The sequence below is a fragment of the Mesoplodon mirus genome (assembly GCF_964341445.2).
Source record: "Mesoplodon mirus genome assembly, chromosome: 15".
NCBI lineage: Eukaryota > Metazoa > Chordata > Mammalia > Artiodactyla > Ziphiidae > Mesoplodon > Mesoplodon mirus.
In genome coordinates this window covers 14,447,059-14,516,616 of record NC_138991.1, presented here as the reverse complement: position 1 = coordinate 14,516,616, position 69,558 = coordinate 14,447,059, and the positions used below count along the sequence as shown (strand labels likewise).

At 52.0% G+C, this 69,558-nt stretch overlaps 2 protein-coding genes across 8 annotated transcripts; both read right to left on the bottom strand.

Annotated features, from left to right (window-relative positions):
* Window positions 1-13,314: 13,314 nt before the first annotated feature.
* On the bottom strand, window positions 13,315-25,721 carry SLC35H1 (solute carrier family 35 member H1). 5 transcript variants are annotated; one of them, XM_082600343.1, is made up of 11 exons: window positions 25,663-25,678; window positions 21,880-21,945; window positions 21,381-21,762; window positions 20,848-20,998; window positions 19,859-19,922; window positions 19,133-19,205; window positions 18,450-18,618; window positions 18,290-18,373; window positions 15,807-15,982; window positions 14,590-14,719; window positions 13,315-14,261 (listed from the first exon to the last, which is right to left on the bottom strand). In XM_082600343.1, exons 3-11 carry the CDS (start codon window positions 21,498-21,500, stop codon window positions 14,128-14,130), a joined length of 1,101 nt encoding a protein of 366 aa, XP_082456469.1. In that variant the 5' UTR covers window positions 21,501-21,762; window positions 21,880-21,945; window positions 25,663-25,678; the 3' UTR covers window positions 13,315-14,127. The 5 variants fall into 5 exon arrangements, with proteins under 5 accessions (XP_082456469.1, XP_082456468.1, XP_082456467.1 ...); XM_082600342.1 differs by lacking the exon at window positions 25,663-25,678 and adding an exon at window positions 22,373-22,452; XM_082600341.1 differs by lacking the exon at window positions 21,880-21,945 and having other exon boundaries at window positions 25,663-25,721.
* A 1,603-nt stretch (window positions 25,722-27,324) lies between these two features.
* On the bottom strand, window positions 27,325-65,986 carry ELMO2 (engulfment and cell motility 2). 3 transcript variants are annotated; one of them, XM_082643531.1, is made up of 21 exons: window positions 65,911-65,986; window positions 54,459-54,582; window positions 54,089-54,129; window positions 53,552-53,624; window positions 53,127-53,177; window positions 49,335-49,516; window positions 47,686-47,785; window positions 46,455-46,606; window positions 43,865-43,943; window positions 40,661-40,711; window positions 36,648-36,770; window positions 36,198-36,332; window positions 35,497-35,601; window positions 35,180-35,288; window positions 34,704-34,840; window positions 33,110-33,273; window positions 32,886-32,998; window positions 32,592-32,699; window positions 31,754-31,836; window positions 30,039-30,116; window positions 27,325-28,861 (listed from the first exon to the last, which is right to left on the bottom strand). In XM_082643531.1, exons 2-21 carry the CDS (start codon window positions 54,534-54,536, stop codon window positions 28,661-28,663), a joined length of 2,163 nt encoding a protein of 720 aa, XP_082499657.1. In that variant the 5' UTR covers window positions 54,537-54,582; window positions 65,911-65,986; the 3' UTR covers window positions 27,325-28,660. The 3 variants fall into 3 exon arrangements, with proteins under 3 accessions (XP_082499657.1, XP_082499658.1, XP_082499659.1); XM_082643532.1 differs by lacking the exon at window positions 65,911-65,986 and adding an exon at window positions 54,789-54,868; XM_082643533.1 differs by lacking the exons at window positions 43,865-43,943; window positions 46,455-46,606; window positions 47,686-47,785; ... (4 more) ...; window positions 54,459-54,582; window positions 65,911-65,986 and adding an exon at window positions 40,865-43,798.
* Between the last annotated feature and the right edge of the window lie 3,572 nt (window positions 65,987-69,558).

Sequence of the window (69,558 nt, the reverse complement as noted above, 5' to 3'; positions counted from 1 at the left end):
CCTTTCGGTCATTGGGGGTCCACAGAAGACTCTCTTTGAAAGAGTTTCAGGGACTGCTAAGTGTCAGATATGTGAAAGCCCCTGACTTGTTTATGTTCAAAGGTCCTGGCAGCTCAGGACATCCGGGACGGAGATGCCTCTCCACACCCCTGCCCATGAAGACCCTCCTCATCCCTGCCTGGGTCAGGGTTGGCTCACTTGCCCGGCAGGGGGTGACTGGACAGGAGAAGGGACCCGACCCCATCCCCAGCCAGCTGGAGACCGAGGCCTTGGATGCCGGCTCTGTTGGCAGTTAAAGTCCCCCTGGTTGTCTAATTTAATCACAGCTGTGTGCACAGTGACTCTATAAATAATTTTTAGTGCGACGTAACCATTATTTCACTAATTGCTTCATGCGCACCCCTGGCCTGTGCGATAAATTAAAGTTTGCTAAGTCAGCATCTTTGGCCGATGCTACTTTGGAGCTTGGGACGTGCAGCCCAACAACTGGGCTTTCTCACCCAGCCTCAACCCAGCACCCTAAGGGGAGGGTGCAGTTCCCACGAAGGGGACCAGGGTGGAAGGAGTGAAGAGGAATGAGGAGAAAGAGGCTACTAAGCGTTGCCATGTACAGTTGCACAGGTTGTAACCTGCACAAGGATAGTTGGCCAAGGAAGCAAGTTGGGGCTAAAATTCAGTCCATGCAATGCTTTATCCATCCATGTGCCCTCACATGGAATTTTGTGGATCCAGGAGAAGGAGGCACCTTTCTGTAATCTGTACAAAGGCACTGCATGGACAAGTAGACCCAAATAACACCCACCCAGCAGGCTGTCAAGGCCGCCCCTGTCAGAGGGGAAGCAAAGTGGCACATGCCCTAAGGACGCCTCTCATATGCGTGGAGACCTGGATTGTAGGTCTGATGCTGAGTGACCTTGGGCAAGTCACGTCCCCTCTCCTGGGTTCTAATGTTTCCACAGCTTACCAAGTGCTAATCGCATCTAAGGCTGGGCTTCAAACCCAAGTAACTGGCTCTAGACACGGTGCTCTTTCTGCTGCCCTGTTCCTAATTCCCAAGTTAGTAGGTGCGGCCTAAAAAAAAACTGTTCACGTGGTTAAGCACGTTTGGGAAGCATCGTGTTAAACAGGGTTCTCTTCTGCAGGACTTTCCCAGGAGCATGTAGTATGTGCCAAAGCAGTGTGACTCTCAGAGAGGGTGGGAGATGTGTAGCTTTTCCTGAACGCATCTGGCTATGGCAACCTTTATTTTAGGACTCTTGTTCATGCTGGGATCCTGGTGCAAATCTCTGGGCTTTAATTAATTAATTTATTTATTTATTTATTTATTTATGGCCACGCTGTGCAGCTTGCAGGATCTTAGCTCCCCGACCAAGGATCGAACCTGCACTGGAAGCAGGACCACCAGGGAATTCCCAGTATCTGGGCTTATTAACGAGTGGATTTCATCCCTGAGGGCAGAGAAGTCTTCTATTCCTGGCCTGCTCACTGCCCAAGGTGGAGACACAAAGCCATGACTCTGAACTCAGGGTGCTTCCCGATCTGCGTCTCTGAGCAGAACCTGGTCTTCCTTGCGATTGGTGCAGCCTCGGAAAAGGTCTCTGTGTCCTGAGCCACCAGGCTCCAAGTTCCTTGAGGGTGGAAGTCATGTCTGCCCACTTACTGCCTTATCACTGGAGCTTAGCTCAGGGACTGTCTGTTGAGTGGATGAATACCTAAGTGGCTGATCTGAAAAGAGACGGGAGTTGAGATACCTGGCTTCGTGTCCATCCCGGAATCTCACCGGCTGTGTGACATTTGAGCAGATTGCTTCCCTGAGTCCATCGCCGCTTGAGCTCTTGTGTCCCCGTTTGTCAAATGTGGATCAAACTCTCAGTCCTGCTCATCCTGAGGTGCTGAAGTGAGGCTCCAATGAAATGATGGATGGGAAAGAGTGCTTTCGAAAGTGTAGACCCCTTGACAAAAGCAGGAGATTATTACCATTGTCTGTCTCCTCATCCTCACTGGGCACAGGGCTGAGGCTGTGATCACGTATTCAGCGGCTCTGCTGATTGAGCGCTTACCTCCACACATCATCCGTGTCCAGTAATCCTCACCGCACTATGAGAGGAAGGTACCATCCTTGTTTTCTGAATGAGAAAACAGGTTCAGAGAGGTGATGCGCCTTACCCAAAGTCACACAGCTGGATTTGGACCCAGATCTGTTTGACTCCAGAACTTGCTTTTTCTCTCCACTACCGACTTGTTTCCTCTGGTAACCTTCCTCCATCCTCCCCCTCCCTTTATGGGCAGGGTGATAAAGTGGATTGTTAAGGAATACTAGCAGTAGAGGGGTTAACAGTGACAAAGGCAAGCGTTTGTTATCTGTTGCGCACTTGGCATTGAGCTGGCTGTTTTAGATCCATCACTTTCCCCATTGAATCCTCACCCCACCCCATTCTGAGATGTGGAGAGGGAGGTGTGGAGCATTTATGTGACCTGTTCAACTGTGTGCAATTAAGGAACAAGTGGCCGAAGGCTGGCTGATTCCAGAAATTTGGTCTTTCCCTGGATTTTCAGGTTGCTGTAAAATCCCTGGTTCTGAATAGCCAGCCACAGTCTGGGAGGGGTGACCCTTCAACAGCTTGACCCCAGGGTCTGACACACCAGGACCCCCGTCCCTCAGTAGCTGCCTTGGGACCTCTCCTCACCTGCCCACCCCCGTGCCTACCTCCTCAACCCCGTGGGCCCTGTCCCGTTGTCTGGCGCATCTTTATTGCCCGGAAAACACTGAGAAACCATGGCTTCTCCAGGGTTCCTGTTTAACATCCGGGGTGGGTGGGGGACGGAAGGAGGAGGCAGGAAGGCAGGGAGTGAAGTCGCTGCCGACATTCACGAATGATGCTAAGTGGTTGATGCCCAAGCCTCCCCAGAAAGCTGCCTGTGGAAGGCGGCCTCGGCCATCTCTCACCTCCCCGGTCATCCCAACTGTCAGCCTGGCTGCCGTGGGACAGTGATCTCTCCGAGGCCCATGCTCCCTCCCAGGGTGAGTCCATCACTGCCGGTCACAGCCATGTCCTGAGTGTGGCATTCAAGGCCCCCCAGATCTGCCTCCAGCCTCCCTGTCTCTCCAGCCTCATCCCTTGCTTGTTCATTTATTTTAAAATATATACTTATTGATTACTTACGTGCCTGGCAGTGTTCTAGGTACTGAAGATACAGCAGAGAACAGAAGAGATAAAATCCCTGCCCTCCTGGGCGGAACTGCCAGTAAGCAAGTTAACAGATAAATGTGTAACGTCAGGCAGAGAAAGGGGCTTTCAAGAAAACCAAAACCAAAACCAAAACCAACCAGACTCCTCCGAAGGAGTTACAGACAGAATACAGGGGGGTCAGTGAAATCAAAGGGGTAAAATTTATATTTTTATTTCACTAAATTCACTGAAATATAGCATTTCTCCTCAGTTGAAAGTGTTGGCAACACACTGTGTAGTACTGGCAATGCCTGTGACTTTGTCACCAGCAGAAATCAGATCTTTCCTATCACGTCACAGTGGTTGCAGACGTTTCACAGTATCATTGACGCTCATCACTGCTTCAGATTCGTGGGAGTTAACAGAGGTACTGCTAGATCTTGTTACCTAACGCGTTAATCGAGACGCACCGCGCAGTATCGTGCATTTGTTTTGTAAATATTTTGAAAACAGCATTTCAACATAATAGGCTTCCTTTGTAATTCTACATATCTTCTATGTATTTAAAAACGTTATTCTGGGAAGGGGTCCATAGGCTTCTCCAGAGGCCCAGGGGTCCGTGGGCCCAAATGGGTTGAGTCCTGGAGTAGAGTGTGATGGTGAGGAGAGGGGGGTAGGTAGAAGAGGGGTGGGGCTGGGGGAGGGGTCTCTGGGGTAGTGATATTTGAGTGGCAACCTGAAGGAGGCAGAGAAGCTGCCACAAGGTTCGGAGTGAAATCGACTCCGGGCCTCGGGGGCAAGAGAAGGGCTCCGCAGTGGGAGGGGCGCAGACGGAGCAAGGTGACTGATGGTGGGAGAGGACAGGGAGGGCAGGGGCCACGTCAAGGAAAGCCGTGAGGGCCTGGGTGGGGACCTGGGGTTTCATTCCGAGTCAGGCTGCTGCTGGGAGGTAAGCAGGGAGCCATGCATTCTGATTTATGGATGCAGGGGTCACTGGGGATGCTGGGCAGGCAACGGAGCGCTGAGCATGGGGTCAAAGAGGGAGTGGGGAGGCCAGGTGCCAGGCTGCTGCAGTCACCCAGGTGGTGATGACGGTGGCCAGGACCAGGGGCAGGAGAAGTGGTACTATTCGGAGATATTTGAGGCGAGAGTGCACAGGATGTAGGTCGAATGTGCCGTGAGCTTTCATGCCTCTGTGCTTTAGTTTGTGCCCTTTTCTGGGATGCGCCTTCCTGCTGTGTCCATTCCCGGGGCCCAGAGTCTCCACCCTGGGCAGGGGTGGCAGGGGCTGTGAGTCGCCTACTCTATCCAGCTCCCTCTTCTTCCTTGCTAATAGATCCCCAATATTATCTGGGGGAGTAACATGCCCATCTTAAAAGCCACACATCCCAGCCTCCTTTGCTGCTAAGGGTTGCCGTGGACATATGATTAGAAGTCATTTGGTGGGGCCTCCAGGAACAGGCTTCTTAGAGGAGGTGGAAGCATCCTTTTGCCCCTCTTCTTCCTCCCTGTAACTTGGATATGATGGTTGGAGCCCCCTCCCCCAACAGCTTTTTTGAGACCACGAGAGGAAGGTCAAGGACATCACAGTGACCTCAGCTCTGGTATCCTTGAGGGCTGAACCCCTATAAACTTCTCATCACGAGGAAAAGAAAACCTTTATGGACTCAAGCCATTGTAATTGGATCTCTGTTATTAGCAGTCGAATAAGACACCTACCTGATACAAGCACAATCCAACTGCCTATTAAATGTCTCCATCTGAAGAACATGGACCCCTCAGACCAAACGTGTCTGATGCTGGGCCTCCATCTTTCTCTCAAGGAACTCCCTGTTGGGGAACCCAGACATCTGGGTGAAAAGGGAACGAACAGTACAAGAGCGGCACCCATCCATCCACCCAACCATCCATCCATCCACCCAACCATCCATCCAACTAATCATCCATCCATTTATCTATCCATCCATCCACCCATCCATCCATCCATGCATCCATTCATCCATCCACCTAACCATCCATCCATCCATCCAACCATCCATCCAACTAATCATCCATCCATTTATCCATCCATCCATCCACCCAACCATCCATCCATCCATCCACCCACCCATCCATCCATCCAACCAACCATCCATCCAACTAATCATCCATCCATTTATCCATCCATCCATCCACCCATCCATCCATCCATCCATGCATCCATTCATCCATCCACCTAACCATCCATCCATCCACCCAACCATCCATCCATCCATCCATCCATCCATCCATCCATCCATCCATCCACCCACCTAACCATCCATCTATCCATCCAACCATCCATCCATCACCTGTTTGTGTGTTCATCTATCAGACAAACTTTTATCAAGCATCTACCGTATACTGGGCCCTGTGCTAGACACAGGAGCTAGAGATGTGACTAATATATTTTATTTGATGCCCATCTGCTTCTATATGAGTGGAATATCTCTGGAAGGATACATCGGAGGCTGGAAACCATGGCTGTCCCCATGAAGGGAGACTGGGCAGCAGGAGACATGGGTATTCATTCTTCTGAACTTTGAATTTTGCATCATGTGTATGTATTCACTATGTAAACATGTTTTAATTAAAAATACACGTACATCTCATCTGGATTTTCAGAATTTACCTTGCTCCTGAAAGGATTTGCGGCAGCTTACAAGAATACACAGAGATGAATAGATGCGGCTCTGCTGTCAGGGAGCTGACGGTCTCGTGAGGAAGAGAGACGAGTAAACAATTCTGAAACAGTGTCGCGAGAGGGGTAGAGGGGCACGGGGTGCCACTTACACCGTCTCCAAGGATCCTGGCGGCTGCACTCAGCCATGGCCCCCGAGCAATGACCTGGCACAAGGTCACCTTTGTCTCGCCCCTGGTTGGGCTTGAGGACCAAGATGCCCACCTCTGGATTATATGGCCAGGACTCCCCCCACCCCCACCCCGATCAAGTATAGGCACTTCTGTGAGCTGACCCCTCAGTCACGGAGCCACACTTGTGTCCATATCCCAGGTCGGGTGCCGGAAAGGCAGCCCACGGTGGGGCAGCAGGGATTCTCCTTGCCAGCCTGTTGCTTGTGCGTTTATTCCACGAGCCCCCTGGGCCTGGGGGTGAACGCACAGAGTATGGAGGGAACTTGCCTCCAGGATCCTGATGTCCAGCATGGCCAGGACCCCTCCCACAGCCCCGGACCTGGAAGTGGAGCTGGGGGCTGAGGGCGGACAGGAGCTGGGATGGCACGGCCGGCCAGGCCAGGGGAGAGATTGAGAGAGAGGACCAGCCTGGATGCTTGGAGAATTCGGGTCTTTTCAGAACAACGCTTTGACATAGAGCAAGAATAACTTTCAACAATAAGATGCTTCTCTCTCCCCCCTCGGCTGTTGCCCAGGCAACGCCAGAGTGCTCAACAAGTGTTTAGTTTTTTAAGAAACCAAATCTCCCTCCCTTTGGTCAGCTACCGCCAGGAAGATGAAGAGGCGGCGAAGGCGCCCCTCGCGGCCCATTGTGTGGGAACCCGGGTCAGCCGCCTGCACCAGTGACATTTAAATCTGACGCTACATATTACAGATGAACCTGGAGCCGTACTCCTCAATCCCCACCTCAGACTCTTTGCCCATGTGTGGCTCTGGCAGTTTGGGGGAGGGGAGGTCACAGCAGAGAAGCCGACCTTCACCTGCAAGGCAGTTCACAGCTGGCATGGGTTTTGGGAGGCCATCTGTCCCCAACCCTCTGCATCACCTGTCCCAGGAAAACCCTCGTCAGGCCAGGGACCATCACATCCACGGGGGCGGTGTTTAACCCGCAGAGGCTCTCTGAAAATCCCTGCCTTTGAGTGGCCGTGGCGGAGAGCACCAGAAGCTCACCTGTTTCATATTTTCCTGCTTGACGGATGCCTATCATCTCCAGGGTGCCTCCAACAACCCGGGGCGGGGGAGGTTTTTTGTTATCCCGGGTGCAGAGAGTTCTCAAAGAAGGCTACGTCAGGCACTTTCAAACAGAAATCCTTATGACCATGCAAGGAGGTAGGTGCTACCAGGAGCCCATTTTGCCCGAAGTGGAAACTGAGGCTGCAGGGGCCAATGGGACAGCTGGCAGGTACGGCAGGGTTTGGACCCAGTGCTCCAGTGTCTCAGCCTTGGTGAGGCTCTGTACTGCACGCAGGAACCGAAGGGCAGATCTTTCCTGGCTCCTGGGACTTGGCCAATGTGCTTTTCTGGAGAAGAGATTGGCTCCCCATTTTGCCTCCATGGAAGGAAAGGGATGAGCTTTGGCAACGTGAAGTTCTGGGTCAAGCGTCCTTGAACAAGCCCAAGCACGGATTTAAAACCTCACTTTGCTCATCTGTAAAATGGCAGCGCAGTTGTGAAGAAGATAGTAATAGCAGCTACCCCTTAGAGAGATCTTACTATGTGTTCAGCAGGGTTCTAAGTACTTTACCTCTATTACTTCATTTAATCATCACAATTACTCCAGACATAGGGAGTATTATATCTCCATTTTCACATGAAGAAATGGAGACCGAGGGAGGCGGAGTCACTGTCCCAAGGACAGAGCTGAACATCAGAATGAGTCAACATAAACCAGGGGGACAGGCCCTGGCACATAGTAGGTTCAAAGCAGGTGCTGGCTTTCATTTCCCAGGAAGATAAAGAGGGGTTTCTGTCTCCAGGGAAACAAAACATGGAAGAAAGTTAAATTTAGAAAAGCCAAACCAGGTTAGAACAAGCCCCTTATGCAGCTCAGCTGCAAATTCAGGACGGGAAATTGGCTTCAGCCACAACAAAAACCTCGCCCAGGAAGCCTGACACTGGTGAAATGAGAAAGGCCGCGAGGAGGAGGGAGGCCTGCGGCTCAGAGATGGGAGCGTCTGAGATGGGCTCCTCTCCGCCTGGGAGTCCCACACCTGGGACAGGTGGCCCTGCCCTGGACGCGAGTCCCTGGGGGCCGCGCTGAGTCCCCAGCAGTGACAAGGAACACAGGCCGATGACAACTGCCACGGTGCAGGATCACATCTCCCAGCTGATCCTTCGCCACACCCTCCTGGGGCCCTTTCTCTCAGAGGAAACCAGAGGATGTTCACCCGCCCCTTCTCACCTCCACCGGAGAAGGTCCCTGTCCCCTACTCGCCCCCCCAGCCCCCCATTATTTAGCATCGCTAAATGGAGAGCCAGGAGGTGCAGCGCCTGGAGGGGGTAATGAACTCCCACTGGCTTCTTTCACGAGATCACTGCCTTAATTTACAAGGCCTGAGTGAGGCTCATTTCCCCAGTGCGCATTGAATAATTAACTATTAATAGAAGCATTACTGAGTTAACCACGGGGGCATGTTTGATTCATGGGGTAGCCCTAGAACGGGACGGAGGCTCTGGCTCAGTGGGGATTCCTCCCAGAGCAAAACATGGCCAGGGGGAATGCTGCATCCCCCTCCACCAATGCCCCACCACCCCCGCCAGACCCTTGGTCCCCTGCCCCCACTAACCAGAGGGGCTGAATCCCAGGAGGCAGGTGAGACTGTGCACATTCCAACCAGAGGGCTGCAGAGCAGAGAAGTGGAAAACAGGGCACTGGGAGGTGTGAGTCTGCAGAGAGGGCTCCTGGCTGTGCTTGGGAGCCAGGGAGGTGAGTGACCTTGGGCAAATCACCTGGCCCCTGGAGCCCATTTCTCCACTGGAAAGTGGGATGGCTGGTAACACTGACCTCTCAGGAATGGACTGCAGGAGCAAAGAAGGATGGGAAGGGAGGTGGTAGATGACCAGATGCTCTTCACTTGTGTGGGATTATCTTTAGGACCTCCCCCTCCCCCCACCTGGAGACTGGGCCAATTGTTAAGTGTTAGTGGCGGGAGGGGAGATACCTGCTTGTTCAAGAAGCGATTCCCATCAGGATACCTCCTTGGAACCTGTGGGCTTTTCAAAGGAGAAAACGTTCGCTACCCCTCCTCTCACCCAAGTGCACCTGTGGCCAGCCACGGTGAACTAACCCCTACGGTGCTGAAAGACACCGTCCCCATGTTCGCTCATACCTGGGTCTTTGATCTGCTCTTGGCCCTGTCTGGTATGCCTATCTCCTTTTGTCTGCTTGGCCAGTCCTATTCAGTCTTCAAGTCTCACTTCAAACGGGTCAGCTGCCCCTGGGAATCTTTGCTCTCCTCCTGCCCCAGGCAGAACTGGTTGCTCCCTTCTCTCTGCCTCCCACACATTCTTCTATGTGGCATCCATCCATCCACTCATATTCACTGAGCACCAATAGTGTGCATCTCTGATCATGTTTTGAAGTTTTGGACAAGTCTGGCTTTCCCTAGACTAGTGGTTCTTAATCTTTTGGGGGTCAAGGAACCCTCCCCCAGAAAAATGATATATTTTTGGAAGTGCCAGATGTGCCAGATGCCATCTGGAAGTGCCAGATGCTCCTTCCCTCTTCAGGGATCCCTGGTCGTCACTGAAGCCAGACTGTGGACCCTATGTGTGCTGGATGCTGTGATGGGCTGTTCAGATCCCCCCATAGGGAATGAGAGACTTACTACCCCAGCGTGGCTGGAATTCAGCCCTCAGCTGTCAGCCCTCTTTGGAGATTGTCTTGATTGGAAGAAAACGTGCCTCCTTCCAGGGTAGGCCCAATTCCAAGACAGATCAATGTGGAAGTGCAAAGGCCTGAATTTCTCACCCCAACTTGGGACAACCCTGAAGGGTCATCCCAGCTCCAAAGTTCCCCATGGGGTTGACTGAGGCCTTTGTCAGAACTGCCTCGAAGCTCGACTTCTCCCTCTGCCGAGACCTGCCTCCTTTGCCTCCCTTCCACAGGTGTTTTTCCCAAGACCATTTTCTAAACAACAGCTTACACTTTAATCTTTACCTCTGAGTATATTTCCCAGGGGACCCATTAGATTGAAAAGCCCTGCAAAAGTTCCTTGAGGACAGCAACAGCATCTTAATGCCTACTGTATCTCCAGCAGCTCTCACTGGGCAGGGCGTGTTGTAGATGCTCCAGAAACATTTACTGAATGCATTTGAATGCATTTTCTCCTGCTTCTCTGTTCTGTCCCTCTGTTGGCCCAGCAGGAGAGTTCTCATCAGACATCCAGGAGAAAAAGATGAACCCATTGGCAGGATGCCAGCAGGACCAGGGCTGTGGGCCTGTTTCTGGGGAAATGTACTAGTTGCCAATGGAAGTGTACATAACCATGGGAACAGAAGTCAAGCTAATTGGTTACTACAGAGCAAGGTCAAACGGGCCTGGCTGATGTCAGTGCTGTGTGGTTAGGGTGGAGGCTCAAGGGGATGGCTGGGAGGCTGGAGGCTGGCAGGGATGGGTGGTGGTGAGGGACAGCCTTTTCTTGTAGAGCAAATCATTTAGAAGTTAGACTGGTCCCCAAAACCCAGAAAAACCCTCACTTTAGTTTCCACTATTGGAAACTCCTTCATGAAACAAATATGTATTAAGTGTCCACTGTCCCAGGCATTGCAGCAGGGATGGTGACCTCAGAAGGCCAGGACTCCAATGCTTGCTCCTCCTCTCACTTGCTTTGTCTCCCAGGCAAGTTACCTCACCTCCCCACTGCTGGCTGACATTTGCTGAATGGTTATTATTATGTGCCCAGTATGTGCTAACTGCTTTATATACACAATTTCATTTCATCTTCACAATAGCTTCGTTAGGAGACATATATATATATATAGTCATATAGGACACAGGTTCAGGGGGGTCAGCGACATGCCCAAGACGCACAGCTCACCTCAGGGCCAAGGGGAGAGGTGAACCCAGGTCCAGTGAAGTGCTGAGGCTGTGTTCTTAGGCACTATTGTGCTTAACTGTCTACGAGCTTCATTTCCACAGCTATGAAATAGGTACAATCAATTCCTACTGCACTGGGCTGTTAGCGATTACAAAACCGACGTGAGAGGCCTAGGAGGTGCCCGGTGAATGTCCATTTCCTTCATCCCCTGCGCTTCAACGCTTCCCTGGGCTGGAAGGAATGGTGGCCCCATTTGCCGCCTCTCCAAGGACAAATGTCTCTATCCCAGGGCCAGGCGGTGTCTGGCACACAGCCAGCGCTCAATGAATGCTGTCGACCCAAATGGATGATCTGGGAGTCCCCACCCTCAGCTCTCTGGACCGCAAGGTGGGGATCCCACGCGGTCTGTCACTAGTCCCTGATGCAGCAGGCTGTGGCAAGTACCACGAAGACAATTCTCTCGGTGCCACGTAACTGCTCTCAAGCCACTGGAATGTTTAGGTTTTTCTCAGCAGAACGGAGCAGAAACAGATGGAGGTGATCCCCTGAGCCCTCCTGACAGAGGAGGTACCAGAATTAAGATGAAGGTATTCTAGGTCCAGCCTGATGTCTCAGCTTTCTCCCACGGGCAAACCCCAGCTCATTCTCACCCCCGCCACGCCCCCCGACTGCAGACACGCTCATATACTGGGGGCATTAACCTTCCTTCCACTGGAGGCCCCTGGGAGAGGCGGTGGGCATGTAAGCACTTAAAACTCAAACCTGTAGGTCAGCACCTCCTCCCCTCCTCCCTCCTCAGCAGGAGCCCTGGAGCTGGAGGCTTCATGGGGACAGATGCCACAGCCTTGGAGAGACAAGTCACATCCTCAGCTTCCTTCAACCTGTGCAAGCACCAAGTTGCCATGGCGACACTGCAGCCCTGAGATGCAATGGCTGCAGACAGCATGGGTGCTTCCAGGGCTCAAAGCTGAGGGTGAGGCTGTCTCGCCCTGGAGGCCAGGTGACTGGGAGGGCTGGGTGGGGGAGGAGGAGAGGGAGCCCTCCTCCAGGCTTGGCTGGTAAATGCTGCTAAGTGAGGGGCTGTCATTGAACCCAACATGCAGGTAGTGGGGGCCCCCCCGCTCTAAACCCTATAATTACTGCACCAGACAGCACCTTGCTCCCTGCGCGAGGAGAGGGAGATGGAGGGGGGAGCAGACAGGAAGCTCTCATCCACCTGAGCCAGTGGGGCTCTGGCAGCCTCTCCCCACCGCCAGAGCATCCTGCATCCCAAGCAGCCTCTCTGGCAGAGGCAGGGAGGACCCCGGCTCCTTCCGCCTGCTGGCTCTCCCCAGGTCATCTGGTGTAGAACGCCAGCTTCCTTTAATCCTAGCCTCTGAGCTTGCAGAATCCAAGGGGGGCAGAGGTGCAGGAACCAGGTAAGACACCGCCTCAGGGGAGCCCTGGGTGTCACACCTCTATTTGCAGAAGTCTGCATTGTGAAGCTGAATTGGTAGCAGGAGACCTTGGTTCTAATTCCTCCTGAGCCAGAGGCTCTGGAGACCTCAGGCTAGTCACTGCGTCCTCCTGGGCCTCAGTTTCCCTAGCCGTAAGACGGAGCGTGGGGCTCAGTCATTGTTAAGGACTCCTCCACAGCAGGGGCTGGCAAGCTCCAGCCGACAAGCTGAACCCTGGTTTTATAAGCAAGCTTCCACTGGAACGCAGCCATGCCCTTTTGCTTCCGTATCTCTGTCTGTGGCTGCTTTCCTGCTACAACAGCAGACCTGAGCAGCTGCCACAGGACCATATGGCCCCCAGATGGAAAATATTTACTATCTGGCCCTTTACAGAGAAAGTTTGCTGACCCATTTCTAAAGTATGAACGCTCTCCTAGGCTTGATGGACTGGGCTGGTGTGGCTCTGATCTGATTAGAACAATTCACAACAAGTCCCATCCTAGTCTCTCTACCCGAAGACACCAGGGTGGGTCCTCCTCCCATGACCCCTGCCTGAGTTTGGATAGTAGTGGCAGGTCGGGCAGTTTCAGGAGCCGAAGCATGGTGCAATGGCGCCACCTGCTGTGAGTGTCTAAAAGCACTTGTGCCCGGAAGGACCATGGGCCAGCAGCTCTCACAAGGCAGGGGAACAGCTCACAGGAGCAGACCAGGCCTCAGAACCATCGCACATCAGAGCTGGGATCTCACCTCCTCCCTCTCCATTTTATAAAGAGGACTGCAGTCTAGAGGGGTGGTGCGACTTGCCCAAGGTAGGTGAGCAGAAGGCCCAGGTCCCATAACCCTTCTGTGTATGGTCCATGGACAAGAACGTAGGCACACAGTCCTGGCCATGAATCCTAGCACGGCCGCTCATTTAGTGCCTCGGTCCTGTGGCTGTTAAAGAAATTTCAAAATACATACTTAAATGACATTTAATCTGTTACCAATATTGACTTGATCCTCAGAACAACTCTGAGATAATTATTATCCCCATTTCACAGATGAAAAAACCATGATACAGAGAGGTTAGGTAATTTGCTTTAAGGTCACACAGCTAGTAAGTGACAGAGTCAATATTCAAATCAGGCTGTGAAAGCATTAAAGTCCCCAGAATATGAAACTCAGTACCTATTTTTTCCTGCCTGCAGGTGTGGTGGGGCCCTAAGAGAGGGCACTGGGGCTCAAACAGGAGCACAAGAGACATGGGAGGCCTGGAGTATGACCAGTCCCCCCAGGAAGGCCCCAGGCAGGGGAAGGAGGGGAGAGGCCAGGCCCACGCCAACCTGCCTGCCCCCATACCTCCAGGCAACACAAGGTGGCCGTTGGACCGTAAACCCTTTATTTCCAAACTATAAATAGATCTGCTCTCTGAGAAAAGATGCTCTCCAGGCGATGAGGCCCCATCTTCTCCATCTCCTGTTCCTAACTGCCCCACAGTCCAAACCCGTTCTACCTCTGAAATCACCACCTTGGCTCTCAGAGCCTGGCAAGTGGCTGTGACGCCAGCACCGCTTGGGCCCCGCTCCGGCCAGGTCTGAGGCTGGCCTGGCGCTCACCCGTTTGACCAGCTCCCTGCCCTGGGCCACCACGTCGTCACGTGTTCTCGAGGCCAGCCTGGAAGACCCCGGCCTGCTGCTCCCCAGCGGCTGGGAGGGGCCACCCGGGTCCCCAAGCTGTCGGCAGGTGTGAAGGCTGGGGAGCAGCCTGCTTCCAAGCTGGTGCCCTGGCTGGTCACTGCTGCCCCTGGGCCACAAAGTGCCCCTGCTCCTCCTCGTTGTCCTCTTCCTCTGGCTGGCTGGTCCGGAGCAGCAGCTCCAGGTCGGGGCTGGAGCCCAGCCCCTTCAGGGTCTTAGGGCCGCTGTCACCTGCGGACAGAGGAAGCCCAGTTACAGACCCAGTACCAGCTTTCTTGGTGTGGCCTGATGTGAGCATGTGCTGAGGCCCCCAGCCCCCCACCCACCCCCTGGAAGTGATCCCTGTGACTTCTCAGAGGAGTGGTGGTGGCGAATCACCAGGCAAACTTCCTCAATGAGAGGGATAGCCGGTGCAGAGGCAGCTGAACTGTGCAGACCAGACTGCAACGGCTTTGGGGAGTCAAGAGCCCCCTGCCTCTTCCTGGCAGGGCTGGCGGAGGGGAGCCTGTGGGGCTAAGAGTCACGGGGAGAATGTCATCAGGAGACGGGCTCTGGTTACCTCTGGAATGCAGGGCTTTGAGGGCGATGTGCAGGGATATTCCCGAGAGGCAGAGGGCAAAGCCCAGCCAGTTCAAGAGACTGATCTGATCGCCCAGCAGATGAGCTGCCAACAGCAAAGTGCAGACTTCCTGCAGGAAGGGGACGTGCTCAGGAGGAGGAGGTGGAGGGCAGGGGCACCGGGCACACCCACAGAGTAGAGCCAGACCTGCCAAAACTCCCGGGGCCTGGGCAGGCTGGCCTGCAAGGCAAAGGCGGAAGCCTCCCCAAGCTCAGCGAACCAGCCTGTGACGCTTTTTCCCCCTTTGTGTTACTGAGATGCAGCAGGAGGAGGTGCTTTTCACAGGGTTGTCAGGATTAGCAAACAAATCCAGGCTGGGAGCACAGGGTAGCAAGCCCACAGCCACGCCCACAGGAACGAGGGAAGCTGCCCTTCCAGAAGGCACCTGCGGATGGAGAGCCTCTGCTGCCACAGGGGAGTGAAGTCCCACTGGGCTCTACAGGACACACATTGGTCACGGGGTTTTTCGTACACACTGACTGCAGATGGGACCTGTCAGATGATTCATTCTGAGAAGCACAGCTTATGCCTCATCATTTGGTTGGCAAAACCCTCGGGGAACCCTATGCTTCTGGTTTTAGGCAACACTGCTCCAGTATCAGTGTCTGCCTGGTCCATGGCCCTGAGCAGGAAGGGGTGAGAGAGGGCGGGGGAAGGGAGAAGTGATGAGAGGAGAGGGTAAGGGTGCAGCTGGACAGCAGTAAAGGCACACGTGATAAAACCATCCCTTATTGTGCCCATGGCAGACATTGCCAATCAATCACAGAACTCTACGCTAATGAGTCTGACTGGGGGCTTCTCAGTCCTGGCTCCAGGCCACTGCCAAATGACCAGAGCTGGTATTCTTGGTAAACCGTAAATGCATCCCAGATCTAGTGGAGTCAGACCTGGCTTTGAATCCCACTCGGCTACCTCCTAGCTGTATATCCTTGGGTACGAGCAGCTCTTCATGTGTGTTTCCCCATCTGTGAAGCAGGGATGTGCATCCCCACCTCACAGGGCCATGGTGACGGAAGGAGTGCAGGTGACAGCAAAGTGCGCAGCACCCTAACTAGGCACTTCCGTCCCTTCTCTGCAGGGCTCTGGGATGCAGGAGCTGGGACACCCTCAAGGGTCTCCCCTCTAAGACAGGGCTGGAGTCACCTCCAAGACTGTACCTTAAAAATGCCAGCAATGGAGAGAGTGAGGCTGGAGGTTCTGGAGACCAGGAGGAACTCAGAGAAGCCCAAACCAAAGGCGAGAATCCCGCCAAGGAAGAGGCTCCCAAGTACCCGCAGGAGCAGCCCTGTGTCCTGGAAACGGAAGATTTTCTCAGATGTGGACAAATGGAGACCTGGAAGCAATGGGAGGAGAGAGCGGGAGGCCACGTCCTGGGTGTGCCTGCCTGGGCGGCCTCACCCTACCCAGCAGCCGGGTGAGCTTTGCCACTGCTGCGCTGCACACTCACTGCACCTGCTGCCTGTCTGAGGCCCTGAGCACAGGGACGGAAGGTGTCAGAGAATCCCACAGAGGTGGCCTGAGACTTGGGGAAACCAGGGAAGCCCCGGGGCAATACAAGCCAGAGGTCCTTATAGGGAGTGATGGGGAGGCTTCTGAGCCTCTGGGCTAGAGTAGAGGGGGCTGGCACTGCAGAGGAAATCGGGCAGAAGCGCCTTGCTCTTTCATACGTCGTGTACCTACCCGTCTTTGGGGGAGGAGGGGTGGGGGAGGGTGACTTCATGTGGCCTTGGCAGCTGTGATACCCAGTGGGCCAAAGAGAGACGGGACAGCCCATCACATGAGGACTGTCAATGTCCTGGGCCACTGGAGGAGTACCTTAATTTCAGGTGGGTCACCTCTAAACAGGGATGAATCTCTATCTGTACAAACCTTCTCCATTTAGTTACATAGCTGTGGGGTTTAGCCGAGACATGCCCCCTTTCTGGACCACAGTTCCCCCACTGATTAAATGAAAGGGTTGGGACTAGACCGGAGAATATAATGTGATGAACAGTTCTCAAAAAGTAAACACACGTGTACAAAGACATGACAAAACCATGGTCCCTTGTTCCAGAGACACCCACACAGGCCTCCACGCACCAAGTTGCACTTAGACTTTCAGAGGACCCTTGGCCCTCCGACACTGCCCATCTGAGAGAATGGTTCCTTTCCCTGCAGGAAAGGCCCCCGGTATAGAAGCAGGAGTGAAGCTGGACCCCAGACTCGGCAAGTGGACACCTGTGGGAGCAGGAAACTGGCCGAGTCCTGTGAGATTTTGGGGGGAAGCACCAAAGAGATGCAGAGTGACAGTCCCCCCGGGCAAACAGCCTCCCGAGGTAGGACATCTTGTCTGGTGCTGGGCTCAGCAGTACTGCAAAGGCGTTGGCAAATTGAAGGGAATTCGGGGAAGAGCAACATAAGTAATGAAGGCGCTTGGGGGATTAATTTACCAGAAAAGATTAAAGGAGCTAAATCTATGCAGCTCTGCTAAGTGATGACCACCAGGGGCTCTCGGGTGAGGGTTTGCAGAGATGGGGAATGGTGTAAACACCCAGGAAGGGAGGGAGAGTGTGGCATTTGGTGCAGGGGGCATAAGGAAGGAATGGAGAGAGATTTTAAAAGGGAAGAAAACAGGAGGCTGCAGAGCAGAAGTTTCCTGGACGGCGGAGCTGCAGAACAATTTTCTCCGAGAGGTCTGAGACACTTCACTGCTTGGAACGTAAATGGGTGTGGGACGGGATTCTCCGTAATGACCCCAAGGACAGAAGGCACTCAGGGAGGAAGGATCAACAGATAGGGGACGAAGACCCGTCCCAAAACACTGGGGAAAGGAGGGCGGTGGGCCCCCTGCCTCCCCCTCCCCCAGCCCCCCAGCCTAGACACATCATCCTGCCTCTGCTCTGGGAGACACCAGCCAAAGGGGACTGCTCACCTGCCTGGGCTCCTGTGTGCCGCCCTCTCCCCTCCCCCTCTCCCTCGCCCCAGAAATGTGCACTCGGCCAAGGCCAACCCCCCACACGTCTCCCCACGTCTGAACCTACTGTTCCCCCTTCCTGGGACGCCCGCCCCCATCAGGCTGTCAAAATCCCATTCATTCTCCAAAATGCACTGTCTGGGAAGCCTTGACCTGCCTTTCCACCCCACCATCCTGGAGCAATGCATGACCCTGTGCTCCTTCGAAAAAGAAAGAACGCATCATGGTTAAGAGGAAAGACGCCGGAGCCAGCTGCTGGATCCAAATTCAGGTGTGTTTATGAGCCATGGGACCTTGGGCAAGGCTCTCTCTACCCCTCTCTGCCTCAGCTTCTTTCACCTGCACGATGGGGCAGTAACAGCACTGGCACACAGGCTTTGGGGGAGTATTAGAGGAGTTAATGCGCTTACATTGATCAGAACAGCCCTGGCGTACCTTTAGGGCTGTCTGCATTCACCGTCATCACCGCCTGGTGTATTCTACATGCGCTTTCTACGTAGCATTTATTGTGCTGGATTCCAGCCATTTGGTTTAAGTGTCTGTCCAGCCCCCAAACCAGGCACTACCAGGGAAGGGACCACCATCTCTGATCTCCGTAACCTCTGCAGCTACCACAGTGATAAGCTTGGAGAGGGGATGGGAGCTTTGCTGCACTGAGGTGCCCCCGAGGTGGACGACCCCACGTACCTTCAAACACGGCAAAGAGAGGGAAGAGCCCCAGAAACATGAGTGGCTGCAGGTGGAACATGGTGTCGATGGGGTTCTGGAGCCCTGCAGAAAGGGACACGGGTGAGCCATCAGGCCTGGCCCGCCTCCACCCCGCCTGGTGCCTGGGCCCCTCACTCACCAAGTTCCGCCTTCTGCATGAGCATCTGGGTGAGTGTCCAGCGAATACCCCCGATGAATGAGGCACCCAGCACCAAGGCAAAGCCCTCAGCGTTGAACTGTGTGGACTTGTAGGTGAACATGAAGAGGCCCCCGGCGATGAGAAGAACCACCAAGATCAGCGCCGCACGCTGAAAGGATGGGGAGCAGTTGCAACCACCTTGGGGGTCTCAAGTTCATCACATCCGGAGTTTGGGGGCCAGCAGCCACCCTGGCTGCCCCTGGGGCGAGACACCCTTCTACCTGCCCCGCCCTGGGGTCCTGGCCAGCCCCTGCCCGTCGGTGTATCAGGGCTGACATCCAGCTAGCATGTACCGAGATCCTGAAATACGGCAGTGCTTCCCTACAGCTGTCCTAGGTCCCCACGTGGCCCCAATGGCCCCCCGGACCCAGGAAGCAAAGGGCTCTTGCTGTACAGTGGGAAGCCTGCAGGACCCGCTGCCCCTTGAACCCTGCTCCTGCCATACCAGTTTCTAAGTATTCTCAGTAGCGCCCTGTGTCTAGGTCTTTCCTCAGCGAGTTACCGCCACCTGGGCTGGGCTCATCTCCTCGATCACACGCGGTGACAAACCACTGCTCGGGTTCCCCTCGTTATTCTTAGCATCTGTGGGGGCAGGAGGAACACAAGAAAAGCTGGGGCCTCACCAGCTCCTCCAGCTTGAAGATCAGAGAGAAGATCAGGATGAAGAGGACAGCCGAGGATTTGGTCATTGTGTACCTGCGAGGGAAAATGACCCATGACACACCGCTGGAGCTGGGGGCGCGGACCCACAGCACAATCAGTGGGCTGGAAAGGGTCAGGGGGACCCTGACTTCCTTGAGGGCACCAGGGCAATCTGGATACAAAGACCAAAGTAAGGCGGCCTGAGTCATCTGGGCTGATACCTGACCTTTAATCAGAAGAAATCTATGCCTAAGAGGCCTCCGATTATCACCAGGGAGAAACTGAGCTTCCTGAGTCCTGTTATTTACCAACCCCTCAGTGCAGACCAGGATGAGGCAGGAAGAATGAGAGAAGGGGAGAAAGAGAGAAGGCAGAGGCTGTGCTCGCCGAAGCGCAAAATCTGAGGTAAGAAAATAACTGTTCCGCCAGCCCCTCCGTGCCCCTTTCTCCGCTGCCCTGTCACCATTCCGTCTGAGCCCCCGGCTTCCCCAGGCCGCCTGGGAGGGAGGCACAACACCCCCTCCATGCCTGGCTTACTGCAGAGGCTGGCAACTTCCAGGCGAGCTGCTGGGCGCCAGGGAGGCGCGGAGAGTGCAAGGGGGTTGGGTCCCAGAGGGCAGTGTGATGGCTGGCCCGTCGGCCGGGCACACAGACACGCCGCTGGACAGTGAGCCCCCAGGGAGGTGGTGGGCATGGCCAGTACTCACAGTGAGACGGTGATGTAGAGGAAGCTCCAGTTGGACAAGCCCACGTCAAGCGCCGTTGCCAGTGCTGCAGAGACACGGGCCCCACCGGACACGCAGCCAGGGCAGGCCCGTACGGGTGTGCCAGTGGTGAGCACACTTCTCTGTGAGGCGCCTAAGTGCCCCCTGCCTCGGCCTGTAGGCCTGCCTTTCTCTGGGGTCCTCCCCGCCTTCCTTTCTACCCAGCAACTGAAGGGTTAACTCCTGCCCCCCCACCAAGGGGAGGGGGCGGCAATCCTCCACCTGACTGGCTGCGGCCACTGCGGCTCCCACTTGTTGAATACTTGGAGCATCCCCCTGAGGAGGGAGGGGTGTTCATCGGACCCTGATGCTCCCCGACTGGAGACTCTGCAGAGTGGCTCCCGCCTCCCTCAGGATGAAACACACACTCCTCTCGGAGGACCTGGCCCTCCAGGATCTGGCCCGGCCACCTTCTCGGTTCGCCTTTCTCCCCCTTCCTCTTACCAACGCTGGGTCCTCAGCCTCTCGAGACACTTTCAGTTCCCTCTCAGACCTACCCACGCAGCAACCTCACCCAGGCACACGAGTGCCTCCCCTCAACTCCCCCTCCAGGTCTGCGCCCACTCAGCCCCTGCTCAGCCCCTGCTCCGGAAACCCTGCCCTGTGGCCTCCAGGCGCCCCCTCTGCCGCCCGAGGGCAGGCACCCTGTGCCCTGCTCACTACTGTCTCCAGGCCTTGGTACCTGCTCAGTGTGTGTGTTCAAGGGCGCGGGAACGACCGGCCACTGCTGCACGGCCCCCCGTCCCCACCCCGCGGCGCGGCCGGAGTAAGAGGCAGCGGCCGGGTGTGGGAGGTGGCGGAGAGGAGCGAAGAGGGCAGAGCCTAAGCTTCATGCCACGGAGGCTTCCTTCCTTCTGGTCCGGGCCTCTGGCTTCCCGAGCTCCCTCCTCCTGCCTCCAGGGCCCTCCCCGGACCAGCCCGCGGGCACGTACCTGTGGGAGCCACTCTTCTGAGGTAGTCGGTCCAGCTCAGCACCACGCGGGCCCTGTGGCTGGAGCACTGAACCAGGGCCCTGGACAGGGCCGAGAACAGGAAGATCACGGCCAGGTGCAGCATGGTCATGAAGAGGGGGAAGTGGAAGCTCTGTACGGAGCCCAAGCACAGAGCACAGACGGCGGCGCTGTTACTACCTGCCGCCGGCCCCCTGGCTCCTGCCTCCCTCCTCGCCTCTACCTGGTGGCGGGGCGCTGCTTCAGCAGCTCACGAGGGCGCCGCAGTGTACGAGGGGCCTTAGGAACCCCACGTCTCCCCAGCTCATCCTCCGTGTCTCCCCGTCTCCTGATTTCCCCTCCAACCCAATATTTAAGGGGAATCCCTGGCGTGGCCCTGTCGCGTCACTGGTGTGAGTGGCTTCCAGTGTGACTAGTTGAAGCCCGTGCCTCCCTGCTGTTAAATACTGGGGGGCGCTGTAGTCCTGGCCGCAGCCATCTGCTACCCGGCCGGGCTGGCGAGGCCCCCGCGTTACCTTGGTCAGCCACTTGTTGTAGAAGGTGATGCCGATGGAGAAGCAGTAGTAGAGAAGGACCAGCCCCAGAGTCAACACCGCCCTCCACACAAAGGCCACGTCGAGGGCCCACCTCCCCATCCGTGGAAGCTGCAGCTCCCCGGCTCTGGTCAGTGGGGGCGGACCTCTCCTGAAGATGCCCGCAGGGCCCGCAGGAAGGGCCAGTCGAGCTGCACCCGCGACTTTCAACAAGCGCGTCTCCTGGCTGGCGCTCTCGCTGCCTCCATGATCGGGAAGCGTCCCCTGAGCCCCAGACTCTGTCCTCACCTAAGCGGCTGGTGGCCCGAGCCGACCCTCTCCATGATCAACTGCGTACACGACTCGCCGGACCCCAGGGCTGAGGCTAGAAAGAGGAAAAGGCCGTTCCGGTGGCTCTGGCAGGGGGAGGGCTACCCCACGTGTCCTCCCCAGCCCTGGCCCGCGGGGAGTGGAGCGAAGCGGACAGGACTGCAGGACTCACAGCTCCCTGTCACGTCCACTCTCCTGTCACTTCAAGCTGTTCTCCATGAATTTCCACCGAAGTGACCTTTTAAAAATGTAAATCTGATCATGTCAGAGAACACTGCATCCCTTCAGTAGCTCCCAGGCTCCTACGATAAAGACCAAAACCCTTCCCTGGCTAAGGCCTGTTCCGCCCTGCCGGACTCTCGGTGTCCTTGTCCTGCCACAGGGCTTTCCTTTCCCCGAACACGTTGCGCTCTTTCCTGCTGCCCCAGGGGGCTGAACACTCTGCCCCCTGCTTCATTCCTTCCTCAGCAGATCCTACTTATCTTCAGCTCAAATGGCATCTCCTCAGGGGGCACCGCCCCCCCCCACGGGCCCCCCCGAGATACAGGCTGTTCCCACGGCTTCTCTATTTTTCCTTCATCGTGCTTATGTGAGGCTGTGTCGCCCAAGGGGCTGTGCGCTCCGAGCACACCGGAGCCACAGTGTCCATGTCACCTTACACCCACCTGGCACACTGTGCGTTCCCTGTATGGTTTGATGGCTCTATGCAAGAAAGGGCACGTGATTTTCAGAAGACCGATCTGGGCTTTAAGGCGTTGAAAACGAACTGGTCAGTACTAGGGCGTGGACTACCAGTCAGTCAGAATTTGAGCTAAGTCTATGTGCCATAGTTTACATCCTTTACCAGAAAAATAAATTCATGCCAAAAAAAACCAAACCAAAACAAAACAAAAACGGAACCGGAAAAGCCACACCTCCCACGCCCTAGCCTCTAACAACCACTCCCAGGGAGGCAGTGCCTGCCTGAGGGTCTTGCCAGAGGGAACCACTCCCTGCCTCCCTATCAATCCAGCCAAGCCTAATGAGTGTCCAGAGCAGGCTCGGGGAGACCAGGCGAACTGGGACCAGTGTGACCCACCGGCTGCCTCATCTCCTCCTCTGAGACATTCCCCCCCTGCTGAAATGCCACCTCCTTCTGGAAGCCTTCCTAGAACTATCCGATCAGACATACCTTACCTCCCCCACCCCTGGTCCTTTCTAAAAGGAGAAATCAGGGCTTCCCTGGTGGCGCAGTGGTTGAGAATCCGCCTGCCGATGTAGGGGACACGAGTTCGTGCCCCGGTCCGGGAAGATCCCACATGCCGCGGAGCGGCTGGGCCCATGAGCCATGGCCGCTGAGCCTGCGCGTCTGGAGCCTGTGCTCCGCAACGGGAGAGGCAACAGTGAGAGGCCCGCGTAACGCAAAAAAAAAAAAAAAAAAAAAGGAGAAATCACATTCAGTTCTGTACTCTGGAACCTGGCTTACCGTGTCTTCTCCCCCAAGGCAAACTGGGAGCTGGCACAAGGCTTTGCCCAGAGGACACCCTAGGCTGTGGCTCTCTTCAGGAAACTCTGGAAACCTGTGCTGTTTGGGGGAGACTCTCCTAGCTTTTAGTGAGTCGGGAATATGGGAGGACGGTCCACATAACTAAGAACTGTTCGGCACCCTGCATAACTTCAACATCCACAGAGGTGAAAGACCTATTTATAATTCCCTGAACTTACAACCCAACTCTGTTTCACATGTAACACAGAGCAAATTTTCCATGGGTCTCCTAGGCACTAAAATGTCCAATAATACCTATACCACGTACACTGAGGGGAGACTGAACTGTTTTTGATAAAACGGTACCACGAGTTCCCAGTTTGGAAAAACGACCTCATCTGCAGACACAGCAGGCATGGTTTTCAAGCTGCCAACGCGACATGGCTGCAGCCACCTGCACTGTGGCTTTCACACCCCCAGAGGCTCTACCAGAGGAGAAAGCGCCCACTGCTTCTTCGTAGTTTCTAGTACCGCAGGCCCAGGAACTCACATATTGAAACATTTTATTATCAGTTACTTTCCTTTTATTTCTCTTTTATATTATGGTTAGGGGATCGTCAATTTTTTTAAAAAAAATCATGTGTAGGCCATTTTCATTAACCATAGATTTCCTTTGCGGATAATAAGGGGGTTGTTACCGAAATAACTGTCGTCCAAAAGAAGGTGTTGTATCCAGTGGGTTGAGAACCGCTGTGCGAGGCGATCTCACGTGGTCCCATTCCTTGAAGTGTGAGCTTACATCTCCCCAGTAGGGATCCCTCTCTCCGACCTCCTCAACTCCACAAGAATATCCAACTGCCTCCTTGTCCTTTTCGGTTGAACGTCTAACATCAGGTGTCTCGCACACAGCCTGTCCAGGGCTGCCTCCTGTTTTCCAGGAGTCATCCACCTTCCGTCCAAACCTCCTCTTCCCACCTCAGCCTGGGGCATCATGACCTGGTTACTCAGGCCAGAAATCTTGTTCTCACCCTTGACTCCTCTTTCCCTCAGTCCACATTCAATCAGCTAATACTGTCCCCTCTATCTTGAAAAAATCTCCCCAATAAGGTCCCATCTCCTGACCTCCACCACTACATCCGAGTCACCATGCTCCCTGCCCTACACAATGCACTGGCCTCCTATACGGTCCTCTCTGCTTCTGCCGGCAGCCCTCACACTCAGACTCCTCTCCCCCAGCCAGAGAGTGCAGCACGGGGGCACCAAACCTACATCTAACAGAACTTCAGGCCCATGCTCTTTCCTCTATACCAATGTTTCCCAACTTTGGCATTATTGATATTTGGGGCCAGATAATTCTTTGTTGGGAGAAGGCCTGTCCTGTGCGTTGGATCCCTGGTCTCTGCGCACTAGGTGCCTGTAGCATCCCTTCCCCCTCATCCCAAGCTGTGACAACCAAAAATGTCTCCAGGTGTCGCCAACTGTTACCTGGGGTCAAAACTGCTCCCTGTTGAGATCGACTGCTGATGTCCGACAGGCAACCACGGGGCGTGCTGGCACTAAGGGAGCTTTCTCCTGGCACTCCCTCCCTGTGGTTCCCCCAGGGCTCCCGTGCCAGGGCAGTCTGCACTCTCCTGTGAATCGACTTGCACCTTCTGGCTTCCAGTGGGGTTCCTGCTCCAACACTGCCATGCCCTCCCTCCACCGTTCAAATCCTACCCTTCCTTCAACGAGCCAGTCCAGGTCCCCCACCTGCAGAAAGTCCCCATGCCCACGCCAGCCCACGCGGAGCACCTTCTCAAAGTTAAGAAAGCTCCTAACTGGCGTCCCTGCTTCCCTCCCCCGCTACAGCCTGGAGTCCACCAGTCAGCCCCAGAGGTGGCCTGAGCACAGAAAGCAGACCAGGCCCTCTGGGGGCTAACCCCGACTCCTCAGCAGGCCCAAGAGGAAGGCCTTCCACCCTCTGGCCTCTGCCCATATCTGCAACCTCATCTTCCTTCCCGCCCACCCGCCACGCTGGCCCCTCGTTTGTCCAACACATCAAGCCTGTGTCCTTCTCTGCATTTGCTGTTCCTTCTGCCCGGTACACTCCTCCACAGACCTGTGCTTGGCTGAACAACCTGGGCGAGGGGGAGCCCTCCTAATCCTCCTGGCCCCTCCCACTACCTGACGTTTCCTTGTTTGTCCACGTGTTCACTGCCCATCCCCGACTCCCACCCCACCGCGGGACGCGGCCTCTCCAAGGGCAGGGCCGGGTCCGCGTGATGCCCGCCTGGATCACGTCGCGGGTGCTCGGGAAACGCCGGGGGGAGCGCGCGCGCGCGGAGGCCCGGGCCCCTCTACGACCGGGACACTGAGGCCCGGGATGGGGAGCTCCCCGGGGGGCCCCGAGCCGCGGCGCGCGTTGCCAAGCCGAGACCCCGCTCCCAGCCCTGCCCGTGTCCACCCGCCGACCCCGGGAGCGCGCGGAAGGGCCGCCGCCCGCCCACTCACCTCGGCCGCGGAAGCTCCAGGCCCGAATCCTCCTGCCGGAAGTACGAGGCCGAGCGTCGCCACGGGGGGGCAGTTCTGCCGGAAGCCGCTGAGGGCCGAGAGGGGGCGGTGTCGGGGGCGGGGCGGCTCTCGGGGGCCGGTCCTCCTGTGCAGTCTGCGGGGCATAGCGCCGTGCGCTTCCGCTGCTCTGGAGACCCCTGGGGCCCGACGCCGAGCCCCACCTCGTTCGGTGTTGTTTGTGTTTCCTGCGCTCAACCAGGGTCTCGGTCCGGAGCCTCGGTGCCTGCTGCAGAGCCCTGCGCATCGCGGGCAGCCAGAAAACAATCACCTACTTACAAATTAAGTATTTACCGTATTCCAACCCAGTGCAACCATGGAAACACCGAGCTGGATCTCTCCTGGGCTTTTTCTTCTGGGAGCTCAAGCCAGCTGGGGAGTGATGTCAGAGGCATTAAATTTTAGGACTTACAAGATCTATGGGAGGGAATAAATAATAAATATTTGTGAAACATCTTCCGTGTGCCTGAAAACTTTATAAGAATGATCTCAATTTCATTAAGTTGAGTAAGGGGAGAGCATCCCAGACAAGAGGAAATAAGGAGGCGAGGAGAAGGCTGGAGCCTGGCTTGGAGTCCACTTGTTTATAAGGAGAGTTAACAAAAACCATGGTTGGAAAGTAGCCAAGGGGCAAGTTGCAATAGTCCCCAAAGTGCCAGCGAGGGAGTTGAGGTCTTACTCATCTTTCAGGATGGATTAAAAGGGGCAGAGCTGGTCAAGAGAGAGAGAATTTAGGCCAGGGCAGGCTAGGGTTGCAGAGTGAAGCCCAGATTGGGACTTTTTGCCCCTCCTGGATCTGTGGCTCTAAGGCTGGCTGCAAACAGGAGTCCTTGCAAGTGACTCAGCTGGGCTCCCTGGCCTCTCTGAACAGAAGGCTCAAGGCCAGAGTGTAAGCAGTTCTTTATGCAAACTGCTGCTGCCCCGCCCCCACCAGCTGGCATCACCAGGCATTCGTTCATTCAGCACTTACCAGCACCTACAATGGTACCCAAGCTCTTGGCTTTACTGAGTCCTCAAGGCTGCATGTACTTTCTATGCCTTTTGAAAGCGCCTGTCCTCGCCCCCGTCTCCTTCAGAGGCAAGATAAAGTATCTACTTCATCACCGCCCTCATTCAAGCCTCCCAGCTACCAAGGCTGAGGTTTGAGCGACGGAGACAGTGTAGAACACCAGCTGGCAGGCTGGGCACTAAGCACCAGCCACACACAGGGTGAAGAACATGTCTTCTTTGTCAGGCACTAGTACTCGAGCTGTTCCCTGGCTGTGTCCCTGGCAGGGAGGAGAGGGAGGCCACGTCCTCGGGGGTGTACAGTATGCCTTTCCCTGCTGTACCTGGCGGGCCTGAGTAGAAAGCACTTTGTCCTGGTGTGACAGTCTGTGAGCATCCTTAACCAGCGGGGGTGTGTGTGTGTCTGTACGTGTGTGTGCAGGCATGTGCCTGGTGGGGCAGAGTCGCTGAAGAGGAGGAAGGGGCTCTGGGAGGGCGGCTGGGGGCTCTAGCTGGAGCTCTCCAACGTCTCCCAGACACAGTGAAACGAACCCGTCAAGGTGAAAGCTCCCTTGGGCAGGGAGCAAGTACAGAGAAACAGCTGTTAATGGGAACCAGTTTGTACATGAAAGAGTATTTATTGAAAACATGGTTACTGACAGGAAGCTCCTGGCCACTCTCAGGTTACAATCTTGGCTCACAACTGGAAGTGTTACCTTTTTTCTTTTTTTGGCCTCCCATTTTACTTTCCCTCAAACGTTCCATCCTAGGATAGGTAGATCTTATATAAATATATATACATGTCTGTATAAGTATGGCCTATAGTAAAGAAAATATATAGTACACTCTTCATTGGGCAGTACCCACCATGCTAGGCTACCAATACTGAATGCCACTGCGTCCACGCGTGTCCAAGGAGACGGGCTGTGCGTGTGGTTTACAAGTGCTGCAGCACCAGGGAAGCCTCACTGGCACAGCTGTGGCCTCCGCTGGCCCCAGCCGGCTCCCTGAAATCATGGCCAATGGCAGAAACCACAGCGCTGGGGGAGGGAGGAAGGGAGGCTAACCTCCCGAGGTCTGAAAGGCCAAAGGAAAGCAAACCGGAGGGGCCGCAATTCAGGTGAGGTGGGAGCTTTCTCCCCGAGGAAGGGAAAGATATAAATGTGGCGGGAGGGGAGTGGAATCTAGTGACCTCACCAGTCTAGACCCAGGCTTCATCTGGGCTCTTCCTTGAGACTAAGAGGGTGGGACTTGGCCTGCATGTCACTGACTTGCCAGGATGAGAGACAGAGCTTGTAGGGAGACACGTCCATCTGCCCAGACAACTGCATGGGCAAGAGGATCCAGTGGCTCCGGAGACCAGAGATGTCAGAGGTGAACCTCAGCAGCACGTCGGCCCTGGACGAGGCCAGGTGAGCCCTCACGAAGATGGCAAAAGCAAGGGCAAGGCAGCTACTGAGCAAAGGCCAAGGCTTCCACTTAGATCTGAGACACAGGCCCGGGTCACCCGAAGGCAGCCTCTCCAAGGCTCTCAACATGCCCAGCACGTCTGTCCTCTGGGGCAGCCTTTCCTGGGCCAGCTCTCGCCCGCGTGGGGATCCAAGCAACTGGCGAGCAGGGTCAGGAAGAAAAGGTGAGTGGCCATTGTTAACTCTGGCTCAAGAAGCAGTTTCTTGGCCTGGTAGGCAAGGGCGTCTGCTGTTTATTCCTCACGGCCCGACCCCAGGCTCCCCGGTGATGGGGACGGCAGAGTACCCTGCCTTCACGACTCAGAGTGGACAGGGACCAAGAGGAAGCTCTGGGTGGCCCGAGGTGGGTCTGAGGAGTGACTGGCATTGACTGGCCACCACGGTCACTATAGATTCTGTACAAGCAAAAGACAAGGCACCAGACTGTGAGTTTTCCTCCTGGGCCGCAAGTCCCTTGCTGGGTACCGTCGGCTCCGGCTCTGGGTTCAGCCGTAGTGATAGACAAAGTCGTAGCTGCTGGGCTCCTTGGGCACTGGCGGCGGGGCCTCGGGGATCTGGATGTTCTCCAGGTCCAGCAGCCGCAGCTTCATCTCCATGCTCAACAGGGTGTCCAGGTCACTCTTGGTCAGCTCGCTGGACATGTCCTTCCCCAGAAGGGCACTGAGGCCGTCGATCCAGATGCAGTACTGTGGGAAGCAAGTTGCAAAATGTCACTGGTGGCCCCTGGCCAGCGGGAGGTCCTGCCAAAGTCCCTTTGCTGACAGGGCTCACACAGCCTCTTTGGGCCCTATTCAGTACAGGCAGGACTTACCTGGGATAAGAGCAAAGGTAAACTGGGAGGTGATCGTTCACTCTCTCAAAAGACAGTTCGATTTTTATAAGGGATTTACATTTAAACTCCCTAAAATAATATGAAGTGTGATTTTTAAAAATGCAATTAATAAATACAGCAAAACAGGAACTAAGAACAGGGACACCAACTAGTTTCTCTTTAGAGAGACCTGAAATTGCCCCGGAAATTTGTAATGGTGGTGGTGGGGAGCACATATTAGGTGAAAAGGCAGGAAACAAAAGGAATCTCTGTAGAATCTCAATTTTGTTTCAAAAAAAGTTAAAAAAAAAAAAAACAACCGTTAATAAATGTTAAAAATAAGTACTAGAAGAACTGAACTAGAGGGTCTCATGACAAGAGGGAATAACAGAGAATTCTCAGCCCATCCCTCCCTAACTCCTGTTCCATCTTTTTCCTGCCTTTGCTCACCTGTCTCCCACCTGCTAGTTCTTCATTTCTTCCCAATCAAACTCCACTGGCAGCTCAGGCCCTGCCTAAGGGTCTCCTCTTCCAGAAGCCCCACCTCCAGTTCCCTCCACTGGCTCTCAGAGCTCACCAGACATGGATACTCTCAACCACAGCTGCTTTTCAATATCTAGCATCTTCTAGTGCTACAGCTGAAACTGTAGTCCCCATGTAAAGAGGACCAGATCCACCTGGCTTCAAAGCCCAGGTCAGATCCAATACAACATGTGCCCCAGAGCCCTGGAGAGGGAGGATCTGTCAGGCTCACTTGGGTGGGTGGCCATGCGGAAACTGAAAAGAGGAGCATTTTCCTAGCTCCAGGCAAATAAGTTATCCCTAGTTGATCCTGTCTTTCTAACGACAACCTACCACTGCTGCTAAGAGTGACCTGGAGAGCCCAGCTCACGGGGAAGGACCCCCAGCGTGGCAGACCCTTGGTGTCAGCAGCCTTCGTCACCCTCTGGGGCCCCTGCCTTTAGGGGGATGTTTCTGTTCTGCCCACCCCTCCCCTCTAGCTGCAGGCACAGAGAAGGCCTGGCTGCCCAAGGCAGTGCCACGCTGCTCACCTCATACTTATTAGGTGCAATGAAGTTTAAGGTTTCGTCGGGGTCATACAGGATGGAGAAAGCCAATTCCAGCACCTCCTAAAGGAGAAAGGGCTTCAGTTATTTGGAGCAAGGGAATGGCCTGAGCCGTACATACCAAGAGCTTGGTCAAAGTCCTACTGACTTGGCACCACCACCAAATATGCTGATTCAGGTGTGATGTCATCAAGGTCCCAGGGCTCATGCACAAATGTGGCTGGAGATGAGGGCACCGGTAATCAACCCTCACTAACCCAGCTAAGTCATGCCTAGGATGTGGTGATACTTTCCAAGATTGGAGAAAGATCATTTCTCAACACTCGGAACCTTTGAATGTCAGAGTCCACGACTGTATATTACCTTACATATATATCTGGGTAATTAAACTGAAAGTCTTAACAGTTTAAACAAACCACCACAACAGAAACAAATTGTGGCCAAAAATGGGACGACTTGAGCACCAACAACATAACTGTAATGACTGAAACAAATATAATAGGCTTAAATCCATGAGTTCACAACACCACTAAAAAACAAAGCAAAACACATGCACAAAATAGGTCACTGTTGGATGATACCAGGGAACTAAGTCCTTGTTTTAAAAGTAGGTACATAAAAGAAAAGAATCAAGCGTTTACCCTCTCTTCTTATAAACTGTACCACTGGGAAACCACTGTGGATGATGGCAAGTTTCTCTTTAGAGAAGTAGCTCGACTAATAAATGAAAAGGGTTGAGTGCACTAGAATATAACTAGTTTGCAAACCTTAATTTACTAATGAAATGAGGCACTGAGCATCCAGAGTCTGCTGACATCACAAAAAAAGACAGACAACCAGACATTATGTGCCTCTTGATAGAACAGAATACCATCTAGGAAGGAGTCTGGCCAAAATAAAAAGGTCAAGCCTGAACTGGATCAAGCCTCTAGATCTCTCTACCAAATTTACAGATCTGGGACAGAGGAATGGGCTCAACTACACCACAGGGAGACAATCAGCAGATTTCAGACTCTGGGAAACTACCAAACAAGCAACCTGGTTTCTTCAACTAATAAACTGCAAACAGAAGGGAAAAAAAAAGAGCTGCAAAAGATGGAGGGGGAACTTATGAATTAAGAAACTTAAAAGACGTATCACAGTGCAGAGACCCTATTTGGATTCTGATTTAGCAAACAAAGTGGGTATGAGTGTGTGCATGTGTGTATGTGTGCATGCGAATACACATAAACACTTACATATTTTTATATAGAGAAACGATGACATTTTTAAGACAATTAGTGGAAAATCAAACATCAATGGGATACTTGATACTAAATAACAACTTTTTATTTCCTTTTAGGTGTGCAAATATGTGATTTTTGTGATTATGTTAAGAGAGTCCTTATGATTTAGAGAGTCATTCTAAATATTTACAGAAGAAACGATATAACACTTGAGGTTTTCTTCAAAGTAATAAGGGAAGAGGGACAAGTGGATGGGTAGACTTTGCCCTGGTTGATGAGGCTGGGTGAGGCGTCTATGGGGGTTCTATCTATCTTGGTGTCCGTTCAACTTGTTCTTAACAAAACATTCAGGATGAACTTAACGTGAGACAGCACGGGGGCGAGAGGTCACGCACCCAGAAAGCAACCACCACCGACTACGCTCCACGTGTCCCTGGGACAGCAGCTCAGACTCTGGGCTGCCTCTCCACTCACCTTGTTCTGTTTCAGAGCACTTTTCTCTTTCATGTGGGGACAATCTTTCCCAGTGACAATGGCCTTAATGTCTGCAACAGGAACTGATAAATGAGGGGAATTAGTTTCTGGAAGCTTTATGCTCCAAGTTGGCCCTTGCATCAGTGCTGGAAGGGACGGCCCAGCCCCCAGACCCACAGGGCTGTATGAGCTCAGGGAGGGTTCCCCGCTCCGTGGTCACTTCGCCTGGACTCTGGCCTGCTGTGCTGTGTCAGGTCTAACTCGGGGTGGGTTCAGGGCTTCTGCACTGTCTGCCTAAGGAAGGGGGCCTCAGACACTCACCTCACTTCCACTTCGTGGCGATAAAGATGACAACGGCCACCAGAGCAAAGGCAGCTAATAATTACTCTTACCCCCTGCCAGCCATTGTTCTAAGTGTTTTACATATAGGACTCATTCAGTCCTCTGATGAGGGAAATGTGGCTATTATTCCCATTTTACAGAAGAATCCAAGGCAGAGGGGAGAATTAACTTGTAATTAATTAGAATTAACAGCAAAGCCAGGATGTGAATCCAGGCAGTCAGGCTTCAGAGCTTCAGCTCTTAACCACCGCCTTTCAATTTAGTCTTGTATCACCCTTTACAATCTGTAAAACCCATACCTGTGATCTCACTGAATTCTCCAAACAGCCCCTTGAGGTAGGCCAGGTGGAGATGACCTCTGACCAACAGGGAAATGGGTTCAGAGAAATAACTGGCCCAAGGCCAGATTACCAGTTTGACGCAGTCAGGACTAGAACTCAGGTCTCCTGACAGCAAGTCCAGCTACCATGACACCCCAACAGAGAAATGAACTTACTTTTCTCCTGCAGGGATTCAAATGTCACCTCCCCTTGAGGGTTGTCGTCCAAGTCACCGTAGTGCAGGACCTTGTGGTTCAGGGCCAAGCGGCAGTACCAGAAACGCTCTGGAACACAAGGGAAGCCAGGCAGGTGAGCAAGGACAGTTCCGGGAGAGGCCTGGGCACACGAGGGGCAAAAAACGACTCGTTCCCTGCCTGCTCCCCGCAGGGACTGCTCAGGCAGGTGCCCCCCTAGTGCGGCGGCTCCGGGCAGTAGGAACAGATGGCCCAGTGCCCAGGCCCTCAACTCACCTTGCCTCCGGCGATTCCCAATCTTCCGGAAGCTGCTCCCCTCACAGAGACGGTTCAGGCGTTGCTGCTTGATCAGCTCAAGGATCTCGGGCTGGATCTTCTCCCTCAGCTCCCTGCGGTGGACATGCACCGGAGTAAGGAGAAGGTCACGGGGACAGCAGGCCTTCTGAAGGGAGGCAGGGCTGGCATACAGCCCCCCCACCCTCCCCCATCACGGCACTTACACAATCGGCGGGGACTGGAAGTCATCCTGACTCATCCTCTCGGACTGGCGTAGTCGCAGAATCTCAGAGTAGCTCAGGCTCCGCAGTTTGCTCTTGAACTGATCCAAAGAGTTGGGTTTGGAGGGCAAAGCCCGAGTAATCTGTTCCCGGACTACCTGCATAACCTGAGAGAGAAGAAGGCGGCCGCCTCAGCCCCGGTCTGATAAACGGATGCCGGCTCTGCCCTCCGTGGTCCTGAGCACGGTGGGTACCACAGGCATCCGCTGGGCGAGTAAGAGCACTGATTCTCTACTACTATCTCTTCTTAGTTACGTAGGACAAATGACGAATGGTGACAAATGGATTTTTTTTTTTTTGGCTGCACCATGGGGCATACAGGATCTTAGTTCCCTGACCAGGGATCGAACCCGTGTCCCCTACAGGGGAAGCGTACAGTCTTAACCACTGGACCGCCAGGGACGTCCAGACAAGTGTTTTATTTCTCATACATTCTGGAGTCAGAGAGGAGCAGGTTCAGATCTCAACTCTGTGCCTTAATCTTATCCTGAGCAAGTCACTCACATCCTCAGGGCCCCACCTACTCATCCTTAAAGCTAGAGAAAGGAAGACACATCTTCGACAGAGGTTGCCACAAGCATATGAGTGAGACGCTATCTGGATGCACAGTGCCTGGCACACTGCAGTGTGTTCAAAACATGTGATAGTTCCCTTAAAACAACAACAGCTAAGTAAAAAGCAGGACACCATCTGCACATCCAGTCAGCTCCCCACCAATGAAGGAAAAATCTATAGCAAAAAAGAGACCAGAGGGGCTTCTCTGGTGGCGCAGTGGATAAGACTCCATGCTCCCAATGTGGGGGGCCCAGGTTCGATCCCTGGTCAGGGAGCTAGATCCCACATGCATGCTGCAACCAAGAGTTCGCATGCCACAACTAAGGAGCTTGCCTGCCGCAACTAAGGAGCCCTCCTGCTGCAACTAAGACCCGGCACAACTAAATAAATAAAAATAAATAAAAAAAAGACTAGAGGGAAACATAAAAATGGTCATTGTCGCTGGATAGGGGAATTATAGATAACCTTTTCTTCTTTATATTTCACAAACTTTTTACAATGAGATGAGCAGCTTCAAAAGAGCCACCTCCTAGATAAATAGCTTTTGAGGGTCTAGCAGTACTGTCAGAGAGTGGACTCAGAAAGCATCCAGAAATGGCTACTGCTAAGTACCCCTGACACGCACTTCACTGCGGATCCACCCCGATGTCTCTATAACATCTGCAGTTCACGAAACTGCCACAGTGCCTGCACAGAGTAAGTGCTCAGTAACCCACAGCTATCACTGTTATGTTTATCCTCCTGCCCCCGAAGGAAGGCGGGAGGGGCCAGTACTGGTCCACTGGGCAAATGAGGGGCCCAGCAGGGAGACACCTGCTCAGGGCCACAGAGGGGACTGATGCTCTCAATGCCTCCGTCTTATGACTCAGCGCTGCAGACCACACTGTCCTCCAGCTCAGGTATTCCCCAGGCTCTGGCCAGCTGTCACAGACTGTCCTGGGATGGTCTCAGCCCACAGGCCTCAGAGCTCTGTGACACCGACCTTGTTGAAGTCCTCGGCTGTTGCCCTCATCTCCTTCCAGGTCTTGTTCAACAGCTGGATGCAGATTCCAAAGAGCTCTTCGAATGCTCGGTCGTGGGTGAAGAACATCGGGTGGTAGTCGTTGCGCCCTTCATTTGCTGTGGAAGAAGAGAAACGGGAAGGATGAAGCTGGGAGCCCACGTCCAGAAACCTGGGATCCTCCACACCAAAGTCTGGAGGAACAAAACCAGACTGAGGACCAAGACGGGTAGTGGATGGGGGCGTAGCTACTGAACATGCTAAATCACCAGCTCAAACAAGCCACAGCCACGACTCCCATAAACAACTGTAGATGGATTACAGCTCTCTTGGTAATTTTTAAAAAAGTACAATAAGGCTGTCCAGTCCCATGGACACCTAACTCTATACCCTCGAGTCTCACCAGGCTCCTGAGTACAAGGAATGGCTGAAGGAAGGGGGGAGCCTCACAGACTTACGCAGTTCCCCAACCTGTAGGATCTCACAGAGCATTTTGGTGAGCTCAATGGCACTGCGGCCAAAGGGGCACTCGTGTTTGTCTTCTCGGCTGCTGTTCTCCAAGACGATCTGTGGGGGGAAGAGGAAAGGGAGGGTGAAGGAGGGAGGGAGGGAGGGTGAGGGAGGGAGGGAGGGAGGGAGGGAGGGTGAAGAAGAGAGAGAGGGAGGGTGGGGGGGGGTGAAGGAGGGAAAGAGGGAGGGTGAGGGAGGGAGGGAGGGAGGGAGGGAGGCAAGCGATGTGGCATCAACACAGAGAAAGCTGTTCCCCAGCCTTTACCCGGATGTAGGTGTCCTGATGGACTTTCGCCAAGTACAGCATGTTGTCCAAGGCCAGCATTCCAGGAGGAGTCTGGGTAAAGTCCATTGCTGGGTTGATATGGTTCTGTAGAAATAAACACACCTGATCTGAGACTCGGTAGACCCTGCGTGCAAGCTCACCTGAGGGGGACCCCAATCACCCCTCCACCATATGCCGCCCGCATGTCACACCTGCCTCTGTTGTAGCTCTTGTCACGTGCCCATCTCTACTACGAGGCCGTGAGCTCACGGCCACTGGACTGTGGCTGATTCATCTTACATCCCCCATGCCTAAATACTGCTGGGTGCTGAGCAGATGCCCAATAAGTATTTAACTGAATTAGCTCCATTCTCAAGCTGTAGCCTATCACAAAATATCCACTCCAGATTTTCAAAGAACCTAGCTGCTTTGATGAGAGATCCCCTCTCCACTCATTTGGCCGACCTCCTGGGCCCTCCTACAGATGGGTTTTTTCAAGGGGCCAAATGTGGCACATAAGCTTGTGAACCTGCCATGGCCAAAGCAAACCAAGTGTCAAGGCCCCTCCAGCTTCTTAGTGTCTTCTGTTCCGGGGCCACCATCATGTTCTGAGAGAGGGTTGTCAGGGTTCTGTCTGGGTGGCCCTCTGACTCCCTGTCAGGGGAGAAGGTCTACCAGTGTCCATGCTCTGGGAAACTCACAGTAAATCCCAGCATCTTGTAGTCCTTGGTGTACATGGCTTTGCGTTTTTCAGTCCCACTCCCGGGGACGTTGCTAGGGTCAGACTCTGCATCAAATGCAATCCTCCTCAGTTCAAATATAATGTCTCTTTGAGCCTGGGAGGTGAAATAGACAGTCAGCAGGTGAATCGGCTAATCAAGGGAAACAAGGAAAAGAAAGAGCGGGTAGAGCTTTTCCGGGCAGAACTCTGGCCCCGATCCATCTTTGAGGAGGCATCACCTCTAGCATCGCAGGACAGAGGTGGGCTTGGCCCAGTCACCCAGCAGAAAGGGCTCATGGTGAGGCACAAAGCTGACACAACTAAGCACAGTTCCTGGCACACAGCAGGTGCTCAGTACACAGGGCGGAATGCACCACATCGAACAGCACACGATGCCAGCCAGGAAAGCTTGGTCCCGCTTAGAACCTACCTGGTCATTGGGGTCCATCTTGGTCATCATCCTTTCTTCCAGCAGGTTAAAGGTCAGGACTTGCAGGACGTACAGCTGATGGGCCATCTCGGTTTTGATTGGGCGGTTCCCTCGGATCACATGCTGGAAAGAGCAAAGGCAGGGAGCGGAGGGTTGAACTGATTTTTACTGAAGAGTCACATCCATGCTGGTGAAAAGACAGTATGCTGGGCAGGGGATAGGATTTCCTCCCCCACACAGGGACTTCAAGTTCCAGAAGGGGATGGAACATGAATGGGTCTGATGCAGGCAGAGGTGATTCACTGCAAGCCTCAAGGGCACCATCTTTTTTTTGTGCACGCCCCTGGCCGGGGAAGCAACATTACGATGCGGGAGATCAGCGGCTGGACCTCGTTCCCATCGATCCAGACAACAGAGTGTGCGTGAAGAGTCGCGTGTAGAACTGGACAGTACAGTTCTTTTGTTTTCCCTTAGAAAAATAAAATGTTTTGGATGGCCTCACCAGGTAGAGAGGTTCCGAAAATCCTCTCGAGACGCCTACACAAAGAGGGGCATCTAACGCTCCCTGTCCGGCCCCCTTCTCTCCTACTGGTGTCCCTCCCCTTCCCTCTGCTCATTCTGGGTATGTCCCCCTCCCCATGTCCCCACACCACATCCCTCTCCCCTCCTCTAACTCTATCCTCCCCACCCACTCAGCTCACCACCTCCTCCCTGATGCCCACCAACCTTAGGTCCCTCTCCACCTCTCATGCTCCGTCTGTCTTGTTCTGCATGCCACCTCCCCCCTCTGTCCTCCGGGCTGACCAACGCTGGCTCCCGTCCTGTCTCTTGGTGTCCTGTTCCCTCGCCCGCAGTAGCCTCCTGCTCTTCCCTGCCTGCTCCCTTGCATTCCTCGCTCCCTCTGTCTCACTCACCATCTAGAATCCTGTCGTTCTTGGTCTTTTCTTGCCCAAAGGAGACTCTTGCCCAGTTTCCCACACGTACCGCCCTCTGTGCCCTTCGTGTTCTCTTACTCGGTCTAGCTCGTCTCTAGAGCTGTGTTGTCCAGTATGGTAGCCACTAGCCATATGTGGCCACATGCATCTAAGTCAGTTAAAATTGATTCAAGTTAAAAGTTCAGGTCCTCGGTCGCACTAGCCACATTTTAAGCTCAGGAGGCACAAGTGGCTAGTGGCTACATCCAACGATAGAGTAGCAGTGGAAGATATCAGAAAGTTCTGCTGTACTCTAAAATACTTAGCTTTCTAACTCTACATCAGCTCTCTCTAGAGCCTGCTCTGGTTCGGGATCAAGCTCTTTAGATCTGTGCAGTCCAGTCTGGTAGCCACTAGCCACCTGTGGCTGGTGAACACTTGAAATGTGGCCAGTCCAAATTGAGATGTGCTGTAAATGTAAAATGCACACTGGATATCAGAGCCTTAGTATGAAAACAGAAGATGTAAAATATCTCATTAACAATTTTCCTATTGATTACATGTTGATGTCATAGTGCTTTAGATATCCCGGGTTGAATGAATTATATAATTGACCTTCATTTCCCCTGTTCCTTCTTTAGTCAATGCTGCTACTAGAACACGTAAAGGAAACAAGTGGCACGCATCATAGTTCCACCGGACGGTGCTGCTCTAGACTTCCTCTGCCCACCGGTGCAACTCCAGACAGCTCTTCCTTTCTCTGTCTCTTTCTTTCCCTAGATCTGCAAGGCCCAATACAGTAGCCACAAGCCACACGTGGGCATTTAAATTTAAACTGAAACTTTAAAGAACGACAAATTCAGTTCCCCAGCCACGCTAGACACATTTCAAGTGTTCAACAGCCATACGTGGCTTGGGCCACCCTTTCTGCACACACCTCCCCGACTACAGCAGGTTCTAGGGCACGGCGCTGCTCCTGCTCGGCCCCTAGCGTGTGTGCCCTGCCCTCACTTCCTCCCTGAGCCCTCTCCGCGGCGTGACCTCTCTCATCAGCCTCCTCGCCGCCTCCAGTCTCTTCCAGCCCAGAGTCTTCTCTCCCGGCTGCTTTTGCCCCTCCACCTCCCTCTGAGCCTCTTCCTTTCTCTGCGCCCCTCCCTCTGCCGCTCTGATGTCTCCCTACCCGTCTTTCCCTATTCCTCTCTCCTCACCTCTCTCCAGAATTCATAAAACCACTCTGAAGAGGGGTTAAAGTTAATGTGATACTGGTTTCCATTCACTTTAATCCCCGTTTCTTAATCTCAGAGATGTCACAGCGGGAGGGTAATTCCTCGAGTCATCAGTGGCTTAAAGAAGAACAGTGCCAGTCTGATGAAGTCTTATTTGACTGTCAAGTACCTCGAGGCCTCGGCTCCCTGGCTCAACTCCGTTCAGTCCCGGGACTTAAGTGAGCATGCGTTAACCTTCTCCTAGCAGACGGGTTCAGTGTGAGTCCTGACACCGAACTGTCTTCTATAGTGGATGGCATCTTTGCTTGTTCACCAGGCTTGTCCAGAAGTGAGCTGAACTTCTAATCCCGTTCAGGTAAATAATAAGCCTCGAAATTCATTAAAGTTCTCTGAGAAGGGCACCCACTCCCACACATGCAGAGGATGGCGCCCAAGAAAACCGCTCGGACACGGAGACAAGAATGTGGGGACCCGTGTGGCAGGCAGAGGGCGGAAGCGTCTGGCCAGGTCCTTCCTGCCAGGCTGGCAGCGGGGCTGCGTGACCAGGGAGATGGCCCGCAGGCAGGAGCTCATTCTGCGAGGTGAAGTCCGGTGGGCTCTGCCTGTTTAGAGCAGCGGATCGCTCCACCTCACAGGTGCCCACGGTTACTTCTTGAACTCTGTCTCCTCTGTATCTTGTTTACGGTGAAGGAACTGCCCATGTGAGCAGAGCGCTCACCGAGTGCCAGGCCCCCTGCTAAGCCCTGGGTACATATATCAGCTCATTCGGTCCTCACATCCAGATGAGCAAACTGAAGCCCACAGGAGTTAAGTGAACTGCTCAAGATCAAAGATTGGTTAAAGGCAGAGCGGGGGCTGCCGACTCCAAAGTTCATGTTCAGAATTATGAAGCCTTTCACACTTGACTCTCGATTTCTCATTTTGTTCCCTACACTGGGGTCTCCCAGTTGCACCTGGTTTTGGACAACTGATAAAATGGCCTCCTTTTAACCCAGCTCCTTGACTCTCCTTCCCGGCCCTCACCTCCCACCTCAGCTCTCTCCCCGCCCACATCCCCACTGCAGAACAGGGACTGAGACCTCCCTCCAGATGCCTCCCTACCCCCCCCCCCCAACTCCCGCTCTACCCTCCTCCCTCACACACCCCTCAGGAAACACGGATCTTGGAGTGTGATCTTTCTAAAACGCCAGCCTGGTTATTTCACGATCCTGATTGAAGCCTCTCAATTGCTTTTGGGAGAAAGAGCAAGGCCCTACCTGATCTGGTCTTTGCTACCTCTCCAGCCTGTCACAAATTCTCACCCCAAGCTCTACCGGACCATACGCTCCTCCTAGGTGCCCCCCTTCCCCATGCAGGAATTCCTTTTCTGACTGGTCGGCTGGCTTATCCTCAGCCTTCCCTGAAGACCCGCCTCTAAGGCCTCCTGACACCTCTCCCTCGCGGCAGGACTGACAGCTCCTCCTCTGCAATCTCCCAGGCCAGGCAACCTTCCCAGCGCCCCACGCAACTCAGGGTTATGACTGGTGTTAGTTGAGTGAATTCCTCTCCTGTGCCTATTTTAATACATTCCCTCTGGATAAGAGTTTATGGAGCTGTGAGGCAACAAACAGTATAGCTGGCTAAGTACCTCCTTAGAGGCTCTGCAATTCCTGGTGGGACAGCCTCCTAGAGACAACCCTGCTTACAGTGGATCAGAAACCATAAGCTTTCCAGCTTAGAAGTGTTTAGTACCTACCGGTAAGGTCCCTCTGAGTGCCCATCCCACTCCATAGTGATTTCAATAAAAATAATACAACTATAATAATAGTGAGAGTTGTAGTTAATAGTAACAAAACAGTAACAGTAACAAAATATAGCTTGTCTGGGAACTTACATTGAGGATTATGGACCGAAGGTGCTTCTGTGCGAATGCGTTGGCCATATCCTATTGAGAAGAAGAAGCGAACATAAGGTAAGGTGGCAGGCATGCAGCTGTGACAACTATCAAAAGGAAGGTGATGTCATTGCTCTGGGGCTTTTTCCCTTAATTTTTTTCCTTTCAAATGAAAAGTAGGCAAATGAAAAAAAATTCACAGACCTTCAAATACGTATTTTATACTCCGAAAAATTCCTGTACATTTTCTTTCGTGAGTACACATTAATGCAAACAGGGTTTCCTTTCCCAATGGTACAATCAACCGTGCCATCTTCAAAGAGGGACAAAGACTGCTTCAGGACAAGACACTTGTGTTACAAGGATGCCAGGAGATGGACAACGAGCACAGGGCACAGAGCAGCATGATGGTTCCCAAGCCACATGCACCATCCCAGGCTGGAACCACTGCCAAGGCTGGAAGGGACTCTAATGAAACACTGACTCCGAACCAACCAAGAGGGCTTGGGCCCCAGCATCCTCCTCCACTGCCCACCCACCCCCAGCACCACGCCACCAGACGGAGCTGGGGTGGGATGCTCTGAAACAGTAGGTGGTCTATGATTCACTTCTGATCAGTTTAGAGAACAAGGTGTTGGGTGCTTTGGAGTGATTTTTCACAACAGGGTCACCTTTTTTATTTATTTGGTTCAGATTTTGACAGTAACACTTTATTTATTTAGCTCACTGAGGAAATAAAGTATCCTACGTTAAGTCAATCTTCCAGGGAATGAAGCTTTAAGGGTCCTCTCAGAACTGCTATTTTGACCATTCTTATGCTAATCTTCTAAAAATATATACACTTCTGTATTTCTGAAGTGACTACAATGATTATAATAATTTAATCACTGCCAAGGACTTGGCTTCATCAGGAAAAAAACCCCCAAAAAACACATCAGTTATTATTCTGTGTTGTGACACTGTAATACCCTATGGGGCTTCTGAAATGTGCAGCTATTTTCCCCTAAACAAAATGGGCCCAGATTACTATGCTTTTTTCTGACAGCTTTTCCTAATTCTTCTGTCTCTTCCTTCCAGTGTCAGCCACCACTTCTTACAATGTTAATTAGTATGACTTCACTTCCTAAACTGCTGCCTTAATTTAATTTCATAGATAATTCTGAATCAATGGGCCTGAGGGAGCTGTCACACTTCTCCTATGGGGCAATATCCGTGAGTGTTGTCATTTTTCTCAGAGCTGGAAGGCCTTTCTCTCTCGCTTCTAGACTTCTAGCCATATTCCAATGGCTGACGCTGCCAGGAATATTAAGTTTTACTTTGCGTCCCCTGAGCACACACTGACTGGTAGAGGAGGAAGGTGGACTAGAAACTTCTCTGGTAGCTACGGGAGGCTGACTGACGATTAAATCTTGCTGTCCACAACTCACAAAGTGGGTAATTGACAGTGGTCTGCTGCTGGAATATAAAGGCCTTCAACCAAAGGCTTCTCTGCGGTGCCGGGGGAAGCACTCATCCTTTTTCATATCCTCATAGAGCTGACCTCTTTGAACTCCCTCTAACCAAGAAACGAGTATCCAAATTCCCTTCTGTCAACTGTCTAAAGCTTTTCCAATCCCTAGGATCTAGAAAGCGTCCAAAAGGGCATGGATTTACCTTTACTCCTGGCTACAGCAAGCTGGCATCTGACGCATCTGGCATCAACTAGATGAAAGTCACAGGCTATTTCTGAATCTGATCTTCCTGGCTGAGCCACAGACCCATGTGAAGGCAGGTTACAAAGGAGAGACTGGGCCGCATTCCTCAGCGCAGGCGTCCCCTTAATCCTTTACGCGACTCTGATCTGTGGTACTTCCCTAAGTGTCCTGACAAATGAGATTTACAGCACACAACCTTTTCCTGTGTCTTGGAGCTCCCTGAACAACTAGATCAGATCATGAGATTCTCACCCAGCTTCAACCTCCCCACCTGGAAAAGAGCGGGGCCCTTTCCATATGGCAGTGCTACTTACAGTGACAGGGAGGTCTAGAGGATTAAGATGCTTGTCCTGCCGGCAGAAAGCAAGAAGCACAGAGAGAAGCAGATGGAAGAATGAGCTTTCAGCTTACACTCAAAACAGGACTAGGGAGGAAGAGATGAACAGAGCCAGCCATCCAAGAAAGACAAGGACAGACAGAACCACAGATGCTCCTGGTCCTCCCACCAGAATCTTCCAGGAACTTGATACATAATCCCGCAGGAATTACAACTTACTGAGCCCACGGTACTGACCGAGAATTACAAAGTCTTTCTTTTGTACATCACTTGGGCTTTGACCAGAGAAATCTAGAACAGTCGTGCTGGAAGGGCTCATAGCGATCTTTAATCTGGCCCTTGCATTTTACAGAAAGGGAAACGGAGACCCAGGGCGGTTAGAGTACTTGCCCAGCAGTGGCAGGAAAAGTACTCAGCCTCGGGGCCCTGGCCTCCTAGGTCAGCCCTTGCTCCACTACCCAGCTGATCCCTGGTTTCCTCACTTGTAAAATAGGGGTCTGGCTTTTTCTCATGACATCCTTATGAAGTGAACGGGGCAGATGTTGTTGCTCCCACGTTAGAGGTGAGGAAACTGGGGTTTAGAGAAGCAGAGCGATTCGCATCATGTCACACAGCTAATTGATAGGGAAGAAAAAAGTTTAGAACCTGGATCAGAGGATCTTTAAACATGACACTTCAAGCTAAGTCCCTCCACTCTTGCTTCCTTAAGCAAGGATTGCGTTTGTTTCTGTCTCCTGGGACCCGGCAGGGAGGCCCAGAGGGTCTCCTCTCCCTGCTCCCTGATCCTCTAACCCAGGGGTAGTCGCAGTAAGGCCGAATGAGGCCTGTTGCCTGTTTGTGTCTAGAAAGACAGCCACACCCACCTGTCTGCCTACTGTTTGAGGCTGCTTTGGCTACAGCGGCAAGGTTGAATAGTTGCCACGTAGACCACAAGGGCCACCAGGCAAAAAGTATTTACTCGTCCTTGAGGGGAAAGCGTTTGCAGGCCGCTGCCCTGACCTAGGACCCAGCTGGCTTCCCTCCTAGTTCTTCCCCGGGGCTTCCTTAGCAAAGCCGCTCAGATGGGCTCTGGCTGCAGAGGGACAGGAGGAAGGACTCTTGGGAAAATGACTGGGTGGGTAAGTCTTCTCTTGGGAGAGCCCAGATGAAACGCTTGAAAAGGCCACCACAGACCTGTCGCTTGTCCTCAGGAGCCTTCAGAAAGAGTGCGTTAATCAGTGCAATGGCGTAGGTCTGAATCTCCTGGTTGGAGCTGTGTCAACGGAGAAAGAAGGCAGAGAGAGGTTAGAAGACGGACCAGCAAGACGAGCCTGAGAGATGGTTTAAAACAATCCCTCGCAGGCTGTAATCAAATAATAATCAGAGGCTTAGCCTCAAAAGCTTAAAAGTGGGCAGACTCCCTGACCCAGCAATTCCACTAACAGGAATTTATCCAAAGATAGTCATCAGAGAGCTGTGCGTGAGTTACTGGCAAGGTGTTTCATCCAAGTACTATTAAAAAAAGCAAGAACAGTAAATAATGCAAATGTCCACAGTAGCGACTCTGTTCATATATATTCAAATCCTAAGCCGTCATTAAAAATGCTGTTTTAGCATAAAGGTTCTTCGCCTGGGGTTAGGGATGGGCTTACAGTGTCTGGGAACCCTAGAAATGGTGCAACCATTATTCCTTATAGCTGGCTGACTATGTGATATTTTTTTCCAGTTAGGTGAGAGTCCATAACTGTTACTGGATTTTCAAAGGCATATGGGGTGAAAAAAAAAAAAAAAAAAAAAATATATATATATATATATATATATTTTTTTTTTAATGTTTGGCCAGGCCTCACTGCTTGCGGGATCTTAATTCCCCGACCAGGGATCGAACCCGCACCCTCGGCAGTGGAAGCATGGAGTCCTAACCACCAGACCGGCACGGAATTCCTGCACAGAAAGATTTAGAACTACCCTTTCAGAAGGTTCTTTGACATGGGAAATGTTCAATATCTATTAGTCCATAAAAAAAAGTCAAGGCACGCATAGCATGTACAGTAAGATTCCAACTTTCTTAAAAATATGCATAGAAAAAAACCTCAGCGGCACAGTCAATTTACTGTTAACAGTGGTGGTTATGTCTGGAGGGGGAATAATGGGCAAATGATTTCCTTTTTGTGCTTTTCTGTATTTTTAAAGTCTCTGACTATGAACCTATTTTATTTTAAACAAATAAAATAGCTACAATGCTTCTCTGGAATCTTGTAATCCTGGCACTTGACAAGAGCTCTCCACCTGCCACATCATAAGTGCATTCTGTGGCTCTTTCCAGAGGGGCTGCTGGGTGTCCTGGTTGGCCAGGGGCATCTTGGAGGTCTGGTAGAGGCCACTAATTGTCCCTCAGCCCAGCAGCAGAGGACATGACTTCTGAGGACAGCAATGGGCTGAAAGTGTTCATAGACTGACCCCTAAGAAATGCCACGCTCCTCTATCATCTCTAAGGAGGTAACTGGGTCATTCGCAATTCAGAAACAAAGAAATAGAGGTAACTCTGAGGTCAGGAAAATCAGAACTCTCCATCTGGAGTTTACAATGTCCCCCTGACTTCAATCAACCTTTTTGGCTTTTGAGCATGAAAACAGAGGCTGAAGAATTCCTTAGAGAAGTGACAAGGAGAAATCAGAGCTGTAAATCTCCTTGTGCTTCCTTTTTACTTGGACTAGTGGGAAGGTACAGGCTGAGAGCATAGCTGAGTGAAGACAAGGCTGCTATAATCAACCAGGTCTGGGAGCTCTGGCTTCCCCTGGAACCGGCAGGGCATTCTGTCAATGTCCCATATGCTGGAAGGAAGCAAGGGTTAGGAAGGAATCAGCAGTGTCCCCATCCTTGTTTTGGGAAGTCCAGTCCCCTTAAATTGTGTGGAATGGTTGAAAGGGAAGTATAAAGAATGGGGAGGAGACAAACAGTGCTCCAAAGGCTTTATCTGTCTTTGGCTTTTGTTTACTATCTGTTAAATGTTTTAGGATGTGATAAGCTTCTTAAAAAACAAACAAAAGCAAAAACCAAAAAACCTCCTCAATTTATTGAATACCTATCCTGTGCTGGCCCCTATGCTGGACCTTTTATCTTCTTTGATCCTCCCAAGTCTGAGAGGCGGGGATGATTAACCTCAGTCTAGAGGTGAGGAAACTTAGGCCAGAACAGATTAGGTAATTTGCTGAGTGCAGAGACCTAGTTTGCAGTAGATCCTGGATTGGAATTCACATCCTATACAATACTTCTTGCTACCCCCAACAGCATACTGTTAGTTCGGCAAGAGTTCATTCAACAAATGCTAATTGAGCTTCTACTTAAATCAAAACAACAGATACAAAAATGATTGGTCCTTGTTCCCAGAGAGCTCAAAGTTTAAAATGGGAGACAGATCATAAAAATACAGTATTTTATATAAATGTGATTATCATAGGTACAAACAGAAACTATGTGGCCCACAGAGGAGAAAGCATCTAATCCTGTCTGGTACCATGGTGGTACAGGAAGATTGGGAAAAACTTCACATTATCCTGAGAGGCAAGGAGAGTTACAGGGGATTTCAAGCGGGAGCATGACATGACCAGGTCTGAATGACGGGAGGAATTCTGGCAGCAGTGTGCAAGAGGTGATGAGTGAATGAACAAGCAGATCAGCATCTCAGAATACAAGCAAAGCAGTAGGATTGAAGACTTAAACAGAGTAAGAGGGGAGAAGAGAACAGGCAGGGAAGGGAGGCTGGGGCAGGGCCCCTACTTACACCTGGAGGTGAGAGATGAGCTGTCCCACAGTGATTTCCTCTGCGATCTTCTGGTACAGACTCTGGCTGTTCAAGACCATGCTCTCCAGGATGGCCAGGGACCTCTGCAGGATTGACACGTCCACCATGGGCTGGCTCACGTACCCTGCGATCTAAAGCCAGAGAGGGCAAGTCAGTTAGGAAGCTCAGGGCCCGAGAGAGCTGAAGGCTTAGGTTTCAGATGCCCGTCGCCCCCAGACTCTACTCTGAGGTGTGCTGCCCACATTTGGACAGCTGTCCCTAGGTGGACGATGGTATCTGCTATGTTGGCCAATGTGCCAGGGAGTCCCTAGGCATGGATAACTCAATTTCAAATTACAGCATCCACTCAATTATGTTTCATTAAACCTAAGGGCTTAATCTTTTGTTTTCAAAATAAGGGTTCAGGCATGAAAAAGCCGAGTGTAAAAAGCAGAGGGTTTTACTGATGCTGGGATCTCATTTGCTCTCCACGTACTGTATTCCGGACATACATTTTGTCCCTATACACACGCAGAACAGCAGACTCGGGGACACAGAAAGGACCTCAAAGTCTTATAATCTAATCCCTTTTCTCAATCCCCATTATAACATCTTTGACACATGGTCATTTCACTTGTGCCTAGGTATCTCCAGCACTGGGAAGTTCTCAATGTCCCAAGCCAATGACAGGTGTAATTCTAGGTCAGCAGATATAACGTTCATTGGTTTTAGTTCAGTTTTCTGAGGTGACACTGCCCCTTCTTCTAGAAGAAAGGAGGATAAAACTAGAAGTATCTTCTCCCCCCCACTGAGTTCATCTGACAATCAAACAGGCTACCTTGCAGATTTGTAAACAGAAGGCAAATGAAATGAACGTTTTTTTCTTTTTTTTATCCAAAGAGGAGGCAGGGCTCAGGAAGCAGGTCAGAAGACTTAGGGATGGTGCTGGCTGGCTGGCTGCACGCTACCCCGAGTCTCACTGACAATCCAATTCCACTTTGGCCATCATCAGTTCCGGGAGCCCAGTTCCATCTCCTCAGTGCAACCCTGCGAGTGTAACGAAGTACACCTTCCAGGAGCCACAGGAAGGCCGGAGCCTGAGGATGAAAAACCTGGCCTCGGGGATAGAACGCCGACCCTTGCTGGAGCAGCTATGTTGCCCGCAGCTCCCCTCAAGCCTAGAGAACAACTGGCGACGGAGGGAGGAAAGACGGAATGTTGGAGGCCTCACCTGCTTAATGAAGGTGATTGAAACCATGTCCCAGGAGACAATGCCATGGTCCATGAGCTCTAAGAAGGCAGTCAGGGTGAATGCCAGCATCTCACTGTAGCTGAGACATGTGCAAAACACACACAAAACAATACAAAGATTCAGAACTGGGGAACACAGGTGTGAAGACAGCCACAATAGGGACGGATTTCAATGTAAGCACCACCTGAGAAATCAGTGAACGCCACCGTGAGCCAGCGCCTGGCACACGCCTAAGCTAGGTGTGGAGCAGATTCTTCCCTGGAATCACCGAAGGAAAGGCTTCTGGGTTTGGCCTTGTCAAACCCCAGCACTTGGTGGGGTACCCGAGGGACCTTACGTCCCAGGTTCACTTTTAGGCTGGGAGGCGGCAGAGCATAGGAGAAAGAGGATGAACTCTGGCCATGGGTTCAACTTGGGTTCAACTACTTACTAACTGTGCAAATTTCATCTGTTCAAACTTCTGTCTCTTTCTCTGTGAAACTGAGTTCCTCTCACAGCGTTAACCTCACGGCGTTGTGGTGAGGGCAGGGTGACAGTGCATGCGAAACCCCACCACAGAGCTGACAGAAGGAGGACTGAAATGTTTTCTCCCCTCTGTCTCTGCTATGTATACACGCCAACCTTCATACAGCCGTACAGTGCTCTATAAGTTACAAACTAGATTTCCGTTTGCAAAGCACGTTCTGACCCATTCTCACCCACAGTACTCCTCAGGACAATGTGGCAAGGGAGGTATCACCTCCGTTTTAAAGCGGAGACGAAGGCCAGTCCAACCCTGCACTCTCGGGAGACTGCGGAACGTCCGGGTCAGTGCTGACGGCAGCCAAAGGCTTCGAGATTTCCGTGCAGCCGGAGAATCCAAGACTTAAAACAAATACCCAAGACTAGCTGCTCGGTTTGGCTAAAAATTTCAGTAGCTGATCCATCAACTCAAAGGTTTCTGACTCCCTCTCTGCCAGCTTAGGTTCTGTGGGCTTAGAAGACAAACGAAACATCTGTTTACTCACTGCTGATAGTGGCATGGCAGTTTCCTGCCACGTTCACCTTGGCACTGGAGTACCACAAAGCCACTTGCGGTGCATCGCAAAGTTCTGGACGCCCCCCTGCCCCCATGAAAATGGGTGACAGGGAGACAGCGGATGGGTGGGGATATGCTCTGGTAAACACAGAGGGCCCATGTGTGTCTCTGTATAAGGAGCCTGTGTGTGGAGTGGGGAGGTGACTGGAGAGGGAGGGATGCAGGGGTGTGGTTCAGAACAGACACACAGACACCTGTTCTACTTGCTAATGGACAGTCTTCTAATTTCCATCAGGCCAGTCATTTTCTGGAAATGATTTCAGCCGTGAGCTGACCTCTCTCTCGACTTCTAGAACCCCGACCTTCATGTCCCTCAGCATAGTACTGTTTTGTACCGTTACTGAATTTGTGAGAGCCCAACTAGACTAGAAGATTCAGGACCACAACAGTGAATTATACCCCTCTGTGTGGACCCTGGTGCTGCACACACTGCTCTGTATGCAGAAGGAGCTCAATAAGCTCATTTGACTCAACGGAAAGGAGCATAGGATGCCCTGCGGAGCGTTGTAAATCTCTGAGAGCTGCCAAACGAGACCTCAGCAACACTCACTGGGATAAGAGCTTGGTTCCGCTTTCCACAAGCCGCGTCAGCACAACAATGCCATCCATGTTGATGAACTCGGTGGCGAAGGTCACGTCCGCAGAGAGCTTGGCCAGCTCCTTCATGGCGTCCAGCCGGGTCTCCATGTTGGATGACTGGGTCCTCTCCATCAGCTGGCGTGCAGCCCGGGACTGCGGGACCAGGGACAAGACACATGCCATCTGCTCCCTGTGGCAGGTTACTGCTCTGTGAATAGCTCACAGGGGCCCTTCTGTGGACTCCCAAGCCCGAAACAGAAGTAGCTTTTCACACTGCTTCAGATTTGCTAAATGAATGTTTATTGGATCAATCAGGGCATCACCAGTATGACAAGACCGGTCTGCAGTCATGTGTATCCTTTCTGTACCACTCTAGTCTATGGAATAAAAAAATTCCCACCGAGAGAATACAAGAGAGATCTGGGAGATGACCATCCGCTAACTATGGCAAGTCACAAAGAAACAGATATTAGTTCAATATCAGAGAGTTTTTCTTTTTTTTTTTAAATTGAAGTATAGTTGATTTACAATGTTTTGTTAGTTTCTGGTGTACAGCAGTGTTATACACATATATGCGTGTCTCTGTGTGTGTGTATTTTCTTTTTCATATTCTTTTCTATCACGGTTTATTACAGGATTATTGAATATAGTTCCCTGTGCTATACAGTAGGACCTTGTTGGTTGCCTATTTTATATACGGTAGTGTGTATCTGCTAATCCCACACTCCTAATTTATCCCTCCCCCACCCCCTTTTCCCTTTGGTAACCATAAGAGTTTTCTATGGATATTAACTAAAGCCGTCAGACTGGAAGAGGTTGTCTCTTGAATACTGGGCTCTCGGTCACTGGAAGCAATCAAGGAAAACTGGACAGGCACCTGTACAAAGTGCTATGGAAGGGGTTCCTACAGTGGGTGGAGAATGAAATCTGATGACCTCTAAGGACCCTTTAATCTGAAACTGTGATAAGCCTGACGCGTTTTTTTCACTTTCCCTCAGAGTTCGTATCACTGTTCCTCAAAGTGCTAACCCTGGGGAAACTAAGAATACCAAGGGGCTGGAAAGCAGCTAATTTCAAAACGGCTTTTTGAAAATGACGGCTGGTGACAGCCTCCCCCGAGCACGTGAACCTTTCCCATGGGAGCACCTGCATCCTTCCTGCGACTACGGCGGCCGCCCCTCCTCTCATGTTCACTGGTCTTTCCTGTTGCTGAACTTACTCACTCTATGGTCCGTGCCTCACGGCTTACCGTTCCATCATTCTCTACCTCTCCTGTGTTACTTTAACATTCTCGGTTGGGGTGGAAGAATCTGGAGAGCACGAGCGCCCCGGGGGTCTTCGTTTTTCTTCCAGTGCTAAGCAAGCGACGGAGCCCAGGTACTGCTGCTGCAGAGGAGTCGGGCCTACCCACGTCTCTCCCCTTTAACGGCACGCTGCTCGCGAGGACACAGAAACCCTCCCTCACCTCCACGGTGAGGGACGTGTGCGCCGTGAGCAGAGGTCACAGGATGGAATGATTTGAAGAGCACTGGTCTGCATCACACTGAGAGCCTTCCAACTCCAATGTCAGTTCTCCTCCCGAGACAGCATTTCCAGGCCACCTCCTGTGCCTCCTGCTTCTGGGAAAGTCAGCTACGCTGCGCGCGAGGCCCGTAAAATGCTTCGGCACTTCTGTAAAAGCACGCAGCTCCCAGGCCGTCACGTTAAATTAGCCGAGCTTGGGGAGGAGAAATGAAGTCCTTAGGACGAGAAGAGCTGAGGAGGAGGGCAGGAGCAGGCAGTGCCAAGTACACTGGCCTGGGGTCGCCCAGACCTGGGTTTGAGAGGCAGCTGCGCTGCGTTTTGAGCTGTCGACAACTGGCAGGTTATTTAGGCTGAGTCTCAGTTTCCTGGTCTGAAAAATGGGGCTATCAAGAGTACTCATCTCATGGGGTTTGTCGAGATTAAGTGATACCATATATGTAAAGTATTCTGGGAACTCCAGGCGTTCAGCCAACGTAGCTGCTATTACTCCACACCTCCCTTCCTTTCGGATGGACCAGCCTCTCACCTCACCAAGAGAACAGGGGCCAGCACGCCCTCCGTTTTCCGGCAGCCCTTCTACAAACCTACCTACGCTACCGCCGTATCACTGGTCCTGCTCCAGGCCGAGCCGTCAGGGCAAATCCCTCCCCTGGGCTGTGGGCACCCCCTGTCCTGTGGGCAGCAAGGTCCTGCCCCCGTCACTCACCCCCTCTTTCCCGCACTGGCAACCTTCCTCTCTTCCATCTTAACGTATTTTCAAGGACACATAAAAAACTGCAACAGAAGTTAACAACCGTGAAGGGTCAGAGGAGGAGGACAGCTGGGAAGGTGAGGGACAGGAGTGGGAGAAGACCTTTCACTGTATTTTTGTCAAACTCTTTTGATTTTAACACACGTGAACATTCCACCTTTTTTTTTTTTTTTTTTTTTTTTTTTGCGGTATGCGGGCCTCTCACTGTTGTGGCCTCCCCCGTTGCGGAGCACAGGCTCCGGATGCGCAGGCCCAGCGGCCATGGCTCACGGGCCCAGCCGCTCCGCGGCATATGGGATCCTCCCAGACCGGGGCACGAACCCGTATCCCCTGCATCGGCAGGCGGACTCTCAACCACTGCGCCACCAGGGAGGCCCCCACCTCTTTTTAAAAGGCGTATCTTTTCAACTCTGTATCCCTGAGCTAGTACCTTCTCTATCTACTTCCTTTTAAACCAAGCTTCCAGATAACGTGGCGAACACAAGGTCCTCGCTTTGTCACCTCTTAAACTCAACCCACTGCGATGTGGCTGCCTCCCAGCTGCCCCAGCAGCCGGCTGACCTCCCAGATCAATGGACCGCTCTTCTGTCCTCAGTTTACCTTCTCTCTGCTCACTGCAGACCAACCCGTCCTCCATCCGGACACTCTCCCTGCCCTCAGCTCCTAAGCCATTTCTAGCACCTGTTTTCTTTTTACCCTTGTGGGTGCCTCCTTAGTCACCCAGAAGGGCTGCTCTTGCAGGAATCAGGGGGCCAGCTTGTATTCTCTCACTGCCTCCACATCCAGTGTATTGCCTTCTTCGCCAAGTTCACCTGCAAATACTTTTCCTGCCCATTGTTTCATCGCCACGGCCACTGCCTTCACCGGCTGTTGATACTGCTCATCGGCTTCTTGAAGACTCCTCCTACCATCAACCTTCCTTTTTCAAGCCCATCTTCCACACTGTCACTAAAGTGATCTTCATAAAATATAAACCTAAGCATAATATAGCTTCCTGCTTAAAATCTTTCAGCGTCCCCACAATAATGATCTTTCCCTTCTGGATAAAGTCCGACCCATTAGCAGGCCGCCCAGGAACCTTTCACTGGCTTCTGGATGATGGCTACAGGCCCTCGGCCACCCATCACTCCCGCCTCCCCTAAACAAAGCACATCTCTCTGCTTGGAATACGTTTCCTTTTCTTCTTTCTTCAGCTGCTTCTTGCTTATCCTTCAATATCTGAGCCAAGTGTCCCCCTTCTCTGGAAGGGCTTTCTGGGAATCCTCAGTCTGAGTTAGGTGGACCCTTTTCTGAGTTCCCTAAGCAACCTTCTTTCAGGACCCTTGAGAGAGGCCCTATATTTGTTTGTTTATTCCCAACCAGGCTGTGAGAGCAAAGATTGACTTTTTAACCTCCAAGTCTTACTTTTTAGAACAGAGTCTGGCCCGTGGTAGGTGCTCACAGACGCTTGTCAAATAAAGGAATTCCTAAGGAAAGCCGAATACCTACCGGGGAGATAGCCAGCTGTAAGATTGTCCCATTCTTAATGTCACTGCGAGTCTGGGTAGCAAAGAGAAAAAAAGAGTAGCTAAGATAAAATATTAAAATTGTGCAAGCAAGTTGAATCAACAAGAACTTTCTGTCATTTTTAAAGTAGCTGTAACTGAGACTCTTCAGTCAGGGCCTCTTCTCCTGATTGTTTCTGGGCAAAGAATTTCTAAGATCCTTTTCAAGTGCCTCTCAGGAAGCAGAAGCCACATTTTTCCAGCCACCAGAGGAGGACAAGGGCTGATGCTCCCTGATCTGCCCAGGAAGCAGCTCTTGACCCAGGAAGTGGAAGCTCCCTGGATATAAGGAGGGCAAACAGCGCCAGCCCCCGGGGTGGCTCACTCCAGAGCAAGGCCTGTGTTGGTTTGGCTTCTCCCTGTACTAACCTGTTCGGTGATGTAGAGCTGGGGACCGTCTGCATAACGGAGGGTGTAATACTCCGGGTTTGGCAGTGACCACCTATGTAAGAGAAAAACAGTACAGCCTGTGTGGCCATGCCTGGGGGCCTGTCTAGAAGCTGCAAATAAATAATTTTCAATAGAGTTGACTGAGGGATTGGGTGGTCTTTTTGATGTACAGGGGAAAAAAACCCAAAGCTTTGGGTTGAGATGTTGAACAGTAACCTCCTCAGCCTCTGTAAAGATTGGTACGACAAAAGGCGGCACGTATAATTCAGCGCAGGTCTCAGATCCCACCAGGACCTCAGGGGGGGCATTCCTGGGCTTAAAGGAAAAACTGAAGATTGACAGGTCTTAGGGACATCCCCACCAGCTATACTTTCTTTGTAAGACAACGATCCACAAAAGCCCCGGACTGGGGACCCGACTAACTGCAGATCCTCGGGCAGAATTCCTTTCAAGGTCTGGCAATGCTCCTCTGTTTTTAGCCTGTCACCATCCAAAACAGGGGCAGTTTCAACTTACCCATCACAAACTTCCTTGATGATGGACGCCAGGGGCCGTTTCTGAGAGAGAGAGAGAGAGAGAGAGAGAGAGAGAGAGAGATCCTTCACCAGGAGCCACAGCCTGCTAGTACCAAGGTCCTGATGAGAGGGTCAGCCAGGCAGGGTCATCCTGGGGCCTGAGCACGGACTTCTTCTCTGAGAGCTTTTCTCGGAGAGGAAGCCTGTCCCAGGCCATGGTGACCAGCGTTCCACAGGGTGGGACAGGGCTTGGCTTTCCTGTTGCTGATTCTTACTGCTAATGCCGGTGGTCCCCGCCCCTAAAGACATCCCCGCCACACACTCCCTGGGTCCTTCCCCTTGCATCGCTGCTGCTCCCTTCCAGAGCTTACCTGGTCGATTTCGAGGAGCTGAGCGTTAGCACCTGGCCACTCGATGGCCACTTTGACGATGTCTGATGGTGGTGGCATCGTTCCCAATGGGCCCTGTTTCTCCAAGACACACAGACACAGCTGCCTGGGGAAAAGAATCAGAAAAAAGGAAAAAGTCAGAGTTTGCCTTCATTTTTCACTTTTGTTATACATTTTAGAAAATCAGAAGACAGAGTGTGTCCAAAGAAACATATAGAACTCCTTGGTTTGAATTCTTCTAGATCATGCCACAACCCTTCCTTGGACATCTTGTCTCTTTAGATTAAATCAGCAAGTAGAAAAGGGACAAACCTATCTATCAACTGCAGATAAGCCAGCCACAAGATCTGCCAATGTGACACTTCAGGTGAAGGGCCAGGAGGACCCTGGAATAGAGGAGAATATTTACTGCAAAGTCCTGTCCTGGGACCTTGAGAGGGAGAAGCTTATGCCCTGAGACTGATCAGAACAGACCCAGCCTTTTCTTGGCTGAGCAGTTAGCTGAAGCAGCCAGCCTGCTCTGCTCTGCAGTCATCCCAGGAAGATTCCAGAGTCAGCAGGGCCTGGCCACATGCTCTGCTGCTTCCTCCCTACTTATTGCTGCCACTCCTCCCCCCGCAAAGGGACACAACGCGGAGCCTCCACCCTCTACCGTGTGGGATGACACAGACTTCAGAAAATGGAGAAGAGAAGCGGGACAGGAAATGCTATTTTAGTCCCAATTGCCAAAGGCAAGGGCTGCTGAGAGCACAAGTATAGGGGGGTGAGGACACCCTCACACAAAGGCCCAACTATCGGAGGACAAGGCTTCAGAAGTACTTCTGACCCACTGCCCTCCAAAATAAAGGAAAATAAATCATTTTGCACAAGTCTGGAAGATGGGCCCACGTGACTGGTATCCTAGGCAACTCTGTGAGCTTAGTGGTGTTCCAGGCAGTAGCTAAAGCATTCTCTCTCCAAGGTCTGATGAGGGGAAGTCACCCCACTGATGGATTATTTCAATGTGTATTTACACTCCATGCCTGCAGCTTCAGGAGAGGCCTCTCTCTTCACGAAAGAGGCCTTTCTCCTGCACCCCTAGGTTTAGCCACTTGCCCACAATCCATGCCTCACTAATGGAGACCGCCCGCCTCTTCTGGAACATGCGGCATAGTTGTGCTGAGCTGGTATTTGTGGAGGCCATCAACTTTTCAGCCCAAACACAGCTTTATTTCTCACAGCCTTGTAAGTATTAACCTCTTTGGTGACAGGGGTACAAGTCCCTTCCCCTACAAACCCACAGGTCTCAGAAAGAGGGAAGCTTTCCTGGCCATTTCCTGACCAGGATGGGGTGCTTCAGAAGTCAACTGTCAAAAATACCAGCACTTCCAGAACACGGCAGCACAGAAGAGATGGTTTTCAATGTGCCATCACTTATTCTGTTGAGTCCTCCCAGCAGCCTTATGAAGTAGGCAGCACAGGATTACCTCCATTTGAAGACAACAAAACTGAAACTCAGTGTGGTTAAGGTGCCCAATTCACCCAGCTTACAAGCAGTGAAGGTGACAGAACACGGAGTTGACTTTGGCCAGTGCTACCCACCCCCAACGCACCCCCACCTCCGGCTGAGCTAGCCTGAATTTCTGCTCACTGCAGCTAAATCAAGCCTAAAGGTGAAGTGGGCCAGTCTCACGGCCCTGAGAGCTTCCACAACTTCTGCAGCTCCAGGTAGAATTTCTCACATGTAATTTTTATGTGCCTAGACACACAACAAACCTCTGAAAAGAAACGGGCCCATCAGAAGGAGTCCTGGTTGAGATGCCCTGCTCCAGTGACACAGCAAAGCCGGGGTGGTACCGTGAATCCTGCCTAGGGCAGGAGTCCCTATCCTTATCTAAATCTGCCATAATTAGTAGGTATGACTGTACAGTTGTGAGAACATTTTTTTTGACTGAGATACAATCTACAAATAATAAAATGCAGAGCTTATGTGTATATATGTGTGTGTATATATATAAATATATATACAAAATAGAAATACACATACCTTCCTGTAACCACCACCCAAAACAAGACACTGAACATTTTCACACCCCCCAGAATTCCCTCCTACCTCCTTCCAGTCAACCCCGCACCTGCCAGCCCTCCAAGAGGCAACTTGTTTCTGATTTCCAGCACCATGGATTTGTTCTGCCTGCTTTTGTACTTCATACATGTGGAAATGCACAATATGGCCTTTAAGACCGTTTGTTATTTAGTTTAGTTTCTTCTTCTTTTTAAAATAAGTAGGCAGGGCTTCCCTGGTGGCGCAGTGGTTGAGAGTCCGCCTGCCGATGCAGAGGACACGGGTTCGTGCCCCGGTCTGGGAAGATCCCACGTGCCATGGAGCGGCTGGGCCCGTGAGCCATGGCCGCTGAGCCTGCGCGTCCGGAGGCTGTGCTCTGCAACAGGAGAGGCCACAGCAGTGAGAGGCCCGCGTACCGCAAAAAATAAATAAATAAAATAAAATAAGTAGGCAGTGTAGGTGCAAGAGGAAGAGCGCTGGGCCGGGATGATTTTCCCTGCTGAGGCATCTGGACTCAGAGCCAGAGGACTCAGGACCTAGTCACAGCTCCATCACTGAGTGTCTGGGTGATGTACACATGTCCCTCCCCAAAAGAAGTTACACCCTTATTTCAATGGTGCTTCTAAGAAACAAATCATATTTTTTGGAACTCCTGTTTGTTTTTGTTTGTTTGTTTTTTGTTTTTTTTCTGTGTGTGGCATGTGGGATCTTAGTTCCCTGACCAGGGACTGAACCTGCGTCCCCTACATTGGAAGAGCGGAGTCTTAACCACAGGATTGGCAGGGAGGTCCCTGGAACTCCTTTCTGGATACTATCTTTGGAGATAAACAAAGCCAAAGTTCATTATTTTACAGTTCCACTTTACTGTGACACCACATGGCACTTCCTAGGTTGATTATCTCTCTTTTTAAAAAATATTTACTTATTTTCCTTATTTGTTTTTTGGCTGTATCGGGTCTTAGTTGCAGCACACAGATCTTTTCGTTAGGCTGTGCAGTCTGCTCAGGTTTCTCTCCAGTTGTGGCGCACGGGCTCCAGGGCGTGTGGGCTCTGTAGTTTGCGGCATGTGGGCTCTCTCGTTGAGGCATGTGAGCTCAGTAGTTGTGGCGCGCAGGCTTAGTTGCCCCACAGCATGTGGGATATTAGTTCCCCAACCAGGGATCGAACCCACATCCCCTGCATTGGAAGGCAGATTCTTTACCACTGGATCACCAGGGAAGTCCCTATCCCTTTCTTTATTAAAGTCAGCCCTGAGTGATTCTTGTATGTTCCAAAAATTCATATCCATTTTAAAGCACGGGGATTTGCAACCACCAGGACTATTCCAGAGATACTATAAGCCCCCATTCTCAGCGATTTTGCCCTTTCCCAATATGCCCAGGCAGCCCACGTGTCCTGGCACTCTCCCCACCCATGCCACAGCCAACAGGACCGAGGTGAACACTCAACCTTAGCTGGACTAATCCAATTCTCTCTCTTGAGCTTAAAGACACAGACTAAAGGAGATGGATGACAATGGGCCCTGGAGCAGAAAGGTCACAGTCAGCCTCAGAGCAGGTACCGCGGCAGGTCAAAGATACCAAGAAGCAAAAACCAAGAGCCTTGCAGAGGAAGCTATTCAGCAAGAAGAATCCAGAAATGTGTGGATGAGTGGAGGCCAGAAACCAGAAACCACAAAGTCCCAGAAGGAGGTGAAAAAAGCCTGTGTCTGAAGACTTTCCAGACTCCATGGCTACACCTCCTACAGTTGGGGTACCTGAAGTTCCCGTTTCCTGCCAATAAAACTCCTTTCAATTAAACTAGCCTGCGTTTCTACTCATTGCAACTAAAAAGCCTAAGCCTAAGGGTGACCCCCCAGCTTTGAAGGAGCTCTAAACAGTATTGAAGAGACAGCAGCCTAACAGGCACAAATGATGGCACTGAGCAGGCCCTTGATTAACAGTGGCTGAAATAATGAAGAGCAAAACCCACTTAGAGAAGTCTGGTTTGTTTACAACAGTTCAGTTTTGTGGTGACTTTATGTCATCCTGTATGTAACAGTAATGTGCAGACAGCCTCTTTACATTTGATCACGTCTGTAGCATTATTACCGCTGATGCTCACCCAAACCCTGGAAGTCAACCCATTGTAGACGAGGCAACTGAAGTTCACATGGGATGAGAAACGTATCTTCCACATGCCCCCTTCCCACCTCTTCCCCACAAAGAAAGAAAGAAAGGAATCACATCAGAACTGGGTCTCAGGACTGGGTGTTAGGACTTCAAAGTTGGCTCTCTTCCCTCTACATAATACTTCCTTTGCTGAGGATGATGACATTAGCTAACATTTACACAGTGCTAGGACACTGTTCTAAGGGCTTTACACATATTAATTCATTTAATCCACACAGCAGCCCTGTGTGATGTATCATCCCGGTTTTATAGACAAGAAACAGAGGGACTTCCCTGGTGGCACAGTGGTTAAGAATCTGCTTGCCAACGCAGGGTACCTGGGTTCGATCCCTGGCCCAGGAAGATCCCACATGTCGCGGAGCAACTCAGCCCATGCACCACAACTACTGAGCCTGTGCCCTAGAGCCTGCGAGCCGCAACTACTAAGCCCGCGAGCCTCAACTACTGAAGCCCGCGTGCCTCAACTACTGAAGCCCGCGTGCCTAGAGCCCGTGCTCTGCAACAAGAGAAGCCACCGCAATGAGAAGCCCGCGCACCGCAATGAAGAGTAGCCCCCACTCGCCGCAACTAGAGAAAGCCCGTGCACAGTAACGAAGACCCAACACAGCCATAAATAAATAAATAAATAAATAAAAATTTAAAAAGAAATAGAGGCGCAGAAAAATTAAGTACTGTGCTCAGTGTCATACAGCTAGTAAGTGGCACGGCCAGAATCTGACCCCAGCCAGTCTGGCTGCTTGAAAGCCACGTGAAAGCAGGTGGCACCATTCCCACAGCAGGCGCTCAGTGGAGGATCTGGGTTCGCTGGACCTGAAGATGAAGCACACCGGGGCTCAGAGACCAACGACAAGAGCTCACCATTGTGACAGACAACAGAGCCCACTGTCTAAAGAAGGTGACCCCCACTCCCCTGTGCGGCGCCCAGCCCTTCACAGTCTAGCCAGACCTTCCTGGACTACTTGCTATTTCTACGAGGCAGGCCATGTTCCTCCTCCTCCTCTGTATCTTTGCATTTTTTTCCTTCCTTCGACTGTCAGGAGAGCTCATATTCAAGCTTCAGAGCCCCGCTCTGAAGATGTCACTTCCTCTCTGTACCGGTCTTAGTTCCTCACGCCACCCCCGTTTCTCTAGCAAAGTGAAACAGGACGGGCCCGTGTTCTCGTGGCATTCTGTCCACAGCTCTGTGACGGCTCCTGTCCCACCCCATTATAGTTTTATATTCCCACAGCTCTCTCCTCCCCCGGGGCAAGGCCAACCCTGAAGCTTCATCGGCTGGCACAGTGCCTGGCACACGGTTACGGTTCCATGAGCATCTGCTCAAATCCAACAGCTCTGACTTCCTCAACTCCTACAAACCAGGGCCGGCTCCACACGGCAGTGGACGGGCAGGAAGCACTCTGGTTGTGTGTTCCCTCCTCGACCCACCACCTTCCAACTCCACAGCATTTTCACTGTTTTCACATCTAACATTAGGACGTGTCTCACTGGAAAATCAGATTTAGCACCCCTGACTCTAGTTAAAAGATGGGGGAAAACATCCCTCCGCTTTTCTCCCTATGGAAACGTCAGGAGATAGGAGACTAGAAGAATAATATTCTCCGGGTAACAGTCCCCAGATAAAGGATCTCCTTGTGCGGAGCCCTTTCAGCTCTCGTTTGCTCACTCTTTTCATTTTCACTTTAGAAAGGAAGTGGAAATTAGGTCGAAGCAATTCAGTAACATTGCAAAATTCTCAGGGCTATAAATAGCCTCTTGCTCTACCGTTCAGCATCACTATAGAGTTCAAGAGCGAACAGCCAAGATGAGGGAGCGGTGGTTCCACATCCAGGCCCAGAAGGCAAAGAAGTAATCAACCCCTTCTGATTAAACGACTCTGCATCCCACCCTCCCACCCCCTTTCAAGTATTACAGACATAAAGATGATTGGGAAAGCTCTACATGTCACCAAACAGGAGAGAGGCACACACTGATCTGGGGAAGATAATTCTACTCTAAGGCAGGAAAATGAAAGCCCAGGTTTTCAAAGGCAAAGTCGGGGAAACAAGAGAAAAACAGGACCTTCCGTGTCTCCAATGGGTCTTCTTTAAGTGGCTTCTGGAAGGTGTGCTTATAAAATCAGCACAGTTACCCCACAAAGCTCCATCAATCACCCCTGCAGGGACGGCTCCAGAGACCTGGATTCTGAGAGCCCAGCGGAAAGGAAGTGAAAGACAATCCCTTCCCATTAGTAAGGAATTCAGATGGAGGAAGGCCAGAAGGTTCCAGCTCCGCACTCTCTCCCCCTCATTCCTTTAAGGATAAGGATTGACGGGTGCTTTTGTTCTGCTCTTTTGCTTTTGATTCGGTGGGGGAGGCATGGGTGAGTTTAGTTTATGTTTCCTGCAAGAGAAAGCGCCGCTCCAGGAAGGCAACCAGAGGTCACACCCTCTTTCTAATCAAGAGCACAATCTCAACAGAGGCTTCTCCCTCTGAAATCTTCTGCAGTGAGAAGTGACTTAACTTCCCTTAGTTCGGACCCCTGAATGAGGGTGAGACTCTGAGGTACAGGGAGGGAAACTGGGTTCGAAGATTCAGGTCCTGACATTTACTGCTAGAAACGCCGAGAAGGACCATCATACCAATGGCAGCTGAGATTTCTCCCTTCTGTTGAAATCTGTTGGACACAAGACTCACCCAAACACGTAGTTAAGAGCCACTAACTTAGAGCCACAAGTGCAGTGAGGAAGGGCGTGGGAACAGGGTAACTGTTTGGGCTTCTGCTCACGTAACACCTACTCTAAGAAGCACTCAGCTCTCCACTTCGGCTTAGAAACCTTCTGCAAGGTCTATCCTTACAGAGCTGAGCTTAGACTCCGCAGGAGAGCACCAGCCCCTCCCAGGCCCACCATGGCCTTCAGACCGCCCTTGCAGATACTCCGAACGTCCCAGCAGACCACCTTGTTCCCCCGAACATGAGGCTCCTCTAAGTCTTACTGGGGCCTCTGCCATTACTCCCTCCACCTGGTCCAGCTGGCAAACTTCTACTCGAGCCTCAAGGCCCAGCTCAGACAGTCACTCTTCTGTGTGGCCTTCCTGGTCCTCTCCCCTCAGGCAAAATGAAGTGCGCCCTCATCTGCCCTCCCGTCTTTTACACAGTCACAGTCCCACTGATTCACAACTCTCTGTGTGCAGCCTTTCCTCGTGCCAGAGTGTGGTCTGCACTCCAGCACCACCGATGCTGCCTGGGAGCCTGTAACACAGAACCACCCGCTCCAGCCCAGACCCCCTGAATCAGAACCTGCCTTCAGACAAGATCCCCAGGTGCAGACTCTACACCAGTGGGTCTCAGCTCTGGCTGTGCCTCCTCCGTGCCCACCCCAGGTCACTGCAAACCACCCCCCTACCCGCCACCCCCAGGTGATTTCAATGGGCAGCCAGGGCTGGGAGCCACAGCTCAGGGGCTGCTAGCTGAGGGCAGGGACTCATCGAGTCCGCATCTACTCCCCTGCCCACCGTGCCTGGCACACAGCTGTGCCCACAGAATTCCACACCAAAAATACCCCCCAGGATGCCCCCAGACCTGACCGCCTCTAAAAGAGAACAAAAACTCTAATGACAGAGGACGAGCCATTGCCTAGAACTCCACAAAGCCCTACAGTCATCGAGATGGATGCAGAAGGGGGTCTGTGTTTCCAGCCCACTTGCCTCAGTTTCTGGAACTGAAACAGAAACTGAAGTGGAAAACACAGATGAACCAGAAGTACCGTCTGCCTTCACGGGACCGCGGCTGCCGCGGGAAGGCAGAGCCTGCGTGGGGATGGGGTGCGCGGGGCTGAGAAGCCCTGGGTTATGGCTGAAACCCCGGGCTGGGGGCCCGACTCCTTCAATACTGACCCCAACCACACAGCATTGTTCTCACTGCAAAATCAGGCCAAGCCTCTCATTTTACCGATAAGGGAACTGAGGTCCAGGGAAGCTGGCAAGGCCACACCAGCAGTCAGGAACCAAAGAAGGCCTCGGCCCTCCCTTCTGGGTTAGTCCTGCCCCTGCAGCACAGAAGACCTGACTGCCCAGCTCTGCCATGAGCACAAGCCTCTTTGGACTTCAGGTCCTGATATGCATGAGGAGGTCGGACAAGACCTTTGTGAGGTCTCGTCCAACCTTGACCTTCTAGCGAGTCAGAGTAACTTAACAAGGTAAGGACCTTGCGTCCTGGAGTGGAACAGACCTAGGTTTGGATCCCAGTTCTAAGAATTTCCTTATCTGTTAAATGGAGATTCGAATCAACCCTACTCTATAAAGTTGCTGTGAACATGGGGCGGGATAATATACGTAAATCATTTAAGCATAATACCTGACACAGAATAAGCAGAATTCCAACAGTGTGAGCTTGAAGAAGTTGCAAAAGCACTGTAACCATGTTTCCCTGGCATAAAAAAGCCCTACCTGCCAGGCTTTAGTATACTGATGACAGAATGAGAGAACATATGTGAAGGCAATTGGGGAGGAAAATCAATATAAAATTATTATTTTTATTATTATTATTATTCTCTTAGCAGAAGATCCTTGGAGAGCTTCAAAGTCAGTTCCAGAGCAGTGGCCTATACAATGCCTGGCGCATAACAGGTGCTCAACAAATCTTTTCTAGTGACTCAGTTAAAACCAGTATGTCTAATGGGTTTACAAACTCTGGCTGCTTAGGCAGCCAGACAGGTAAGTAAATATGCCAAGCAGCATCTATGTGGGAACTGTAGCAAACTACGAAGTACTCCCCTACCCCTGCAGAGGAATCCAAATCCACACTTGGAAACACATTACCCAGCATGGCCTAGACAGCCACTGCAGCCTCTGCACACCACTGTTTCGGGTTCTTCATTACACTGCCCGGTGTCCTGCACCTCATCTAATCATTTTGTGGTCTGGTCTTGTCTTTCCAAGTACCCAGTAGGCATCCTGAAGATGAGGGCTGTGATCTATACTCCCCAATCACCCTAAATGGCCTAGAACAGTGCTGGCCTCCCGGTAGTGGGGACCTCAACTCAGTGAGCAACTGTTGAACTGAACAGCCAGACTGTTAACTCAGGCCCTGTACAAGATGCTGCGGTCTGGGTACATTTTTCTACCCAGGTCCTGGGACCAGGCTGAGTTGGTGCTGACTGTGCTGAGCTCCGGTGACTGGATCAAGAAGCACTGGCCTTGCAGGTTTTTTCTTCAACTGCATCAAATCCACTTGTTCCTGAGCCACCTAGGCAGGTGGTACTGATGCACCCAGACACACTGTCTCTGCGTGGATGAAACCGAATATGCATATACCCACAGGTGCCATTGTTTTCTAGAAGTTTAGCCCCCACTTCCTGCACCCCCAAACCCCCCTGGCACCTCCTTGAGGCAGCATAGGGTACAGAAGGACCAAACTCCAGATGAACAGATGGAGGTCCTGGTCCTCATCTTGCCTCCTCCATTCACAAACTTTAGGATGACTGCTGGCAGGCAACATAGCTTCTAGGAGCTTCATTATGTTTATTAGTAAAATGCAGACAACAATAATTATCTCAAAAGGTTAAAGGCAATTAAATGCCACAGGTACGTAAAGCTTCTAGCACTGCTCACCCCTATGTGTGGCTACTGAGCACCTGTAATGTGTTTACCATGAGCTGAGATGGGCTTTAAGTGTAAAACACAGGCCAGATTTCAAAGGCTTAGTGCACACACAGAAATGTGAAATATTAATAATGTTTTTAACATTGAGTATATGTCAAAATAATATCATTCCGGAATCTATTAGGTTAAGTAAAATACATTACAAAAAGTAATGTCGCTTGTTTCTTTTTGCTTTTTTCATGTGGCTACTAAAAATTTTGTAACTACATATATTGCATTATCTTTCCACTGGACAGCATTATTCTAGCACAGAGCCTGGCACAGTTTTTGTGTAGGACATCAGAGACGACTCACACCTTTTCCTCCTGCCAGAGCCAAGTCCTCCATTCATTTAGTACATATTTACAGTGCCTGGCTCTGGGCAAGATGCTGGAGATACACGGAGCAAAAGCAGACACTATCTTTTTCCTTGTGGACCTAATTATCTGGTGGGAACAGACAGACATGAATATTTTCATAAATAAATGTAAAACTGCAGCTCTTCAAGTGTTGTGAAGGAGAAGTACAGAGGGTGATGAAAGTGGGGAATTCACTTGGTGGGGGAATCGAGGACCAGGGACTCCTCCTGGGGAAGTGATACTTGAGTGGAGATTTGAAAGATAAAGAGGAGTTGACTGGAATAAGCCAGGCGGGGAAGATAAGCCCAGGGAGCAGGAAGGCTAAGGGTGAAGACCCTGAGTTGGGCCAGGGCTTGGTATGTAGAAGGAACACGAAAAGACCAGTGTGACAAGAGAATTGGGCAAGAGGGGTTAGTAGACTGAGACTAGGGAGGAGAGGTCGGTGGGAGTCCATCTCCAGGGCTTGGGTGAGGATCTGGGGCTGGCCCTGCAGGAGGTGGAAGCCAGCCAGTTACAAGCAACCGAGCGTCCGGATCAGATCTGTATTTGGAAAAGATCCCTCTGACCACGGTGCGAGGCCCGCTGGGGAGCGGCGCAAGTGCCTGTGTGCAGATCGGTTATGGACACTGCATCAATGCAGGTAAGAGGCGAGAGAGGCCTGAACTGAGAGGGAAGCGGCGGAGATGCAAGTAGACGGTCTGGGGGGTCACTGAGCCGGCCGGATCGACGGGGCGGGGTGATGAGCAGTGTCTGTGTGTGTAGGAGGGGGTGGCGATGTCAAGGGAGACTCCGAGGCTTCGGGTGGGTGCCACCCAGCCCCAAACACCCTTTGGGCTCCTATCAAGCCCTCTCCCATCTGGTCCCTCTCCCGTCCCCTCCTTCCCCGCACCGTCTCGTCTCGCCCCCGGGTCCCATCCTCCCACCCTCCTCCTCCGCTACCCCGCGACCCCTACCCGGCCCAGCCCCTGCTCCTCTAGGCCTGGTCGTCGACCCTTCTGGGTCGGGGACCCAGTGACCCTCGGGCCCGGCGGACCCACTTGGGCCGCGCGACCCCTCAGGGGCTTGTCGAACCTGCGCGGTGCATCCCAGGCCGGCCCTCTCCAGCCCCCCAGGCCCCTGGGCTGAAGCAGGCCGCAGCCCTCCGCCTACTTCCCGGCCCGGCCTCTCCGCCCTGCGTCCCTCGGGCCAGCGCCCTCCCCGCGGCCTGGCGCGCCCCAACCCCCGGCGCGTCCCACACTCACCAGGGAGCCGACCTAGGCCCAGCTCCCGCGCCCAGGTCTCCCAGCCGCCGCTCCACTAGCCTCCGCCGGCCCCGCCTTCCCGGGGCCCCGCCCCACGCAGGCCGACCCGGGCTCCTATTGCTCCAGTTCGCCGTCACGCTGAACTCTCCTTCTTCAATTGGGTTGGTTGCCTGTCACTCAAAAGAGGGCGGGACCAGCTGCTGGGGCTGGGAGTGAGGAGCCGCCGGTCCCCGCCCTGCTAGCGGAGGCCTCTTAAAGACACAGGCTGTCTCCCCCGCCGCGGGCTATGGGTTTTGGAAGAATGGGATTTCTCAGCAAACGCAAGAGGCTGCATTTCTTCCCCCCATCCCCTCATCGCTCCCCGAAACTTTTCTTTTGGCACAGTCCGTGTTCCTTGTGATAAATCAGAGGTTTTGAGGGCTCAGATGTCCTCTGGTGGCACTCAGCCCGGTGCCCAGCAGGCATGTAACGCACTCAACAGTGGGATAACTGTGGTTTGGAGAACTGAGTGGGAGGTGACAGTCGTGTCAGAGGCTTTGAGCAGCCGCGGCTGCTCACCACCGAGCCGGAGCTAATTATACCGGCACCCAGGGCTGACCGTGGGCGCGGAGCAGAGGCAGAGAGGTACAGCTCAGCTGTACTGTTGGTAGGGACCCGTGGGAGGTAGTATTCGTCACTGCACCTGCAGATCGGAACAAGGCCGGGCACTGCTCCAGCGCTTCACTCGTGCCACGTCCCTTTACACTCACAGCAACTATGATGTAGGTGTTATGTGGGTCCCCTGATCGTACAACTAGTGATGGGCAGAGCAAGAGGCCAGCTCGTGCTTGTTTGATTCTAAAGTCTATGCTCTAACCATTTTGTCTCACAGATCCTTACAACCACCCCGAGGGGTGGGTATTTTGTTGTCCTTTTTATAGATGCTCAAGGGAGAGACTAAATAATGAAACTGATACTCAGCAAAGACACTAAATAACGACTGCCATTTATATAGCACTTCACAGTCTGCAAAGCATCTGAAAAGCAGTTTTACATATATTGTTTCATTTGATCCTCAAAACATCTTGGAACTGAAGATGGTATTTATTAGTCCTCTTTTACTGGTGAATACAACGGTGCTTACGGAGGTTGAGGCTTAGTAATAGCTAACATCACTACAGCCCTTGCAGAAGTCACCAGCAAACTTTCCATAAATATCCAGATAGTGAATGCTTTTCGCTATACAGTCTCTGTCAAAACTATTCAGCTGTGCTGTTGTAGTGTGAAAGCAGCCACAGACAATGTAAACCCATGAGGGTGACTGTGTTCCAATGCAGGTTTATTTACAGAATAAATAGGCGTTGGCCTGTGGCTGTAAGTTGCCCACCCCCAGTCTACAGTGCTTTGGTTACCAAAGCCTTTTACTGACCATTGCTTTGTGGAATCCTCACAGCAACATTGTTATTATTCATACTCTTCTTTTTAATTATTAATGAATTATTTTTTTTTAAATTATTTATTTATTTATTGGCTGCAATGGGTCTTCGTTGCTGCATGCGGGCTTTCTCTAGTTGCGGCGAGCGGGGGCTACTCTTCGTTGTGGTGCATGGGCTTCTCATTGTGGTGGCTTCTCTTGTTGCGGGGCACGGGCTTCAGTAGTTGTGGCACGCAGGCTTAGCTGCTCCACGGAATGTGGGATCTTCCTGGACCAGGGCTCGAACCTGTGTTCCCTGCATTGGCAGGCGGATTCTCCACTGCGCCACCAGGGAAGCCTGAATTATTATTGTTGATGATGTTATCATCCTCATCATTTTACAAAGAAAAATCAAAGGCTTGGCAAAGTTAGGGAGTATACCTAAGGTCAACTCAGGAACTAGAACTCAGGTCCAGCTTTCCTCATTCCCAAATTCATCTTCTGACTACAAAACTGGGTTGTGAGAAGGCATGAGAGTTCCACCTTTGTCTAGCAGATCTTTTCCCTGCCCCATTGCAAGATGACAGGCCAAGTTCATTTTACCTTTCCCAGGCTCCAGGGGTAACTCCTGTAGTTCCCCTCTTCAGGAACATTCTCCCACTTCTTCCTGCCTTCCCCATTTACTGCAGCCCATAAACACCTCTCCCTCCCTGAACCCCCAAGGGCTTATACCCAGCAGCCTTTTATATTTTTATCACTTTTTAAACTTTTTATTTTACATTGGAGTATAGTTCATTAACAATGTTGTGTTAGTTTCAGGTGTACAGCAAAGTGATTCAGTTACACATATGCATGTGTCTATTCTTTTTCAAATTCTTTTCCCATTTAGGTTGTTACATAATATTGAGTAGAGTTCCCTGTGCTATACAGTAGGTCCTTGCTGGTTATCTATTTTAAATATAGCAGTGTGTACATGTCAATCCCAAACTCTCTAACTCTCCCCCCTCCCCTCCCCTGGTAACCATAAGTTCGTTCTCTAGTCTGTGAGTATGTTTCCCCAGCAGCCTTTTATTACTAAGAATAGAATCTGCTGGAAAATAGGCTCCACGTGGGCAATGACTTCCGTGGAGTCTGCTAGCTGTCCGCCAAAACCCCTTCTCCCGGCCTTGTGATGATGATAATGTGCTAGGGGGTGACAGGATCACCAAATAGAAAGCGCCAGTGTCCCTGAATGGAGCTACCTGCTGACCTGGAACAATTCTAGATCACTTCATCCTCTCATGTGAAAGAGAAGTAATCCTTGTTCTTTAAGCCACTGATTTTTTGGGGGGGGAGGGTGTTGAGTGAACGCTTCCTTAAATTTTGTGCCCTGGGTATCTCACTTGCTTCACCCTAGTCCTGGCCCTGCTCAGTACACATTTATCCACGGAATAAATCATTCACTTTAGCTTTACAATACTTTGTCTCTTTTCCCCCTGATTTGCCAGTGCAGGTTCTTTAATTGCAAGTTTCAGGAACCAACTCTGGCTAATTTTAGTAGAAAAGGAGTATGTTGGCAGGCTAGTAGCTAATTCACAGAGGTGACAGGAAGCTGGAGGACTAGGCTTAGAAAAGCACAGAGCCTGGAGATGCTTTGGGCGTTTAGGTAGGCAAAATGCATTAGCTCTATCCTTTTCTCCCCTTTCTTGATCAGACCTTTTTTTTTTTTTTTTTTTTTTTTTTTTTTTTTTTTTTGTGGTACGCGGGCCTCTCACTGTTGTGGCCTCTCCCGTTACGGAGCACAGGCTCCGGACGCGCAGGCTCAGCGGCCATGGCTCATGGACCCAGCCACTCCACAGCATGTGGGATCTTCCCGGACCGGGACACGAACCCATATCCCCTGCATCGACAGGCGGACTCTCAACCACTGCGCCACCAGGGAAACCCATCAGATCAGACCTTTCTTTGATCAGAGTCAAGGTCCCTGGAGCAAGAGTCCAGTGGCTGGGCTTCCCTTCTTCACTTTATTCAATAGGTCATGCTCTAATACCTCCTCAGGCAAGTCTTCCCTGACCACCCTATCTTCTCTGATCCAGCCCCTCCAACCCCACTGTTTCCTTATCCTGCTCCAATCTCCTTTATTGCACTTGATGTCATATTACTACTTTGTTTTCTGACTTCCACATTACTTATAGACTCCATGATAGCAGGGATGTTGATAGTCTTGTTCCTGGCTATATTCCCAGCACCTAGAGCATATCTAGTACATAGTACAT

Excerpts from the sequence above, each read along its gene's own strand:
- SLC35H1 (XM_082600341.1), bottom strand. The coding sequence starts at position 21,500 with ATGGGGAGGTGGGCCCTCGACGTGGCCTTTGTGTGGAGGGCGGTGTTG. Across the intron at positions 19,923-20,847 it reads CAGAAGAGTGGCTCCCACAG|CACTGGCAACGGCGCTTGAC; the intron begins GTACGTGCCCGC and ends GTGTCTCTGCAG. Across the intron at positions 19,206-19,858 it reads CTCTACATCACCGTCTCACT|GTACACAATGACCAAATCCT; the intron begins GTGAGTACTGGC and ends TTTCCCTCGCAG.
- ELMO2 (XM_082643531.1), bottom strand. The coding sequence starts at position 54,536 with ATGCCACCACCATCAGACATCGTCAAAGTGGCCATCGAGTGGCCAGGT. Across the intron at positions 35,289-35,496 it reads ATCAGGACACCTACATCCGG|ATCGTCTTGGAGAACAGCAG; the intron begins GTAAAGGCTGGG and ends TTCCCCCCACAG. Across the intron at positions 28,862-30,038 it reads TTGCACCTAATAAGTATGAG|TACTGCATCTGGATCGACGG; the intron begins GTGAGCAGCGTG and ends TGCTTCCCACAG.